The following is a 58,533-nucleotide window of genomic DNA, read 5'->3' as shown; positions in this document are numbered from 1 at the left end:
CAACAAGTCCAAGGGAACTGGTATATGAAACCCCAAGACCACAGGAAATGGTAGATTGTCTGCCATACCTACATTCATAAGATAAGATCTGGACCTCTACCTTAATGTCTGCCATAGGTAGCAGTTTGTGATCAGTTTGTGATCACCATGGACGTAGCAGACAGGAAGCTTGTCACAGGTACTTACTAAAGTTGGTAGAATAAATTACCCATGAACCAGTGTCTGGTCACTCCCACTGTCAATCAGAGCAGTTAACTGTTTGCTGTTAACCTCCTAAAAACAGTTGTTGCTACACTGCATCTATGCATGTACAGTAACACACTTACATAAGCTCAACGGCATTCTTAGGGCATACTGGTTTTGTGTAGTCACAACCTGCATCCCTTCTCCCTCATTCTCACTTGTTTACTTGTTACTTATTTAATCTTGTCTCTCTAAAGCCCTCGTGTGGATCACCCCAGGTGCCTCTCGTCTGCTACCTCGTCAGTGACGTATATATAGTGCCCCCCTGTCTTGAGCTCCCCCAGTCCAGTTGCTGCCTGTGTGCACACTTATTGCAGAGTTTCCTGTTTAATGCAATACCCCAGTGTGCCTTGTGTCCTGTGCTCTTACCTGATCCTCCCTACTTTGTTTTGACTTCTTGTGGTCCATTTTCCTTTTGCCCTGCCTGTAATTTTCCCCATGTCTGCCTTTGCCTCTGTCCTTGCCTGTGACGTGACAAACCTTCCTGACCACACAGACCTTTTCCTAGAAGTCCCAGGTGTTGTCACAGCTACCAGATTTCCTGTCATGGGAGGCTTACTCATCCCAGGTGTATCCTTTTGATGTTGGTGGGAGCCTCTCAGTCTGCAGCTGTCTTTGCCAGCTTTCTAGCTCCAGGATTGGTTTTTATTCTGTACCACCACAAGTACATCTGTCAGTGATATTGCCTTTTCTGCTGTTTCAGGGTCACACTCACAGACCCAGGCCTGAAGTTCTGGGGCAAGCATTCTGAAGTACTGCTCAAGAGTAATGATTTCTCCTCCAGTTTCTCAACCAATTGACCTTGTGGTCAGATCTACTTCTTATACATTTCCTTCAGCATGGCATGCAGTTCTTCTTTGGTTCTCTGCAGGTTCAATGTCCAAGGAGAGGAACCTTTGCCAGTGTGTCTCTGTACTGATATTATACTTCCTTAAATGGCAGATTTAACCTCATCATCATCATTATCAGAATCCATATGAACATAAGCCACTGTGGCTTACCAGTTTGCAGAGGAATCAAGCTGAAAACCCAGTCTGACAGACTACTGCAATCTTTCCAAAAGTTAGCAAAAATGCTCTGTATCGTCTGAATCAAACAATTATTCCAGTTCTTTAGGTTGCAACTGACCTGCATTGCTGTGTATGGGGTGAAGGCCTCTCTGGTAGGACACAGCTTAGGAAGACAAACAGCTGAAACCAGGGTCTGCATTTCCATCCTGCATTTCCAAGGGGTCTAAATCAGCCAGAGACTGAGGACTGGATTGGTACAGACTTACCCCTCCACTTAGTAGTCTAAGCTGATGCTGAAGTGCCTTAAAATGCCACTCCTGCTCTGCATGCTCCTGACTCCAAATAACCTCTTGAGCCTCTGCTTATGCTATTTGTGCCCATAACAGGCTGCTCAGATCAGCAAGAGTTCACTCTCTACTCTCAGACTCCATAGCTGCAACCCCTCTCACTTCTTCGATCCTTTCATCTTCATCCTCCTCCTCGAACCCTTCGTTTTGCTGCACCTGTAAAGCAGTCTTCAATGTTATCCTCTTTCCAGCCCGATCCATGACTCTTGGACTGGGAATGAGTACCAAGACAGGAAGGGAGGGGGGCCTGCACCCACTAATAGCTGATCCCACTACACCACGTTAGAGACCAAGCAGTAAGGCATCATTCTTTTTATTTAACTCAATCACACAAAAAACAAAGGCTAAATACACAAATCACTACCATTAAAATAATTAAGCCATTCAAGGCCTAGAACCCCTTCAACAAAACATAAAGAGACAGACAGAGCTTGAACTTAACAGAAAAAAACTACTTGCCCTCACCAACACAAGGAGGCACATATAAGACCAGATATCTCCAGCCCATTATACATCCACAAGGGTGAACACCAACAAAACATTTAATACAAATATTCCCAAACAAAAAGTCAACTAACTTCCATAAAGTAAAAAGAAAGGAAACCTCCCATTATAAAAGGCAACAATGTATAAAGTAAAAGTATTAAATCAAACAAACATGAAACGGCTCTCCCCAAATTCCGCCACTTTATTGCTACCAATGAAACTGAATTTCACAGTTGTATTCCGAACTCATCCAGGATGTACTGAACCAAAAATAAATACTAATAAATTGTTAAACTAAATACAGGGAACACTCTTTAAGAAATGCAACTACTATGTACCAGCAAGTATGAGTTTACACATGTTACCTACTTTTCTAATGTCTGCCTGAGGCTTTGGTGATAACACAGCATGATACGGAAATGAATTGGTGTATTTCAGTTTTGTTTCCAAGAATAAACAGGGCCTGGGCAGAAAAGGCTACAACAGAACACAAACTAATAAAAAAATGAAGAGGTAAGTATTCCAGATGTTCTATGTCCAGATGATACAGAAACTTGTGTGGCTATGCCCTAACCCTAACCCTAACCCTAACCCTCCATCCCTGTATTCTCTGCTGCTCATCTGGGCCCTGGTTGCAGGGACACCAGTCTGAACAGAAGATGCCCAGTCCTCCCTCTCCCCAGCTAACTCCAGTTTCTCTGGAGGGATCCCAAGGTATTCCCAAGCCAACCGAGAGAAATAATCTCTCCAGTGTGTCCTGGGTCTGCCCCAGGGCCTCCTCCTGGTTGGACATACCTGGGGTAAGGACCTTCCTAGGGAGGTGTCCAAATGCATCCTAGACAGATGCCCCAGTCACCTCATCTGGTTCCCTTCGATGTGAAGAATCAGCGGCTCTAATTTGAGGTTCTCCTGAATGTCCGAGCTCCTCACCCTCTCTAAGGCTGAGCCTAGACACCCTGCGAAGGAAACTCATTTCTGCTGCTTGTAGCCACAATATCATTCTTTCAGGCCCTACCCATGACCATAGGTGAGGGTACCAACATAGATCGACTGCTAAATCAAAGCTTTGCCTTCCAAATCAGCTCTGACATCACCATGACAGAATGGTACAACATCAACGTAAGTGCTGATGCTACATCAATCTGCCTATTTCCAGAATCGTAATTGACAGACAAAAGGTAAGAAACAGGTTGACGCAAACCAAGGCAAACAAACTTGTAATCCCAAAATATGGTTCAAAAACAGGCAGAGCTTAGTGAGTGGAATATCGGACAGCAACCCAAATCCAGAATGTTAGGTAAAGAACAAGAAAACCAGGGGTGCAAACAGGTGTCATGAACAAAGAACAGATCACAAAACAAATGAAAAGTCAATACTTTATAACAAGATTATTGTAACCAGGTGCCTTTAATCTGAACCTAACTGTTCCAGTTGATAAGCTGTAGGTGCATCTAGAGGAGGATGATTGAAAACTGCCTGGGTATGGTTAGATGGACGTATAGCTGGGTGCATGAGTAACGCATGGTGTCAGTCAGATAGCATCATATGTCATTTAAATAGGTTATACATAAATAATACCCACACTAGTGGCCAAAATTGTGGAGTTGATTGAGATTGCAGAACTTTATTCCAGTTACTCCAGTTACTTATTTATTAATTCAATGTATGATATTTGTAACATTCTTTGATTGTTTGTGAACATTACGATATTCGTGCAGTTCGGTGGACAGAAACACCTTGTTGGTGAGAATGACCAGACTGGCTCAAACTCATAAAAAGTTTACTCAGATTACCACTCCGTACAACTGTGGTGAGCAGAAAAGCATCTCAGAACGCAGAACACATCGAACCTTGAGGCGCATGGGCTACAATAGCAGAAGACCATGTCAGGTTCCACTCCTGTCTGCCAAAAGCAGAAAGCTGATGCAGCAGTGGGCACAGGCTCATGAAACTGGACAGTTTAAGACTGGAAAAATGTAGACTGGTTTAACATGTCTTGATTTCTGCTGAGGCATGCAGATGGTAGATCAGAATTTGGCATTAACAACATGACACCACACACCCACCCTGCCTTGTGTCATTGTGGTATAATGGTGTGGGCAATGTATTCTTGGCATGCTTTGAGCCCATTGATACCAATCGATCATTGCTTGAATGCCACAGCCTATTGGAGTATTGGTGACTGTGTGTATCCTTTAATAGCCACAATTTACCGATCTTCTAATGGATGCTTCCAGCATAATAATAGAGGGATGTATCCACGGGTGATACATTAAAAGACCTACCGGATAATACTGAACCATCCGTAGACACAACATATAACATGATTTTTGTGTACATTGATGAGTTTAATTGATAAATTACACACAGTAAGACATTACCAACACTAAATACAGTAATAATAAAGTAAATTGAACAATATTATACAGTAATGAATTCTACTGTACTGTACTCTCAAATGAAAAGGATTCAGACGTTTCACCCTGATTCTCAAGAAAAGATATAGCAATGAAAAAATTGTAAGGGATGGCAGAGCAAGGTGAATCATGCTTTTTAATACCCCTCAAAGAACGAAGGAACCATGGAGAAACACTAGCTACTGTTACTCATTTTATAATGAAAAATATCGTATCATATACCAGTACATAACCAGTAATGAGAAAAATGAATTTGTTTAAAAATATTTTTGCCTATTCTGGGTACTCACTGGTTTACAGTCTGTACTCACTTGGCACACAGTTTGAAACTTATGAATCATTTCTGGAATTTTTAAACATCACAAAGCAAAAGTCATCTCAAACAAGTTTCAGGAACATGACAATAAGTTCAGTGTCCTTCTGCGGCCTCCCCTGTCAACGAATCTGAATCCAGCAGTGCAACTTTGGGATGTGGTACAATGGGAGATTTGCAGTATGGATGCGCAGCTGATGCAAGTATGCAAATCTGCAGCACTTGCAAAATCCAATCATGTCAGCATGGTGCAGAACCTTGAAGGAATGTTTGTAGCATTTTGCCGAACCCATACCACGAAAAACTGAGGCTGCTTTGAGAGCAAAATGAAGCACCACCTAATATTAGTACAGTGTTCCTAATAAAGTGTTCAGTGAGTGTATATTGTAATGTTAAACACAGGCCCCTGATATTAATACACGCTTCTTTATTAGGTCTATGTAGCAAAAGGTGAAATCCCCTTCAAAGGTTGATGAAGTGCATGTTCAGAGACGTATGTCACTTTTGTACAATAACAAGTCTGGCCGTTATCCTCTGACCTCTTTTATTAATAAGGGGATTTCAACCACGTCAGCACCACTGACTAGTTGTTTTTATCTATCACATCATCCTCTGCAAACACTAGATACAGCAGTATGTAGAAACCCCAGGAGGGCGGCTGTTTCTGTGCTGCTGGGATCACTTTAAAATCACTTAGATCTCACACCTTAGGCATTCTGAATATGAATACCGGATAGTGTGCATACAGAGCGTATACAGAGCATTTGTAACATTTCAACAAGTTATTAACTGAGATTCAACAATTCATATAACATTGGTTGAATGAGTAGTCAAATCAAATTAAATTAACAAAGCCATGACAAATGTGTGCCTTAATCAAAGCTAAAGGCGGTGCAACGAAAAATTCAAATGGTGACTTTTTTTTGGGCCGGGCAGTGTGTGTGTGTGTGTGTGTGTGTGTGTGTGTGTGTGTGTGTGTGTGTGTGTGTGTGTGTGTGTGTGTGTGTGTGTGTGTATAAATATATATGTATGAGCTCAAATGATGAAACATACAAAGGCCTTCTGACTCAAATATGGAAACTCTATTCAGTAATAACAGACCATCTATAGACCATAACTTGTGCCATGAGATTAAATTGTCTGAACAATTTCCACACCCTAATTAATATTCTTTCCTCTCTGTGTGTGCAGTCAACCAGCCTGATATTGCGTTTCATAACTATTTCTGCATTCAGCCTGGGTGACTGGTGGTGCTTCACTTTTAAGTGGAATTGTAATTTTTGCTGTTCCGTATGTTCTGTCTATTCTTTTACTATAATGCTACATTAAGCATAAAAGTTTGTTTTACTTGTTGTATCAGAATGTTCATGTTAAGCTATTACACCACTTTGAAGTGGAATTTTGATTATATTACTCATTTTTAGTGTTCCAGTTTTAATAATCCAGTGCTGCACTAAGTGTAATTGAGAGTTGTTTATAAAGATATCCTTTAGTTTAAATCAAAAAAATCAAAAACGTCCATTAAGGAGCAGCTTGGATGCAGGCAATTTTTTCTTAGTGCACCGCTGAGCTATTTAGTTGTTGAGAATATACGTTGAATTGATTTTAATAACTTTTAATGAATTTGAAGTGTGCACTGTAGAACTGTATCATCTAAGAAAATACTTATTTTATTAAGCGGTTAAGGTAAAAGTAGATTGATAACAAGGAGCTGCTGCATTTCTTCTGATAGCTGCCCTAAAACTTCTTCATGCCCTCCCAGAAATCGAAAAACAGATATTTGCAGTCAATCCCAATGAATCCCCTAAGTCAGTCCCAATGAATGCTGTGCAGCAAATTATGGGGACTAAATAAAATTTTATACATACTGACTAACATCTCAGCTCCTCTGTATCCTCCTTCATACATAACATTGGTGATTGAGAAATGCAATATATATTTTAAAAAGAGTAAATGAGAGATGAATTATTCATTTCAGTCAGTAAGGAAGATGCCGAAGCCTAGGGACATGAATTATTAATTATTTCTGATTAAAGTTTACTGTTCATTACCCCTCACCTCACAGGCAATAAGCTGCTGCCCCTGACTCCTCTTGTTAGTGGCTTCAGCGGCTTATGATGACAGGATCCCACAGCCATGGAGTGCCAGGCATCATGAAATTGCAGCTTGTAGCTGTCCACCCACAGTCCTAGGAAACCGTCAGTGTGCTGAAGCAACTTGGTATTGTTTATCATTGGCTGTTAACAAAAAAATCTAAGTGAATAGCTCCCAAACAGATGGAAATACCAGGGAGACTGTAGGGACACATACAACAGGATTTGGGGAGAAGTGTGCCATTGACATTGCATTTTAAATTCCAAAACATAGCAGACATACACTTCTTTTGTGTCTTATTTTTTCTGGAATTAGGAATGCATATACACCGATCAGCCATAATATTAAAACCAGTGACAGGTGAAATGACAGGTGATGTGTTAGGAGCAGGGACAATGGGTAAGCATAAGGAACTGAGTGACTCTGACAAAGGCCAAATTGTTTGGCTGCAGACCGGCCAGAGTGCCCATGCTGATCCTTGTCCATCAATGAAAGCGCCTACAATGAGCATGTGAGTGTCGGAACTGGACTATGGAACAAGGGAAGAAGGTTGCCTGGTCTGATGAGTCATGTTTTCTCTAACATTATGTGGATGGCTGGGTGTGTGTACGTTGTTAACCTGACAAAGAGGTGGTACTAGGATGCATTATTGGAAGACATCATGTCAGCGGAGGCAGTGTGATGCTCTGGGCAATGTTCTGCTGGGAAAGCTTGGCTCCTGACATTTTAGAATAAACTAGAATGGAGATTAGGAACCAGGCCTTCGCAGCCAACATCAGTGCCAGACCTCACAAATGCTCCTCTGGATGAATGGAAGAAAATTCTAACAGATGCACTCCAAAATATTGTGGAAAGCCTTCCCAGAAGAGTAGCAGCTGTAATAGCTGCAAAAGAGGGACCAACTCCATAGAATGGGATGTCGCAAAAGTTCCTGTGGGTGTAATGGCCAGGTGTCCCAATACTTTTGTCCATAGAGTGTATATTCTAAAATGATCATGACAGGAGAACACATCCCTGCAGTGTGCCAAGATGTCGAAACAAGAAAAAATTATCATGCCAGATTTTGTTTCCGCCATGTGGGACTTATTTACTTTTGACCAGGATAATTCAGAAGCATAAATTACCATAGTTAGTGAGTAGGGAATATGATAAGCCCAGTAATGGAACCCGATTGCCACTTAATATACTTAGATTTATTGAAATAAGCCTGGATTTCCATATGACCCCATGGGTTGATAATGTTTACCCTCTGTCAGACTTATTGAAGTGAAAGTTAAGGTTTACACTCAAACCTGCTTTCTCGAATACCCGCTGGTCCACCATGACTGTTTTGTTAGCAAACTTGACAATTCCGCTTAACGTGAATGTGACTACATAATCAAAGTGTAAAGGGAGCACAGTAGGAGGCGCAGAACACACCTTGGGAGTTTCTATGTGTTATTTTTTTTGTTGTTTCACCATTAAACTACGAGGTACTAGAACAGAGGTATTCCCTCTTGGAGGAAAGAGTTTCCAGATCATGTTGTCTTATCATGTTGGACTCCTTAACCTAACCTAACATTTTAGAGTTTAAGACAATGTACAATTTGTGGTTAAAACTGGTTAGGAACTACAACATATTGAGATAAGGAACCAGATGATGTTGATGAACGACTTTATTTCTTCATCATTCTGCCTTTTGGGCACCTCGATTACTCAGTCCTTAGTTTTCTGCTAGTGTAGTCTATAATCAATTAATAGAATCCACACATAGTCCACCTTCCAATAGTTTAAGTGCGCAAAAATAGTGTACAGGATGGGGACGACTGTATCATCTGTAGCTCTGTTGGATTGGTAGGCAAATTATAGTGGGTTCAGTGTACTGGGCATTATGGGGCATATCCTTAAGTAGCCTTTCAAAGCTATTGAGGTGAGTGCGACCAGGCAGTAATATGGATATGCTGGGTGAATTTTCTTAGGAGTGGGGATGATGATGGACTTTTTGAAACATATCTGTATTCTGACTTGGGACAGTGATGAGTTAAATATATCCGAGAACACCAGAACTAGCTTGCCAGTAGAGGCTTTAAGGACCCTTCCAGAGATGCCATCTGGTCCTGCTGCCTTTCGGATGTTCACTCTTCTCACGTCATGCTCTGAAAAAGTGATGGGGCTCTGTGTATCAGATTCACTGTTGTGCTAGGTAGCAATAATGTTGTGATGCAGCTTGTATATTGCGCATTGTCTGTAAATTATATCTTCATTGTCCGTATACTGTCTGTCTAATGTGAGTGACACCATCGACTAGAACCAAATTCCTTCTGTTAACATACTTGGCAAATAAATCTGATTTAGATAAGCTTCACAGCGCACATAATCGATGTTCAACGTTCAGACGAAGTCCAAGATTAGTTCTAAAACTCTCTAATTTCAGCTGTATCATACTGAGTTTTCTCTATACCTTCTAGGCTTCCTTAACTGCTTCACACCAGGCAGCTTTGTAGTTGGATATCCACCCAGTTTCAATTTCATAGTTGAAATTCACTGATCCATGGGGATTCTGTTAACGACCAGCATGCTACATGCACTTAGGGTGTTGAGGAAGAAAAATGTTTTGTGATTCCAACCTGCTTTTTTGATTGCACTTGTTTCTAGACTTAGTTCTTCGCGCTACTACTCTTTCAGACTTGCATTTTCCCTAATAATTTTAGAAAAGTATTTACTTTATCAGCTACTGCTTTAAGTTTAACCTTCTTCAAACACTACATTTAGAATCATCCACATTTTAGGGACACTTAAGCACTGGCCATTATAGTGGCACTTAAGATCAATGGAAAAGATTTATCTTAATGGATCTGCCCATGTGAGTCTCCTTTTTTTAATGGTCACTAATATGACAACTTTCAAACGGTGGATGTCATTTAAATAGTTTCATGTGTGCCAGGTGTCTAAATATATAGATATAGATATAGCTAACAGCAAAATTGCTGGGTTCAACCATGTATATCTGATCAGTTTAAGTGTTGGTAACAGATACTTGTTTGGCCATAATTGTCTTTCAGTGTGACTCTCATGGTGGCTTGTACCTTGTGAACAAAAAAGTTGCCAGTTGAAATCCCCGTGATCGAGTCGCTGCTGGGCCCTGAACCCCACCTGCTCCAGAGGGCGTCAGTAGCCTATTACACTGATATAACAATCAATGACAACAGAAACAGCTGGGCCATATGGAGATTTGGGCACCACATCCTTGGGGAGCACCGAGCAGGGGAACCCTGCCAAGGGCCCATCCCCCGGCCCTATTCACGAATTCAGCAGTTAATGAAATTTAATATTTAATATGACTGAATGTTGTCCCTTTAATATGACGCTCACTGAAAAACACATGCAATGTTTTCCCTATGTTATATGCATCTTTGAGTTTCATGTGGAAAGAGAGGGACAAGGGACCAGCAACTCTGAATACCAGTCAGGCTACCAACTGAGCCATAGAAACAGTTGGATACATATACCATTTAACCTATTGGTGATATTTTGCTACATCACTTCACTTGCCTTTTTAATAGTGGTACTGTTGCCTAGCTTGTGATTACATCCTTGTAATCCTCATATAAGTACATAACCAGCATTTGCTCGGCTGTAGAGAACAACACCACTTTCATTTTTCAATGCAGCTGAACTCCAGGAGGTACATAAAGCTATAAAGCTGCCCACCTGCCCGCACTGCAGTCGGCTATATATATTTATACGGTATTACCATAATATCAGCCAAGCACTGGACAGCACCCCTGCCTTCCTGGATAGAAAATGTGCGTTTTACAGGGTGGTTCGGGAAAACTCATTAATATTCATAAGAGAATCACTTCCTGATTGGCTAGTAAATGCCTTAGACTGAAAAAAACAGATAGCACACATTGATGGGTGCATTCACTGGCCAATCAGGCAGGGCTTCTCTCATAAATATTAATGAGCTGGCCAATCATGTAGTACTTCTCTTATGAATATTAATAAGATCTCCCAAATCACCTTGTAAAAAGCATTTTCCTCCCATCCCTCATCTGCCTCCCTGAAATCAATATCCCTGAGATTGGATGTCTGCAAATGCATTTAATTGGAAAACAAAGGGATAAAATTGGGAAATCAGTGTAGATAGCCTGCAAAGCATATTAAACACCACAAGGAGGAGACAAGGCACACACAAAAACTTACATGCCTTTTTTGCTTAAAAAATTGCAATGAAAAACTCAAAGATCCCTACACCGATTTTTCTTCCACAAGACAAATGTGCATTTAAAGTTATGCTGTTTTGTTTTTTATTTGAAAGAAAATCAAACTAGAATTCATTTGAAAGAAATGTTGTTTTCCTTAGTTGATGATTTGGCACTTAAAGCCATTCGTCTTCTATAATAACCTATAATGAAAAGGCCTAAGGTGACTGGTAATTTGGCCTTTTGATGACAGCTTCATGCATTTGGTACCAATGACCAGTGTGTGCTTGTTCTCTTCGTGTTGCAGTTATTTATTGCTTGTGCTCTGGTTTCCTCCTTAATCTCACTCTCATCTTTAAATTGTCCGTTTTGTATTACTGTAAATTTGCCCTGTAATGGATTGGCGTCTAGTCTGTACCCCAGCCAGTGTTGCCTAGATTCAAGGCCCTACCGGAATTAGGAGACGTATTTTCAAGCAGAATTTGTCAGTGTAGACAGCATCACTATATTTGGGCAGGTCACGCTTGGTATGTGGAGAACAATCTGCACGCATGCCTACTGGAACATGAATCCCGACCCACTTCACTTGTAGCGATCAGCACCGCGAAATACAGTGCCAGTGTAGGGTTTCGCCAGCGATTTACTTGTAAATAACACAGCGGTATGCATATAATTAACTACGTAAAGTATCAGTAAATGGGTTAAAGGTTCGCTGTATAATAAAGTGTAATTTTGCCTTTTGGGAAGTTTGCAGACATTACACCATGGCCCGAGCGGCACCTAATGACGTGCGCGGTAAGTGACGTGACAGCTGGCGTTTCCGTGTTATTGTCCGTCAGACCGAAAACCTGCGACGCTTCAAGGTATTTACGGACCTTTTAACCTTTCATCAAACATGTGCATATGTGCAGTTTTAAAGCCAAAAGTCGATTTCAGGTGCTGGAATTACAAGATGTGCTATTAAACCGAAATCACCGTTTCCCTATTGAACTGTGTAGCTTGATAGCTAACCTACGCTAAATGTAAACAGTTTACAATAGGGAGTTAGTTGCAAACATATACGAATCTGTAATGTATGTTGATATGACATGTAGAAAATCCGCTGGTCAAGAATTATTACAGATAAAAAACTAGCTGGCTAATGCGATGGTTATTTATTATTTTATATTTATACGATGAGGCTCCAGACCCCAGCCTATAGGTTCCATTTAAAGGTAACTTAGACGTTTACAATGCGGATACTTGCGGCGATTGCATTTTTAAACATTTGCAATGTAAGTCATAATTAAATTAATATTATCGAGTGTAGTAGTAATTGCAAATGAAAACGTCACAAGCAGGCCGTATTTGGTTTCATGGACCCAGTCTTCGTCGAAAATATCAGCGACGACTTTTAGGATAGTTTTGCATTGCCCCCTACAGATATATTTTATGTATGTATGAAAGGACAGGCGAATAAGCTTATGCTAACCGTAATTTCGAGTTGTGTGGCATCACGTTGTTTTCGACTTTTATTTCAGTAATTCAGCACTACAAAGCGGCTTCAAACTGTAGGTTGTTGCTGCGTGTATAGCGTAAGAATGGTGTATATTGCTGCATTTTAATGTTCGTCGATTGTGAAGAAACTGCCAAATGCAGGACGGTCTTTATTTTTGTTTCAGAATAGGAATCTTTCTCCTCCGTCACTGTGGGTACTTTCGATACCGTGAGCTGTCACCCAGGCACGGGTGCGATGTTCTCGGATCCACATGAGTTCTACTATGTGGTATATTATGCAGAGCATCCAAAGCAAGTACTCTCTGTCAGAAAGACTCATCCGCACCATCGCCGCCATCCGCTCCTTTCCGCATGACAACATTGAAGATCTCATACGCAGGGTAGGCTTGTTAATTACTCTCTGAAGGACAGCGTTGGGTTCAGGCAGTTGTCTGATCTCCAAAAGAATAATCTAGCTATAAAAACATGCACTTTTATACTAGATATGCTTAGAGAGCCATTAACGCTGAAAGGGTATTTCATTATTTTGTAATAGTTTTAGATAATGATTTCACAGTTGTTTTTTGACCAAATCATTATCAGTTGAATAACCCAGGTGCACCTTGTCTCCCAGGGAGCAGATGTGAACCGGATGCATGGCACCCTGAAACCCCTGCACTGCGCCTGCATGGTGGCCGATGTGGACTGTGTGGAACTGCTGCTGGAAAAAGGAGCGGAGGTACTGTTTAGTGCAATGACAGTGGGTCCCCAGGACTGGAGCTGAGAACCACTGTTTTATTATCGGCTCATTGAGAGGTCATTCCAAAAAACCTGCACCCACATCGGCCCTCCATGGAACAGGTCTCCCACCCCTGATTTAGCGGAACCACAGCTCTAAGGGGGATGATACCCAGGGCAACCTTTTCAGCAGTGGTGCTGACCGGTGCTGCTCGGACACTGTCCCACTGACGTTGGGCAACAAATTTGTGTTCGAAAAACTTTTGGCAGTGGGTGACTTTTCATGATCATCCAAGTCCAGATGAGTTGCCTTTTGTCTCACTTGGCTGGCAGTTGCCCCATGACCTTGCCCAAAACGTTGCCCTGTGTATCATCACCCTAAAGGTGATGAAAGATCACAGACCTTCCTGTATCTTCCAGACAGCATTGTTCAGTTTATTTTTTATCATATTAAATAACTCGGTAACAACTCTTAACCCGTGTAAGGTTTCACTGGTTAATTTCCAACTATTTTTTTATGAATATATATGTGTTTTTGTTGAGATACTGAATTTGACAGCCTTATATTATTGTTAAATATGTTATGACATGGCGCGGCATGGTGGTGCAGTGGTTAGCACTGGTGCCTCACACCTCTGGGACCCGGGTTCGAGTCTCTACCTGGGTCACAGTTTGCATGTTCTCCCCATGTCGTCGTGGGGTTTCCTCCGGGTACTCCGGTTTCCCCCCACAGTCCAAAAAACATGCAGAGTTAATTGGAGTTGCTAAATTGCCCGTAGGTGTGCATGTGTGAGTGTGCCCTGCGATGGGCTGGCCCCCCATCCTGGGTTGTTCCCTGACTCGTGCCCATTGCTTCCGGGATAGGCTCCGGACCCCCCACGACCCAGTAGGATAAGCAGTTTGGGAAACGGATGGATGGATGTTATGACATATAACTATAATGACCATAAATGCCCACAGTATAAGAATCCGTATAAATATACATGTCTTTACTTTTGAGTAGTATTTCACGGTCCATGGCATTTTTGCCCCCAGGTGAATGCATTGGATGGCTACAACCGCACAGCACTGCATTACGCTGCTGAGAAGGATGAGGGTTGTGTCGAGCTGCTACTGGAATACGGTGCCCAACCGGATGCACTAGATGGCAACAGGGACACACCACTGCACTGGGCCGCGTTCAAGGACAACCCTGAATGCGTAAGGGCCTTGCTAGAGAGTGGTGCCAGCCCCAATGCTCGGGACTACAATGACGACACACCCCTAAGCTGGGCCGCCATGAAGGGCAACCTGGAAAGTGTCCGTGTTCTGCTGGAGTATGGTGCTCAGGTCCATGTGGCCAACCTCAAGGGCCAGACTCCCACCTCCCGCCTGGTAGCCCTCCTGGCACGGGGTCTGGGTGCTGACCAGGAAGAAGAGTGCCTGGAGTTGCTGTGCCGGGCAGCTGGGCGAATGGATATTCGTGGTGCTGATGGCTCTGTGCCCAGGGAGCTAAGCAGGGATCCCCAGCTGTTGGCTCGCCTTACCGCTATGGCATCGCAGCCAGCTTCGCTCCGTGGCCTGGCCCGTTGTGCTGTCCGGCACAGCCTAGGGGCGCAGTTCCTGCCCACTGCTGTGAAAACGCTACCACTACCAGAATCTGTCAAGGAGTATGTGTTGCTGAGGGACTGATGGGTCAGTGAGTCAAACTGGGGGGAGAGTAGGTGAAAAATAAGAGTGGCTTTGATGTGAGTGGAGGACACTGGGGTAGGAGCATGTAAATATGTGAATAAAAATGTATTTGTGGTTGTGCACAAGTGTAAGTGATTGTGTACCTATAACAAGAGTCTTAACATTTATATGTAAGATTGACATTCGACACATGTGGATACTCTCCATCCCCTCCCCCATCTCACACCCATTATTAGTGTTTGATGGATAATGGATAGTGATTTTGGAGGACATTTGACTTTTTCCTGTCGTTTGCCTAATGTCTCAATGAGTGCTGAAAGTTAAAGTTATACTTGAGTCCAGGTACCTAAGTTACACTGGTGGAATCCTAGAACGGCACAGCTGAATCACAGGTGCAAAGCTTGGTTTGGCTTAGCCACTGTAACAAAATTGCTTTGAACTGTTTTTATACTATGCATTGATATATGAAAACACGCTTTAGAGAAATATAAAGCCTGTTAAATTAGTAACTAATAACCAAAAATCAGTTAGTTGGACATAAATGTGGGTTATGTTCTGAAATAATATTTGGATGAGCTTTATGTTTGCAGTTTGTCATGTAGAGTATAAAAGTGGAAGTTTCTCCCCTTTATTTCATATATCACATCTGGGAATCCAGATTATAAACTCGTTTTGAAAATGATAAATCGTTCTTTTCAATGTTTTGGATGTCAAACTGTATAAAAATGGAAAGCATGGCAGTGGTGTTTGCAATATAGCTGCATCGGCTGTTTGCATCTTGCTGAGAATAGCATCACGTGTCAGATTTTCGAGCTCATTTGGGACCGTGAGAGACTGGGCACTTTGTTCTTATTACTAATCACTGAAACGTGTATTTCATGTTTATACAATTTTTGTGTTGTATGTGTGTATTACGTCACTACATGTTTAGTTTTGAAGCCATTTTTTTTATTTTTATGCCACCCAGTGAAACTATTAAAGATCTGCTCTGTTGAAACCCATGGTGTTATTTTTATAGATGCTTTGTAAAGTAACTAATATTTTTAAAGTGATAAATCAGCAAAAAACACCTGATGAATTCATGTAAGCATGAGTGTCTCACGACTCTTAGTTCATCGATGCTTGTTTTTGAAGAAAACACGTATTAAAGTAACTACACAATCCACACTAAAAGCAAAGGTAAAACAGCATTTATCGCAGTTTCAGTGTTTACCTGGTTACTGTCTTACCTTTGTAGGTCAAAATTGTTCCCCTGTGACGTGTTTTATGGATTTTTCCTTTTCCTGTTGCTGACTTTTGTTTAAAATATTACTAAGTATTTGTATATACAAATATTAAAAGTACAAATGTTGACCTGAATTAGAAAAAAAATAACTCTTGTTCAGCAACAGTGTTAAATAGCACTCAAACCATGCCTTGCCCCAGAGGCATAGGGACCTTTGGGATGGTACCGCTATATTTAATCTGGATTCCATTCATCCATGGCCCCAAATAAATAGATATTTGTATTAAAATTAAATTGTGCCCCACCCCTCCCCCAATATCAAATTCTCTTGTACACCATTGTGTAAAATAGTAAGGAGGGCCAGGGACCATGTTAATATACCTCTGGGAATTATACTCGTGTCTATGAACGAATTTGTAAGCATTCCTTCAGTTACTACACGACTGAGCTAGACAGTGCCGCTCATGATCGAGCACTCTAGGATTATTACGAATTGTAAAATTACAATTTTACTACGAAATTCGCCCGTAAACTACACTGATTTCAAGAAGTGACCTTCGGATTTTCTGACTTTTCCAAGAACCCTGCCTCTGTGGCTTTCTCCGTCCAGTAGATGTCCCCATCCAGAAGACTGGCCGGTTTACCCAGTTCTGTCTGCACTGTAGTCTTCCTCTACGGTAACCTTGCTGTATGCCATTCATTTTTTGTTTCCTCTTCGTATTTGGCACGGATCGTAAGTATGTCCTTCCGGGGATTTGTCGTTTTGGGGAAAACGCTAAAGCAGTACAGTATAATGACAAATGCTGTGGAATTTTTATGTAATGTTTCTGTTTTCGTAAGCTTTATTATACATCAGCTCCGTTGCTATAATATTCTTAAATTGGTTTAGTAGAAACTGGAACAACGTCTCTATTGTTTTGAGTAATAAATTGCAGTTTTGATCGTGCTGCAATAACATTGGTAACATTTTAGATGGATTTATTGCCATCTAAAGATAAATATTGCCATCTTGAGATAAATTTTAGTACATCTGTCAGGAAAACACTGGGATACTTATCGGGAATCGTTACAGTGGTTTGTTACTACACGTTGAAAATCTAGCGAGAAAAGCTGGTTCATTTTCAGTTGGACAGACTTTTCCTGGTGGCAGAATTTTCAGAACATGTGTTTAGACAAATAGTCGTCTTTAATTCATTGACTTTTTTTTGTCTGCTTCCTAACAACACAGGGCTGTAGGAAAAATCTGACAGCAGCTAAAGATGTATACCTCCTTCAGACTCCTCGTTAACCCTGCTGCAGCGGTGAGATATAAGGTCACAAATTTTAGAGCAGCCGCACTGCCCTCTGTAAATAATAATACGTTAATGTTAAATCAGTCCATTCAACAGATTAAAACAATATCACCTTTCTATTCCTTCATCCGACACAATTAAACCAGTCCATTTGTAACAGTAGTAACCTAGTTATATATTTTACGAATTATTTTCAGTATTTGATCCTGCAAACCGACGTGTATTAAAACCTTCTAAATTGCTTTAATTAGGAAAATGCATGGAGTTAAATGTGCATGTGCATTGAGTCAATTGAACTTACATGTTATATTTTCCATTGAAGACTGCTTGATTTTCTTAGGTCACATTTTGCATGAAATATGTTCAACGTCCCCCCCCCCCCCTTTTTGCAGATAAGGAACAGTTATAGGTTGGCACCCCAACCCTTGTCGATCTCCACACTGAGGGCATCACAGAATGCAGAAGTGAGTGCAGTTTCTTTGATTATGTGTAAAGGTTGCTGTAATATGGGTGGGATTTAATTCACTCATGCAGAAATCAATGAGAAAGTACTAATGAGGCCCCATCTATATGTAATAGTAAGACAAGACCTTATTTTAAAATAGTATGGCTCCAACCTCCTCTTGGATGTTCTGATTTGTATGTATTGTGGATTTCATGCTATGTAATTTAAAAATTGCATGTACAATTTTAGAGTGATGGTTTATTTACAATTGAACCGTGCTGAGTAAGATTTCCTACAGAAAATCTTTACATATTTATCCTTAACACAATAGAAGGAGAGTACCCAAAAGAATACAGCATTAATGCTTTACATTAAGTATAAACAGCCTTTATAATGCATTCATAGAACATTCAATACTCCTTTATAATGCATTCATAGAACATTTATAATCAGCATGTAAGTATACCGTAACATCCTGTCACACTTTAACAGCTTTAATATACATTAATAACAAACAATATATGATAATAATGTCATTATAACTGTGATTTCTTGTTCATTGTAAGTATTATGAATGCAGTGCTTTAAGACATGTTAAGGTATACTTACATTCTGCATATGAATGTTCTATGAATGCATTATGCAGGTGCTCCATCCACTTGTTATTTAATGCCGGGTGATTATACTTTTTATCTGATTTTTGTACTACCAGCCTAATTCCAGTAGAGGTCTCCAGCTTAAAAGGGACCTCCACTCCAGCAGCGCATCCAGGGATATTGACACGGCTGCCAAGTTCATTGGAGCAGGGGCTGCCACTGTAGGTGTGGCTGGTTCTGGGGCTGGTATTGGAACTGTGTTTGGTAGCCTCATAATTGGATATGCCAGGTACAAACTGATTTCATTCCTTCCCCATGTGTCTTAAATAGCTGTACTGTACCAAGATGTCGGAAAGTAACTAAAACAAATGTGCCAGATGGGTGGCATTGCAAATGTCTAGTTTATTTCCCTATTTCATATTAAGCTAATATGGTTTGTTTCTTTAGCATGTGAAGTGCATGTGACTGACCTGCTCTGGCCATTTCCGTCTCCAGGAACCCGTCTCTGAAACAGCAGCTCTTTTCCTACGCGATTTTGGGCTTTGCCTTGTCCGAGGCCATGGGGCTTTTTTGTCTGATGGTGGCTTTCCTCATTCTCTTTGCCATGTGAGCCAGCTCCGTTCCACCAAGTCCAGAAGCTACACCGGCATGCGATCTGAAAGATCTTGCATTGGTATATGAACAAATAAAATTTTTTAGTTACCTCTAATTTACAAATAGTTCCTTTTTTCCTAGTCATTCAGCCTTCCAACCATGTGTCCACTACAAGGAGGGCGAGCTGGAGCCAATCACATAGAGCACAAAACATCCTGGATGGAATGCCAGTCCATCACAAAGCACATACACGCACTCACCAAGGTCAATTCAGGGAAACCAGTTAGACTGCACATCTTTGGACTGGTGGAGATCTTTGCGATATGGAAAGAATATATAAACCCCACACAGATGGAGCAGGTGTGAACCCCAAGAAAAACCTGGTTACATTAATAATATGGTAGTATACTCTTACTAAATTTATTAATTAACCAGATAATAAGTGTTACTTACCTACTGATCCCATGTTCATTGATCATTCATAACAGTTCATATATTTCATGCACGAACTATATTAGTTCATCATTTGTACTTGAGTAGTAACTAAGTTACATGTGCCCATTCAAGTAAACTGTTACCAAGACCCCTTACTCTAGAGGTGTGAGGCAACAGTCATACCCATTAAGCCACACATCAGTAAGGGTGTGAGCCATAAGCTTTGTCATGATAAGAATCAATTTCCATTTTTCAACACAACAGTGTGACATTTGGCAATATTTGAAATGTTAGTGTGATAAGATTTGATTCAGTAATACGGGATCAGTATTTTCAATACAGTGGAACATTACCTAACTTTAGTGGTATATAATCAGTAGGTCCGTTTGCTTACAATGGATCACATAAAACCACCATATTTCCGTATTTACTGGATTCACAAAAAGGAGACTTTGTGTCAGCCTGAAAGACTGTATTCATGATGTAAAAATCAATCTCCTAAACAAGGCTGCTGTTGCAGTCCTGCTATTTGTCATCTATTAATGCATAGCACTGTACACCCTGCTTATGACAAGGGCAGGAAGGGCCATAGTAGCAGTTGTATGTTTAAGTATCATTACAACACCGTCATTAAAGCAACTTAAACCTATATGCTTGGTAACTTTTTTTATGCAGATATACTGTATAGACGAAAGAATTGGGACACCTGGCCATGACACGTACAGGAACCTTTATAACATCCCATTCTAAATCCATAGGCATTAGTATGGAGTTGCGCCCCGTTTGTAGCTATAACAGTTGCCACTCATCTTGGAAGGCTTTCCACGTTTTGCCCTTTCATCCAAAAGAGCATTTGTGAGGTCTGGCCCGTAATCTCCATTCTAGTTCATTCCATAGGTGTTTGATGGGGTTGAGGTCAGGGCTCTGTGTGGGCCAGTGAAGCTGTTCTACTGCAAACTCACCCAGCCATGTCTTTATGGACCTTGCTTTGTGTACTGGGGGCACAGTCATGCTGGAACAAAAAGGTCCTTCCCCGAGCTGTTCCCCAAAAGTTGGAAGCATAGAATGTTATGCTTCCAACTTTGTATTTTTCTTTAGGTCTGAGTTTATTTTCAGTCATTGTTTGCCCAAACACAGCAAACCCATTTGGGAGTGTTGGAAAAAAAGCCAAGAGGCTCTCAGGAAGGGAAGGGAAGTACCCTCCATAGAACCCCGCCCCCCTCCTCATACTCATCAGTTGTATTGTGGCTTTGGTCTGAATTCTTTCATTTTGTGCTGCTGATTTGACTTTAGACACAGTTTTTTCTTGTGTGTTAAGGGGGTGAGGATGCTCCTGGGAAGAGGGGGTTAGGTCAGAGTCATCTCCATCCTCTCAGTTCTGCTCTGTCCCATTAAGAATACTCCATAGGCATGGGCCTGGAGCCAGGCCTGCAGCTATGCAAATCCTGCTCGAAGGAGGCTGGATACATAATTAAAGACAGCTTCCTGTTCTGAAATCAGGTTTCAGGCCAGAGAAAGGTAAACTGAGCAAAGAAGACACTCAACCCAAATAGCAGTTAATAAAATGATAGACAATGAATTAGGAAGAAAAAAAGACTGGACATATTATGAGAGTAGTGGACAGGATCTTTGTTCAGTTTCTGGACAAAGCAAAAAAAAGTAGAAAAAAAGTATAGTAGGGGTATTATGTGATGGATCTTCTTAAAACTTCAATAACTAAATCGTACATGTAATGATGTACCTTATGACCAGGGGCACACTCACTTATCTGGGGACCTTAGACTGACATGGGCAGTAGGACCCCAAGTGGGCCATTTGAGATATTTTTCGGAGACAAAATGCAAAGGAGCCAGAATTAAAAGCAATGGAACATCAATTACATACTAATGAAAGGAGGGGGTGCCAGTGGTAAAGCATATGAATTAGGGTGGGGGTGGGAATGCTTTTGGTAAAATGTGCTAACTGGGGTGGAGGGGGGGTATTGTACTGGCAGATTGATTGGGCAAATTTAAAAGAAATGTAACTGTTCCGTGTTTTGCTAAGGTTATTCTTGAATTTTTGCATACACTCATTTAATTGTGTTCCCTCCACGTACATTCACAATTTGTCTACCTCTCTAGTGGGATAGTATCAAAGACATGGGATAAATGTAATGTTGGTCTTGTATCTTAGTGCCATTTTCTTCCTCTGTTAGGCTACTTTGTGCCAGTTCGCTTAGCAGTGAAACACCCGGTGAACGCCAGTGTTAAAAGAAAGCTGGGTAGTGCAAAGTCTTAAAGTAGAATAGTCCATTATAGCCGGGGTGGGGGGCAATTTTGTCTATCCTGTCACTAAAAATGCATGCTGGAAATGTTGCTATAATTTAAATAATCACATTATGTTATATCCTTAATGTTACTTTGGAAATTCTGTTTTTATGCGGCCTCTAGTTTTCAGCGGCTCCAGGTGGTTGCCTACCTTGCACCTACAGTACACTCCTCAGCAAAAACAACATGGTCCAAACCCAAAATTGCTAAATATTAACCTTTTCTTAGATAATTAGCAATAACTAAAAATTTCTCTCCAGAGACCTCTGCCACCGTTTGTTTGTCACTGATCACTGCTGCAGTGAACTGTCTGAACACGGGGGCATTCATTTACACAGCCTTCTTGCATACAATGATAAAATCATGAAAAGATTAAAATGTGTGATAAAATTCAAACTAACACATCTGGGTCTTCAAAATGTTACAGATTATCTTCCTGCTATTTGCTGTTGAGACCATTAAAAGCTAAATGTTTTGCAATTTTGGGTTTGGCCCACTTTTTTGCCCAGGAGTGTATATGCTGGGGTGTACAGCAGTCAGGAAAGCACATATAGACTGTCCTACATTATTCCCAGAAACCCTCACAAAGCTATGCAAGGGGGTGGAGTTGCTTCACAGTTGCAGAGCAAGGCTAGAACACATTCTCTGGTCCTCCTTTTATAAACAGGAACTACATCGCCATTGGCCAACCTTCCATGAATCAGTGAAGGGGCACATTACATTAACCACAACTCATCTACCCCTACAGCTTTTCCACTATGAAAGCCTCTGATCATTATAGCAGCTTCAGGTGCAATGAAGTTTGCAATGCTGCCTCCCAGTAAGAGGGCACACATTGTGTTAAAGAGTTCCTCAAAGCGTTCTTTCCACCACTTGACAATATCCTCATAGTTGGTCAGCACTTACCCACCCGGCTGAGCGTAACCCAAGTAACTGTTCGCCAAAACATCTTTGCGGCCGCCCAATAGTCTTTCTCCATGACCTTGACCTCTCCAACCTCCTCCCATTTACAGGCTTTTGCAGCATAAGAATTGCCCCAAAGTGGCAATGTGGGCAAAGGTGGCTTATGGCACTTGTAATTGAAAGATTGCAGCTTCGAATCCCTGACCAGCGAGGTACCCTGAGCAAGGGACCTCCCCCAAGCACCACTCCCTGTGTGCTGAATTAGCTGCCCCCCCCCCCCCATACCCTGCTATTCTACAATGTCACATATGGGTTAAGTGCAGAGGACACATTTCATTGTTGTGTGCTGTGGTGTGTGAACAATAACCACTGATCACTAAATTCAAAGGCCTCCATCTTCAGTTTGTGGGCTGGGCTACAGCTCTCTGTAAAAATAATAAAAAAAATCTTAATTGCAAGTTTAACTTTGTTTTTTTATAATTTTCAACGCAAGCCAAGGGTGTGGCTAGTAATATACATTTTCCTTTATGAAGATTGATTACAGGTTAGCTTACTTAATTTATTATACGACAATTATTTGCATTCATTAGAAATGACTTTCCCTAGTGCACAACACTGCATTTTGATACTATTTAGGTACCCCCCCTGCCTTGTGCCTGGAACAGAAACCAGGCATTAAATTACGTAAAATAAAATAAAGTCTAATTAAAACAAAAAGGGATCCATCGGGGAAAATACTCAGGGGGCACGAATCAATTAAAAATCGGAACAAATCTTTTATCTGAATAAGCTCAAAAAAACAGATACACTGCAAACAACAACGACATCCCCCTCTTCCTACCGACATCTGATCGTGAACTGATGGGCAAGTTGGAGTCTGACGTTGGAACATCTCGCGAGATTTTGCCTAGGAGGGGAGTGTCAGATTCCAAGAGAGAGAAGAGAGGAGAGAGAGGCGCTGAGGTGAGTTTGTAAACAATCTATTACTGTCTGATTCGCAATCCAGGTGAAAACCAGGGGAATGTCTGATAGGATCGCCTTAAGAAATCGCAGAATAGAACCAGGAGTGACTTACTTAGTAGTGTCCCGTTCGAAATACAAGTAAAAGGGTAATTTTTTGCATTGTATCTGCCTGAGACTGGCTAGCTAGCTCTTTAGCTACATTAGCATCGTATGTTTTAGCCTTTCCTTAACTCTCGTTTTTATGCTTAATCGTTGTTATATTCTGCCCACTGGTATTTGCTTTCTAGGTTTTAGTGTAGCTGCTGCGGCAGGTTGAAGAACCGTTGCATTTGAGGTGTTGTTACCAGGGTTGTTACACTTCTTATAGGTTTGGTGTGGAGCGGCCTGCTCAGTTGGGGCTCTGTTACTCTGTTAGGAAGAGAGGGGGAAATTCCAACCATTGAGGGAGAACCTCTGACAACCGGGTATAGTTTGAGGTCAGGCGCTATTGACAGCCAGGTAACCAATCGCACTAGAGAACGTGCGATTGATCCGCTTGTTTGCCACCAATCGGCGAAGAATAAGGGCGGTCGCATGCGGGAAAAGGCAGACCCAGGTTCGTCTGTTGCCCTTCAGCAGCGCTGTACTGATGACTGTTACCGCAGGTCCGATCTAGTACACATTATTAAATAATACGATCCACTTGCAATTTGTGGTGTTTGGCAGATCTTGTCCTAATACAAGTTAATACTTCCATCGTTTCTGATCAGCTAACGTCTTATGTGCCCGTAGCAGCGATTATTGATGCAGCTATTAACTGGCGGGAAATTGCCCCGAAATTAATGAAATTTAAGGCGCGGGATGATGAAAGTAACGATTATTTTAGCGCTTCAGCTGCAGTATAAATAATTGATGTTGTTCTTTTAAAATCGCGCCTTAGTGTCTGTGTTTGTTTTCACACCTCGACGTAACTTTTTTCGTGTTCCATAATTAAAAAGGCTAAGAGGTTTGGGAAGTTGCACGCAGTAGCACAGTCAAAGACTTAACCCTAATGCCTTTTCGTACGATGTCGTTCCTAAATCAAGTAAATGTGACAGTAATGCGTTTTTATGGCATGTGGGTGCAATACTTTTACTTACTACTTGATAAACCTGAATTAAATGAATTATTTGGGTGTAATTCGTATTTGTGATATTCAAGACATACTCTGCCTCTATGCTTTTCATCACAAACCTAGTCTTTCCGTAGAACTTAAAAACCTTATCATGCAGTAATTCAAAATTTTTAATGTTTGCTATAGGACATCTCACTTATTTGAAAGTTTATAAATACATATTTTCATCTAGAGTGATCGAGTGTTATTGGTATACTCTGCGTAAGTAACCACTATAAACTGTCATGTCATGTCATGGCATGTCATTGGCTGCAATCTGCCCATCCTGCAGGGGAATTACAACAGCAGGGTCCTAAAGGGGGGGGGGGGGTGGCACGGTGGTGCAGTGGTTAGCACTGTTGCCTCACACCTCTGGGACCCGGGTTCAAGTCTCATGTGTGTGAAGTTTGCATGTTCTCCCCATGTCGTCGTGGGGTTTCCTCCGGGTACTCTGGTTTCCCCCCACAGTCCAAAGACATGCAAAGGCTAGTTGGACTTGCTAAATTGCCCATAGGGATGAGTGCATGGTGTGTGAGTGTGCCCTGCAATGGGCTGGCCCCCATCCTGGGTTGTTCCCTGCCTCGTGCCCATTGCTTCCGGGATAGGCTCCGGACCCCCCGCAACCTAGTAGGATAAGCGGTTTGGAAAATGGATGGATGGATGTAATATAATGCATGAGGAGTTTTTTTTTTTTTTTTTAAATGACATGCATGTTTATCGCCGAAGGTTCTGTATTAGTAACAAAACGAATGATTCTTATTGTAATTAGACTAATTCCCTCTTGACTGTAGGCCAGTTGCCAATGCTGCCATATCTTTGTACCTGCAGCTTTTCTGCTTGCCTTTAAGCACTGAACAGAACTAATTATTATGGTAACGAAATTAATTTCCAACGTATATGAAGTTTTTTGGCGAGTTGTTATGAGATGGAAGTATTGGAAAAAGTGCCTGCTAATATTAAAAGCTTTAGATGAATAAAACCACAGTATCAGTTTTAATTCAAGAGAATTTGTGACACATTTAGCCTTTTCTCCTAAAATTTGGCAGCTGAATTACGATTTCCTCCCAGAGTGAGCAAAAAATTTTTTTTTTAAATTAAATTTGCTTTTCGATATAGCACCTTTTCTACACTCCAGGTAGCAAAAAAAAATTGATGAGCTGTAACTTTTTTTACTCCCACAGATACATGCCTCTGTTGTAGCTCATTGGAAAGATAAAAGGGCTTTTCATGCTCTGGTCGAATCAATCTCCGCATAAGTCTAAGTTTCTTTTCTCAAGGTCAGTGTTCATCTTGCAGACTGCATTTTTACACTCTCGACGAAAAGGTTTTCCAGCTTACTACAGATGATGAATCTCTGGACTGTAGACAGACTTTTGTCCCAAAGTCCGTTCATGGTACCTTAAAGGTGTCACAGAATGCATTATTTTCAGTATTTCAAATTGTTCTCTGGTTTCTGCATAGAATGTCTATGGCCTTGTTTGGTCAACAAATGGCCAGAAGTGGTTTTATGGGCCCATTTACCACCCCATATTTTGGCCCTAGAAATAGGCTGTTTTCCCTTTTTTGGTTGCCTCATTAATATTTTGATGAGCTCTGCTCTGATTGATTGATTTGCACGGTGCTGCGTGATTACATTTCGGTCAGTGACATACTGCATTTGCAACATTGATGCCATAAGATTATGATGGAGCTGAAAAATTCATATTGCCTAGTGATTTCATAAAGCATTGCATCAATCACGCATTGCATCAATAATTTTGCATCTCAGTTGGAACAATGCAGCTGAAAAGTGGTATGTAAATTTCCAGCAGGGGCTTTAGAAAAGTGTACCCCTTAATAGGATTTACCTTCTGAGGCTGCTAGTGATACATAACCATACATTAATGGATTTCTGTATCTGTTTTTCTCCTTGTCAGGTGCACTTGTAGAATTGTGCATGCATGTTCCTTGAGAGAGGAAATATATATTGCAGGGTGTGCAGATCCATTGGGCTTCAAGGTGACCTGGTGTATGTAGGGTGTAGTTCAGACTGTTATGTAACAGTATAGAGTTTTGGATCATCCCAGTTGACCACCTGCTTTTTCAAATGTAGGATTTATATCAGAATGAGACAGCAACAGTGTTTGAGAATCGCGGTATGTCAGATCCACACACCAAGCACTTCGTATTCAGCTATGCTCAGATTTAAGTTTATTATTTATTTATTGTTTTCATACTGTGTTGCAGAACCATCTGAAAATTAAACTTTGGTAAACCAGAGGATTTGCTGAAATGCATACAGTGTGGTAGTGTGATAAGGAGAAACACTTATAAAACAAACTAAAAAGAAAAAAAAAACTTCTGTTTTCCAGTAGACAATAAACAGCTTTAATGTGGTCGGCAAACCTGACCAGTGGCATGTCTGGACCTCTTGCAGGATAAAGGAGAAATCCTCTGAAATGTCCCCCAAAAGACTTCTATGTCAACGTTACATTGCATACTTAAAAGTATGAATAATTTGTGTATCATTTTCGTAATTTTTAAAAATTGTACCTGTATATTTATAGCCTCGTAACTCCTGCGCACACATTTTTTCATAAATTGGTAATGAGTTCTTCCTTTTTTCAGGCTCAGAAATATATAGGGTGCTTATTTTATAATGGAAACCAAGTCAGGTCAGCATTTTATGTGCAAATATTACATGAACATGCGCCCATGAGCCAAAACATTATCACCACAACCACATGAAGCTTATAATGTTGACTATCTAGTAAAAATGGTGCGTGTCAAGGTCTGAGATATATGAGACGCACACTCACAGTTGACCTGAATGCAGAAGAAATAGGCAGGGATAAATAAAAAATAATGCATGTTAACATTTGTGCTGCTAACTGCTGGGCATATTCTGTCTTCCGTCCAGTCCTTCTGTGTCCCTCTCTCTCCCCCTCTTTCTCTCTCTCTCTCTCTCTGGGGTGAGGTTCCATGCTCCTGCCTGCTCATTCCTGGCTGCTGCTGGAGTTATTAATATGGTTTGTTTAGTTGGTCTCCTAGCAGACTGTGTGAAACACTGAGGGCCTGTGGCTGCATATAGCTAAGTACCCTTGGTCTCCTTGAACTTGCTGAGTAGAAGAAATCCAAGTGAACTGGAAGGTGTGGACAGAGAGGTAGCCTCTTTCTCCAAAGCCTTCATGATCAGCAGGGTGAATATCACATGGTGAATTCTGAAATTGTGCACTGATTTGATAATTCTGACATTTAGTCAGGGAAAATAATTGAATCCCACCCCATCCTTATGCTTCCATGTTGCATCTATGTAAGGGTATCTTATTAATGAGTTATCTGTATTTCATGAAGATGGATTCCAAAACTGGCAGCACCCTGTTGCTAGTTTGTGTAGCTGGAAGAATTGGCGACATTACGACCCCTTTCATCTCTGTGGGAAGAAATAGGCTGTTTGACAGTTATACAAAAAAAAAACTGCATTTCTGCATAGAAAACCTGCCTCATTTCTACACTTAGCCTGTGAGCTTTCGGTGTTGTTGATCTTTGCTTTCCAAACATTGGGCGGGGAAGGCAGTCAATGGGGACTTAATGTGAGGCCTGCAGAAATTTACATAAGCAACAAAATGTTCTGTATAGTAGGGAACAGAGAAGAAGCATTCTCAGTGAGCACGTGACGCAACAGGACAATAGTGAGCATGTTCGGTATGCTAATGAATTACTTTAACATTGTTAATATTTTTTATGGTAGGGGTGCATCGATATTGATATTACTATTGGTATCAGGTCTGATATGGGGTCATGTACCTGTTTTCACCCTTGTGACAAAGACCCAATACCTGTAAGTAAGTGGTACCACCGGATGACATATTAAAGATATCATCAACGAACATAATTTGCAGGGTGACTAATTATCAGCATTGCAGAAGTACTTCAAAACTAGAAAGCGGGGCTGTCAGTGAGACAGCATTGTAAATCACTGGATTAATGCTCTGTTCCCACATGATAGTCCTCCGATATCATCCCTGTCCCCAAAATGACCAGAGGCCTAAATGACTGTAGACCTATTGCTTTGACTTTTGCAGTTATGAAAGTCTTTGAGCACCATCTGAAAACCATAATGAAGCTTTTGCTTGACCCCTTACAGTTTGTATACATGACCAACAGATCTGAGGATGACAGTGCAGGGTCAGATTAACCCCCTGTACTAGAGCATCTTGACACCTTAGGGACCAATGCAAGAGTACTGTTTGTCCAGCTCAGCTTTCAAAACCATCAATTCTGAGCTGCTACAGGTTAAACTCTTCCAGCTGTCTGTCCTGTATTCTACCTGTCATTGGATCAGAAGACAGCGGATATGGCTGGGGAAACAAACATTTGACACATTTACTCTCAGAACTGGTGCTCTCCAAGTCTGTCTAGTCACTCAGTCTCTTCAGTCTGTATCCAACCACTGCACCTCCAGTGACCCTTCAGTGAAATCTCTGAAGTTTGCCGATGCCACTACTGTTGTCGGTGTCCTAACAATGATGAATATTGCTACAGAAACCAAGTCATGCCGTTAATTTTGCTTGCGTCAAGACGCTATCTGCTGCACAGCACCCAAAGTCAAGAGATGGTCATGGATTTCACCCCCACCTCCCCCTCAGCATCAATGGTGCTGGAGTCTCCACGGTGGAGTCATTGAAGTTTCTGGGTACCACCAAAACCAGAAACCAGAAGTGGGAATGCACTGTAATATAGACTCTATTATCACAAAATCACAACAGAGACTTTACTTTCTAGTACAGCTGAAGAAATTCATGATACCTCAGGATTTATGGATTCAGGTTTATGCTGTAATCCATGAATCTATCCTGACCTCCTCCGTAGCTGTCTGGTTCAGTTCTTCCACCTCACTTGAAAGAGCAAAACTGTAAAGGGTGCAAAGGACTGCAGAAGAAATCATTGGCTGCAATCTGCCCAGCCTGCAGGGGAATTACAACAGCAGGGTCCTAAAGGGGGGGGGCGGCATGGTGGTGCAGTGGTTAGCACTGTTGCCTCACACCTCTGGGACTCGGGTTCGAGTCTTTGCCTGGGTTACATGTGTGTGGAGTTTGCATGTTCTCCCCATGTCGTCGTGGGCTTTCCCCCCACAGTCCAAAAACGTGCTGAGGCTAATTGGAGTTGCTTAATTGCCCATAGGTGTGTATGTGTGAGTGAAAGGTGTGTGAGTGTGCCCTGCGATGGGCTGGCCCCCCCATCCTGGGTTGTTCCCTGCCTCGTACCCATTGCTTCCAGGATAGGATCCGGACCCCCCACGACCCAGTAGGATAAGCGGTTTGGAAGATGGATGGATGGATGGATGGGTCCTAAAGGTAGTCATAGATTTCAAATGAAATCATTGGAATAAGCATTATTTTAGCCATACGACATGCTATGAGCCATAATAACCGTGGTGATCACCATTTTGGCACACCGCCTGTGCACATAAATGTGGTGCTGTGGGATTGGTCAGCAGGACTGATGATGCAGTTACTGGCATGGAATGTTTTCCATGGAATGCATATGCTTTATTAGTGCGTAACTGTGAGTGTCATGTAAATTGTTGGCTTCCTTATCCGTGCTTCTTCTAGTATTAAACTAATAGTAGCTCTTAATAAAGAAAGCATCCGTTTTAAAGCAGCTTTCATCGCTTTTATTAAAATGACTCACATGCTCCCTACAGTAGGTTTATTTGGGCTTTGTACGTGGGTTTCCTGCATCAACAAAATTCTGTACCCTTTTGGGTTGTAGCTTGACATAGAAGGAAGAAAGTGGTAACGTCGTTTTAAGGATGCGACAGGTTGTTCTCGCCATTTTGTTTTGTCCAGATGTCGTTTTAAGTGTACAGCCACTTCAAAACATTTTGGCAAGAAAGTTTTTAACATTTCTCACCCTGAGTGTCATTTCTTCCAGCCTCTTCCAATTTTGGTGCAGTTTGTCTCAAAATTTGAAGAGGCCCAGATCTTCTTCCTCCCATACATTGTGCTTGCCAAGGTTGAAAAAGATGTATTAGATACTTTTTAAGTTATCACACTAATGGTATCAAATGTCTGAAACTACTCTTTTTTGCTTTCACTTCGTGGAATTGCTTCAATGTTTGGGCAATCTGCCTGAAAACTTAATCAGTTTCAGTTCATCTCTCATGCAATGCCCCTGCAAAGTTACACTACAGGGACACAAGTATTCGAATTCCTGGCCGTTACACATGCCGGAACTTTGATGACATTCCATTCTCAATCCACAGGCATTGATAGGGAGATGGTTCCCCCTTTGCAGTTATAATAGATGCCACTCTTCTGGGAAGGCTTTTCACAGGAATTTGGAGCCTATCCGTGGGAATTTTTGCCCATTCATCCAGAATGTGAGCTCAGGCAATGATGTTGGACGTGAAGACCAGGCTGACAATCTTCTTTCTAGCTCATCTGAAAGATGTTCATTGGGGTTCAGCTTAGCACTCTGTGTAGGCCAGTTAAGCTCTTCCACACCAAACTTGCCCAGCAATGTCTTTATGACCTTGCTTTATACACTGAGGCACAGCTATGCTGGAAAAGAAAAGGTCTTTCCCCAAACTGTTTCCACAAAGTTGGAAGCATAAACAGAAACAGTCCCATATCATTGTCTGTCCTCCACCAAACTTTACAGTTGGCACAGTGCAGTCAGGCAGGTAACATTCTCCTGGCATCCACAAAACCCGTACTCATCCATCAGATTGCCAGACAAGCATGATTTGTCACTCCACAGTCTAGTGGCTGCTTCCTTTAAATCACTCCATCTAATGCATGGCATTGTACTTAGTGATGTGATACTTGCAGGCAGCTGCTCGGCCTTGGAAGCCCATTCCATGAAGCTCCTGGTCCACAGTTTTTGTGCTGGGATTCATGCCAGAGGGAAGTGTGGACAGTTATTGAGTCAACGGATATACCAGTAATACCAGTAATACCACTAGCAATTGACCGTGGGATATTTAGCAGGGAATAAATTTCTCAAACTGACTTATTTCAAACGTGGCATCCTATGACAGTACCATGCTTTAACTCACTGAGCTCTTCAGAACGACCCATTCTATCACAAATGTTTGTAAGCCTGACTGCATGGCTAGCTACTTCATTTTATGCACCTGTGGCAATAGGTCTGAATGAAGCGGCCGAATTCAATAAATTAGGTGTATCCCAACACTTTTGTCCAAATGGTAAATATTTATATAGTGCTTTTCTACTCCTACAAGTACTCAAAACGCTTTACATTTCATGCCTCGCATTCATGAGTCGGTGGCAGAGGCTGCTATGCAAGGTGCACACCAGGAGCAATTTGGGGTTCAGTGTCTTGCTCAACAACACTTTGATGGTGTCAGGAGGAACCAGGGTTCGAACCGGCAACCCTCTGGTTGCCGAACGATAGCACTACCTCCTGCGCCACCATCTTCCCCATTTGGCTTTATGTCTATATAGTGTATCATCATAAGCAGATCAGCAGTGGTGGCCCAGTCCCAAATCCATATGTATGTATGAATATAATTAATGACAAAAATGAAAGTATAGCAGTGAAATAACTATGCTGTTCTTGATAATCAAGCAAAATGTCGTAGTTGTGGTACATGGAGAGCGCAATACTTTCTGAGGTAGTAAGCTGTGCCAAAGGTCTGTGAACCACTGTTTTAGACGACACGCAGCATGTTTTTAGATCACAAGTAAATCCGGCCTGCCAGTCCGTTGTCGTCCCCACCCCTACCCCCTGGTTGGCAAGTTTTAACAGAATCTGTATCTGATATATTGAATATAGTTTTTTAAAGACATCACCCAGCCCTACTTGGTATTGTTGAGTACCAGAACGCAAGCATCGGTACTCATACTTGGTCTGAAAAGAATGGTATTGATGCATCCTTTTTTTATGGTGAATTGATCATTTTATTATATTTGTGTAACTGCTCTAGGAATCACCGAGTGTTGGTAGGTGTAGATAAAACCTTAATGTCCTCCTTATTTCTTATTAATTTGAACAAATAGCAGTATTTTTGTATTAGTGAAAGCACTGTGGTGACTAAGAAGGGCTAAGAAAATGATTTGTGTCAGAAGCACCCAAAAGTCATTCAGGCAGTTTGCTTTGAAATTTCAAAGTGTGAGTGATATACAGTTAAATGTCAAAATGTCAAAGTCTTTTTATGGCTTTTAAAATAATCTGCAAACCTGGTGTTTGTGACACATTACATTAAGTAATCAGATTCTCCACATTTGTCACATACTGCCTGTTCATTTGCTTAGTCTGCTTCAACCTTGTTCTGAACAGCCTACATGTGAACATCTACTACTAATAAAGTATCTACAGTTTTAATTCAAAGTCACCACAGTGATCAACCTCAGATGATTTAATAGAGAAAGATGAAAATATGCTTAGACTTTTTGAATTCTGTGAACGCGCAAGGCTTCGGTGCATATTGGGAATAAAATTTACAGAAAAAGTTTTTTGAGGAAGTATTTTTGAGGTATTTTTAAATAATTTTTAGTTTGGGATGCTATGTGAACTTTCCTAGAATGCAGATAGGGATTTTCTTGTGCAAATGTTGATTTGATTCTCATATGTAAACTGCTAGTTTTTGGTCGGCCGGAAAGCACCTGTGTGAGATTTATCTCCCAGAAGAACCACAAGCTTTGTGCTTCCTTGGTTATGAAGCACAGTTTATTTGCATTGCTGGTTGACACCCCTTCGTATTTGTTTAGAATGTTTTATCTTCTTTTCTTCAACAGATACGCTTAAGGCTCTTCACAAATATGGGGGATGATCGACCTTTCGTGTGCAATGCCCCAGGCTGTGGACAGGTGGGTTTTGTTTGTTCATTCATTCATTCATTCATTCATTCATTTATTCCTTTTCCATTCAGTCCCCTGCACTGTGAAGTTATATAGGCATATACACAAGGGTGCCTCTCACTCTTGCTGAACAGTGAGACTCTGAGCAGCTTTTTAACTGTGTTTCCAGGGTAAGGGAGAATAGCAAAAATGCCACAGTGACATCTGGGGTCATCTGTAGTGTGTGATATGCTGGCTGGAGCATGGTGCCCCTCTTCTGCAATGTGGAAACTGTATTCTATCTGTGAAGTAGCCAAATGGGCCCTGATTGGTCCCTTTGAGGCACAAACTGTTTTCTACCTGACAGACATGCCATGGAGTTTTGTCTGGATCTCACCGGTGACTCAGAGTCATTTGAAGTGACTAACAAATATACGTCTTGTTGACTCATCAGCACTCTGCAGGGAGGAATTTCCTGTTTCCTGAGAAAGACACATATAGGGGGTTCTTAAGTAAAGAAAAAGTCTGCAAAACAGATTTATTAATGATATCAGGTATTGACCAATGATAATGATAAGACATGAACAGTGCAACACAAAATGATACACTGAATAAAAAAAGAGAAATTTGTATCAATGAATGGTAATAAAAAAAAATACATTGGCATTTATTAAAACTATCATACTATAACCCAGTACAATGGCTTTACTTTTGGATATGGGACCTTAGTATTTCTTGAAGTCCTGGCAACATGAACTGATACAATACCTAATATCAGTATAAGTGAAGAATTATTATATATTGATGTAGTTATGCAAATGTTTGTATTGTCTCTCGGGATGTGCATCTCCGTCTCTTGAGGCGATGGGAAACACATCTGGCAACGATTCAGTACATTAAAGATACATATGAAGAAACCACTATTGCGATACGATGCAAATGACAGCTATTGCGATGGAGTGCGCATTCAACCCGATATGATGAGATGCAATACATTTCCGGACACGCCTCCAACTCGTGCAGTACTTGGATGAGAAACTTGCAGAGAATTGGCCACAACCACTTAAAGAAAAAATAGCAAAAAAAAAACTACTTTGAACTGTGTTAAACAATATTCCTCACTTTTCCATAAACATAAAAACCAGTTGGCAATTCTTCTCTGTTCACAGACACAAAAGAGAGCTTGCTTTTGCATGCATCAGTTTATAATAGTCGTAACTTTTCATAAGCTTTTCAATGTTTGCTCCATGAGCAGATTTTACACATACATACATCCATCCATCCATCCATTTTCCAAACCGCTTATCCTACTGGGTCGCGGGGGGTCCGGAGCCTATCCCGGAAGCAATGGGCACGAGGCAGGGAACAACCCAGGATGGGGGGCCAGCCCATCACAGGGCACACTCACACACCATGCACTCACACATGCACACCTACTGGCAATTTAGTAACTCCAATCAGCCTCAGCATGTTTTTGGACTGTGGGGGGAAACCGGAGTACCCGGAGGAAACCCCACGACGACATGGAGAGAACATGCAAACTCCACACACATGTGACCCAGGCGGAGATTCGAACCCGGGTCCCAGAGGTGTGAGGCAACAGTGCTAACCACTGCACCACCATGCCGCCCCCACACATACATACAGTACTGTGCAAACGTCTTAGGCACTCAGAAGAAATGTTTAACGCTATTTATCTGGGTAGTAAGTGCACATTTTCTTAGAACAAAAAATATAATTTAGCATAAGAACATATGAAAATTACGAGTAACAGAATAAAAACTAGTAAAATGTCTTCTGTTCTCCAAAAAGTTACTGATATCTACTTGGATGGCTAGATGAACACCACTTCAGTTCCCAAACTTCTCCTCAGTGGCACCCGAACCATTCTATGTATTTATTAAATTTCACCACCAGCTCGCTTAATTAATTAACTTAATTAGTCATAAAAGTGAACGAGATATTGAATAGATACATGACGTGGGCTAGTGGTCAGGTCAGAAAACACACGGGTGTGTTGTATGGTTGCTGGAAATAACAGGGTGATTTTAGCGGAAGTTTTGAAATGGCTGAGCTGACACACTTTGGTGGGCGTAACAGCATAGTTTTACACCAACATGACAGTTATTTAAACCTAATTTTTTTTTGGTTGCCTAAGACTTTTGCACAGTACTGTGTATATATATGTTTGTGTGTATACACACGCACATACATACATAGATAAAACGTATGCCCTCCTGTGGTCTGGAAGCATAATGACCCCTGAAGACATTAATAACACCATTTGTGAGCTAAATAAATAATACTAAATTAATAAAGCTAAATGATTTAGCTCTCTATTCTACAATAATAAATTGGATTTTACAGATCCAAAGATGTTAGAAATGACGTATCCCGAGTCCATCCCAAATTTTATCCGGTGCACCTGTTTTTTTATTCAGGACAGTCATATCACAAACTTTTATGCTGGTGCAACGATGCGAATCGGTGAATCTTACGATCTCTGAGTGTCGCAGCCCTAGCACATTTGATTAGGTATGGGAAGGCAAATGTACAATGTGTATTAGAGCTGTCACAATTACACGATTAAACTTGATTATTCGATTAACAAGGCTGCCAACTGTCACTCATCTGGCATGAAACTCAGGCTTTCTGACTCTTGCGCTTACGTAAGATATCTTACGGCAAATCTGTATTATTCCACTTAAACTAAAATTAGCTACATCAAAAGTGTTGGGAGTAGTTTGCAAACTCTACAGACTAATTACAAGGGAATATAACTGTGACCTGGGTGTACATGTAAATGAGTATGCAAAGTGAAAATCTCACATCAGCCGGCTGACCAAAGTTGGCAGCCTGCAATTATTAAAAAGCATCGATTTGAAATGATCTTCCCAATTACTGAAGACAGCACATGGTATACAAGGACCCGAATAAAGAGTGAAAGCATCAGTTGTGTGGAAATACTTCCTGTTATAAGTAAATGAAAATGCAGTCGTCTATCAGTATTGCAAAGCAGGCATGACTGCAGTGCAAGTACATCTTAAAAGAAGATGTTCAGGTTTGATGGACTCAATAATGGACCCAATAATGCAAGTTTAGCCAAAGATCTGCCATTTAACCTCGTGGTGTATTCCCTGTCTTTCTGATCACTTTGACGTAAATAATTTTTTAAATGAACTTTCTACTGTTTCTGTATGTCACATTAGTCGCTGCTAAAATAAAGGTTAGCCCTGCTGCTTAGCGTCATGATTACATAATATGGTGCATAATAAGTCATCCATCCATCCATCCATCCATCCATCTCCTGTAATTGCTTGTCCAATTTAGGGTCGCAGGGGGCCCAGAGCCTATATCAGCAATACTGGAAAAATTTCACATTTTGATATTTGAAGTTCTTGTGATATTTAGAAATTGAAAACTGTATAGCCAAATAGAACTTATCTGTCAACAGAGGCTGTCAGATAAGTTGGTGGTGTTGGCATGACTTGTGCTAACAGACACTAAGCAGTGCCAGCAAATGATTTGCTTTTGACTGCATTCCACTCTGGAACCGAAAACATTTCCATACAGCCGAAGGTCTTTGGGTTATCAGTTCTGGCTTTTTTTTTTTTTTTTTTTTAACATATGCTAGATAATTTTGAAAAGGAACCATCATTAAAATTGCAATGCTTGCTAAGTTTTGTTTCCTATGACTGAGTAAATATGTTTTAGGCCCAACTTACTGGTGGTTTAGTCCTTGCAATGTGGTGATCCCACGTGCATGAAATTCCATTGCAGTATTTACATCGCACATTGCGCAAGCCTTTTGAGGGCGGCGCAGTGGGCAGCGCTGTTGCCACACACTGCCACTTTTGTGTGTGTGTGGAGTTTGCACGTTCAGCCTTTGTCTGCATGGCTTTTCGCCGTATCTTGCCATATCCTCCGGTTTGCTTCCACTGTTCAAAAACATGCAACTTATGTCAATTGGAGTCTGAACTGTGCAATGGTCGGTTGGTTCCTGCCTCGCACCAATTGCAGTGTATATTATATTATATTATATTATATTATATTATATTATATTATATTATATTATATTATAAATGGTTACTGGAAGATTTGTCAGATTAATAGATTATTTGACTATCGATATAACCAGTATAAATAGTATAAATAGTATTTTTACCTTCTTGTATTCTTTCTTTATTGAATCAAATGGAATAGATATTGCTGAAATAAGAGAGCTTAAATACCAACCCATTTTATCATGAGTGTTCCTGCTTAGTCATGTTTGTAGATGGTTTTAATCGTGGTTGATTAAAACGAAGCACAACTGAGCAAAACACTAAGGCACATGAATGACTAAGCCTGTTTTTAGAATAGATATTGTTTTAACAGGGCATAAATACTGCATATTTATAGCATGTTAACTGCAGGTTTGAAGCAGACAGAATTTCCTCCTGAGACCTAGTTGTTGATGTACGGACAAAACATTTGGTTGCAATACTTGGCTTGGCTGAAGGGACACGTTTTATTCTCTCTGTCGTTTAACTCTTTGAGAATCAGCCTTGCAAAATGATACAGCTACGTGCTGCCAAATGTCCTTGCGTGCAGCCCTCATCCACCGCGCGTAGTTCTGCTGCATTTCTGGTGTTTCCAGGTTCTTCCCACAGCCAGACAGTCCTGGCCACATGCCAGGCCGTCCAAGGTGTTTTCCAGCTGGGTATTGTTTTGTCCATGTCATCCAGCAAAGCCAAAACCAGCTTTAACTATCAGTCAGCAAGCTGATCTATTGTCATTGTGGGTAGCTGATTCCTGTTTTGTGGCCTAATTTGATGTTGAATTCTGCTGCTTTGTCTGTCTGTTGAACCCTTTATGTCACCCTATCTGATATGTACGATGAAGATTTTATACACAACCTAAGCTGCTTATAGGCAACAAAAAAATATCCAGTTAGATTTTCAGTTCAGATGGTTCTTTATCTCTCCATGTGTTGCATCTTAACTGAGAATAAAAAGGGAATACAAGAAGCCGCATAAGAGCCTCCTTTCCTTAATTTTACTGTCCACCTTTAATGGCGAATTATTCCTTGCTGTGAAATGCACCGGCTGGTGAGAGAGGTGAACATATGAGTCCCACAGTAGTGCTGGCAGCACGTCTAAAAATAAGCCTCGAGGTTTGACAGTGTTTCCACTTCTCGCTGCTCAGCTGTAAGTGTGATACTGTGACGGAAATAGTCCCGAGTCTCAAAAGTCTCCTCTGTTTCTTCATCTACAATTCAAAATATTCCTGGAGTGAGGGGTTTAGAGGCACAGGTAGGCATGCAGTGAGCTCTTGATGTCTCTTTGAATCAGATGCACTCAGGAATGGGCTCTTTCCCTGCTTATTGTGCATGCCTAAAATGGTGTCAGAAAGATGATTTAAAATCAAACAAACTCTCTTTTGCATATCGGCTTTCTGTGAAAACTGAGTTTTTAACATACAAGTGCAAACCCTCTGGGTGTGAGTCAGTACCACGAACAATAACACTGACCTTTTCACATTCATGTGTTTTTTTCCTCATTTTATATTACTTTCTAGTTTATTATCAGATAATTTATTGACTGGTCACTTGTTTTTGGTTTGAGGTGGAAATATTTTCACAATGGGCCATTAATTGCACTGTCTGTCCACTAACCTGCTCTATCAATAGACCGATTATGCATCTTATTACACATTATAATAAGTTAGCATAAGAACCTTATTTTTGGTTTCCGGGATGTTTTATATGGGTCAGCTGAACTCAGTGGGTGGTAAGAGGTGATGAGAATAGTGTTGGTTACAGCATAAAGCCTGATGTGTAAGTTGGGCTGGGCGATATTATCAAAAATCAATATCTTGCTGTTTTTAAACAGTTACTTTGATAGTGTTAAATTCATAATAATTTTTTAACCTTGCAGAATTTAGAATATCATGACATGACTGGAAATGAATAGTTGGTATTACAGTGGACGTAAGATTATGCTTTAAATGGGAATCAGTTATTTAAATGTGATTATTGCTGGGAGCTGCTCATGACATCTCTATGCAGGGCGTAATTATGGAGACAGAACTTTGATGAATGTTTTAAGAAAACTGAACTTAACATTTTTGTTTTGGTTAATGAAAAGTGCAGTTATAATTGTAATAATAATCAGAATGGTCACGCTTTAACTAATGGATTTAGTAATGCAAGTAGTTTGCGTTACCCTTCCTTGCAGAAAATTTCTGACAGAGTAGACATGCAATTTCACTTCATACAGACTCTTACTTGCTGAAGCAAAATATGGCCAAATAATTGATGTTGCTTCCTTTTGAGGTACCACACCGTCATGCTTGCCTGACAGACATCCAACATTGACCCTCATGATGTCTGTCTGATAGATAATGTGGAAGTCTGTGGCTGAATAAGGGACATAGGTGCTGTTCAGGAAAGTGAATAGTGAGGATCTAATGACCGAACATACTGAAATTACCAAAATTTTGTCAGTAAGTACTGCTTAAACTGTTGGTAAGAAGGATTTTATAATGGTGACTTAGCTATGTGCATTATATTGTCAAAAGTATTGGGACACCCCTCCAAATCATTGAATTCAGGTGTTCCAATCACTTCCATAGCCACAGGTGTATAAAATGAAGCACCTAGGCATGCAGATTGTTTCTACAAACATTTGTGAAAGAATGGGTCACTCTCAGGAGATCAGTGAATACAAGCGTGGTACCGTGATAGGATGCCGCCTGTGCAATAAGTCCATTCGTGAAATTTCCTTGCTACTAAATATTTCACAGTCAACTGTTAGTAGTATTATAACAAAGTGGCAACAATTGGGAACAACAGCAACTCAGCCACAAAGTGGTAGGTCACGTAAAATCACAGAGCGGGGACAACGCATGCAGAAATCGCCACCTGTCTGAAGAGTCAGTAGCTACAAACCTCCAAACTTCATGTGGCCTTCAGATTAGCTCAAGAACAGTGCGTAGAGAATTTCATGGAATGGGTTTCCATGGCCAAGCACGGGTACATGGAGTACAGGTTTGGTGGTTGCCAGGAGAGCAGTACATGCCTTACTGCATTGTGCCAAATGTAAATTATGGTGTGGGGTTGTTTTTCAAGGGTTGGGCTTTGCCCCTTAGTTCCAGTGAAAGCAACTCTTAATGTTGCAGCATTCGAAGACATTTTGGACAATTTCTGCTCCCAACTTTGTGAGAACAGTTTGGGGATGGCTTCTTCCTCTTCCAAACGACCTTGTGCACCAGTGCACAAAGCAAGGTCCATAAGGACATGGATGAGCAAGTCTGGTGTGGAGGAACTTGACTGGCCTGCACCGAGCCCTGACCTCAACCCAGCAGAACATCTTTGGGATGAATTAGACCAGAGAACGAGAACCAGGCCTTCATGTCCAACATCAGTGCCTGATGTCACAAATGCTCTGCTGGAAGAATGATCAAAAATTCCCATAAACTCTCCTAAATCTTGTGGACAGCCTAACCAGGAGAGTTGAAGCTATTATAGCTGCAAAGGGTGGACCAACTCCATATTAAAGCCTACGTATTAAGAATGGGATGTCATTAATGTTCATGTGTGTGAAAAGACTGGTGTCCCAATACTTTTGGCATTACAGGTTTTATAGTGATTGAGATCAGTTGCTCTGCAGCTCAGAATTACAATGAGGTATCTGAGAAACCTGATTGGTACCATTTTTCTACGGTCAGCTCATCCTCTGTTTAAATCAGATATTTTGGTATGGACAGCTCCACCTGCAATGAATCCATCTTCTATTTTCTACTTTTCTGTTCGCCATTCATCACCTCCTCAACTATGTTTTTACCTTCTCTGTTTCTTTCCACAGAGGTTCACCAATGAAGATCACCTCGCTGTTCACAAGCACAAGCATGAGATGACACTCAAGTTTGGACCTGCCAGAACAGACTCGGTCATCATTGCAGGTACTTATAGCTGCAGAATTCCGTAGTTTCAGTAATTTTTCTGACCTGATGATTGTCTGATCGTCTGCTAGGAATACAATGGTCAACAGAGTCAGTATGCACCAATGCCGTAGCACAGTGCAACATCTTTTGGACAAAGAGCTAAGAATCATTCCACGTGGTCTCCCAGCATATTCATTAGAAATAATACTGATCATATATTTAGTACAATTTGTTACATCATCTTGTTTGTGGCTTAGTGCAATGCCTCATTTCAGTGCTTATTGACTCTGTTGACTGTTGTAACCCTGACAGATGACTTGAGAACCATGATGTGGGGAGAACATTGCTGAAACAGATAGCGTGTCATGCATTTCTGCTAATAACCACCCTGACTGTCCCCCCCGCCTCTGCCTTTCTAGACCAGACTCCCACTCCGACTCGGTTCCTGAAAAATTGTGAGGAGGTGGGACTCTTTAATGAGTTAGCCAGTTCCTTTGAACAAGAGTTCCCCAAAACCCAGGAAGATGACGATAACAAGAGAGCTAAGAATCCTGTAAGCTGAGTTACCGAAAGGGGGTGGGGGATTTCTCTGTTTTGAATTTGCAGAACCAAAATCCATAAAGGGGTTAAATATAAGGGTTGTATGTATTCTGGGTTAATATAGATGACAAACGTCAGCTGGGCTTATTTTGAGATCACCAAAGCATTTTTCCCCTCCTTACGATAGCTACCTCCTTCCCACCCTGCTGCCCTGGACATGAGCCTGCAGACACCATCTGAGGTGAAGGTGAAGCAAGAGGGGCCTGTTGAGGTGGATTCCTCTCCTCCCGGGAGCCCTGACTCAGTCTCCAGCATGTCTGACAGTGGCAGGAGGTCCACGGTGAGGGAGAGGAAATGGGAAAAGACAAGGGGAGAACGATATGTCAGTAAAGAGTGCATAGATCTGCTGACTCATGCCCTGGATCAGATTCTTGAGAGACTGACAATCCTGGGAAAGGAGAAATTGAAAGAAAGTGAGACAAAGCATGATATGAGTTTTTTTCTAGTGGCTGTTGTGCCAAACCTGCCACCAACCCCCAAGTTTTTCCTTGTAAGTTGGAGGACCTCCTTATAGGGCTGTATGTAGATTAATCCCATGTCATACCCATGATGAAGCAATTGCAGGTTTAGGGCCCAATGGAGTAGAATAACTCTGGGCATTCACCAGATTTGAACCAACAACATTCCAGTTACTAGCACAGATCCCTAGCCTCAGAGCCACTACTCTACATACAGCCACAGAAAAATTAAGAGACCACTATATTTTTAAACAAATCTGCAATTTTAAAATCCTGATTTAATTGTGGTTCTGCTGGCAGAAGGCTACAGTGAACAGCAGGTTGCTTCCAGGTTCAGAACTTCTAAGACAGCTGTACACAAGAACAAGGTGAAGCATGAGACACTGGGAACGACCAGAAAGTAATATCAGCCAGAGATAGCCAATAAACTATTCTACAGTTTCTCATGAATTGCAGGATGACATCAAGTGACCTTCAAAACATTAAGTACGGGTGTGAAGTGCACTGCTCCTAGAAGCAGCAATGAAGTCCCATAAAACAAGGATGTAGCCCTTACCTACATAGATACATACAAACATACACACCACACATACACTCACGTGTGTGTGTACATGTGCAGTACCAGTGAAAACTCTGGACAGGCCAAGCCACTGACAAAGGAGTGTGATAGAGTGTTGCATCACGTGATTTGGCCAAATAAACACAGCACAAATGGTTTTGGAGGAGTTTGATCAGCGAGCGAAGGAAAAGCAGACAGCGAGTGCCCAGCATAGGTGGGTACTCCCTCAGAACAGCTGGAAAAGCATCGCAGGAGGCCACCTCATGGTATCGGCATAGAGGGGACAGTAGGGTCAGCCAGTCCCTGGAGAAATTGGGGTTAAGGGCCTTTATCAAGAGCCCAGTAGTGGGATCAATCTGTTGACCATGGGATTTAAATCAGGAACCTTTTGAGTCCCAACCCACAGAGCTACCCTACCCCACCAAATTATTTTTTGTTTAATACGTTTTTGGTTAGTGCATAGTTCGATAATATGTACACATTTAAAGGCTGTTTGAAAAACGAAGGGTGATTTCTTACATCCATATGACTGTATGCTTGTTTACCACAGTGTTGCAAGGTGCGCAAAACAGTCTACCTCCACTATTGTGCAAAACATTCAAGAGTTATTTTTCACAGTCTTTATTAGTTATTGTTGTTGGTAACTGAGATGTGTTTATTGCACTGATCTTCCCCTTATTGCGACCCAGCAGAAACACATGCACAAATGCACGTTGCACTGGGACCACGGGATGCATCATGGTCCAAATGCAAGTGGTCTGTTGATTTGGCGATTTTTTTATGAAAGAACTACAATAAACTTGAAAGACTGCAAGCTCTAGCAAATATTGTGGAGGTTGTAGGATTTTGCGTTAATTTCTGTGATTGCAGTATCCTGCACGGACTGAGTAATGGGGACATCAATGCGTTTGCGTCATATCAGACATGCATTTACTGTAGCTTGTTAATAAAGTTGCCTATGAAAATTAGAGTGTCGCTTCGCATCACCTTGCTCTTCTCACCCAGCAGGGAAGGCTAGATAGTGATAAAAGCCCTGGAGAAGTTAAAGAAGAGATTCCGCATGATGTTGCTCGACTTGTCCAGGTATGAGTAACCTCTGTGAAGTACAGCATAGGATCTTCAATACTTATGTGTGCTAGGTATGCAAAGTACAGTGGATCTAGGAACGGCTTCACAAGTCATCTCAGATGTGAAAGGGCCACCATATTATTTTTTCTTTATTCGTCAGTGCCTTTGGTCTGTAGTCAACAGCACTGGAGCATCTATTCTTTGGTACAGGGGCAATGCAGTTTTAGTCATGGGGATAAATCTTACAAGAAGCAATCATTTGCTAACAAAGGGTAGTTGTTTATGTAATAGTTGTTACTCCTAACAGGAGGGTAACCCAAAGTCAGCAGTGAGTTCAGCCCCTACCCCTACCATCGTTCGGCCCGGCTCACTGCCTCTCCACATGGGTTATGATGCCATGCACCCTACCATGCCCTCACCGACCTCAGTCATCACACAGGCTCCTCCCTCCAACCGCCAGCTGGGGTGAGTCAGAGCTGGGGCAATCCGGCCCCTTAAATCTGAATTTTATTACAGCCACCTTTTCTTAAGCCCCCCTCCCCCCTTACCATATAACTCCACCCCTGTGTTCCTCTGCTGTCTTCAGCAACCCAACGTAAATGCATGTCCCTTTCTGTCTCTTTGGCTTTTGCTAATTCCTGCTGTGCACTGGCAGTTCCCCGACAGCGCAGTACCCAATGGTGATGCATCTTCCCAATGGCCAAGCGGTACCAGTGCTTCCTGGCCCAGTGCAAATGCCCTCTGTCATATCGGTGAGTCATGTGTCTCCATCTGTGGCCGCCATGGATAGTTCCTGGAGGAAATGGTGTAATGGAGTGTGTTTCGCAGTTGGCTCGGCCGATGTGCATGGTGCCCAACATCCCCGGTATCCCTGGTCCCACACTGGGAGGCACCAGCAGCGGCTCCTCGTCCCCCTCTGGATACAACCACCATTCAGAGGCCAAAATGGTAAGAACTCTCCCCATGGTCCATTCGTCAGTCTCCTCTCTCTGTCTCTTCATCTGTTTTTCCATTCTGTGCACAGATGGACATTTGGACAAGGCTAGCATGGTGACAGTCGGCCTTTTTCATATATACTGTCTTTTTTTCCTTTTGAAATATGCCTGTTACCATACTGAGGGAGTTTTAGAGAATTTGCAAAATCACAGCTAAGTGAACAGATATGGCAAATATAAAGGGTACCTCCAACCCGAAATGATCACACCCCGGTCCCTGCCTTGACTGCTACGCACTTTTCATTATATTCCTCGGACAGGGAACATACACTGCCTGGCCAAAAAATAGTCACCTTAAATTTAAAGCTGCAGGTACTTAAAAGCCAATGATAGCATCTTTATTAAAGCTTCGCAACATTATGCAGCGATAAGGTGAAGTCAGCTGAATACCTGAATCTACTGAATGGCCAGGTTATCCCATCAATGGATTTTTTCTTGCCTAAAGGCATGGACATATTCCGGGATGATAATGCCAAGATTCATACGGCTCGAACTTTTAAAGAGTAGTTTAGGGAGCGCAAGGAGTCATTTTCACATGTGAATTGAGCAGCACAGAGTTTTGACCTTTAACCCCATTGAAAGTCTTTAGTATGTGCTGAAGAAGACTTTAAGAGAGTGGTTCAACTCACCTATCATCAGTACAAGTTCTTGATGAGAAATTAATGCAAGTCTGGTTGAAAAAAATGCTGAGCACATGGAAACAATGCATTAACGAATGTGCACCACAACTGAAGCAATGCCGCTTAGTGGCAGCACAGGGAAATCTGAATGTAAAAGACACTTGACCCAGTGAATGTGGTAACTCAGACATCATTTGGGCGATCTTAATAACACCTCATAAAAACATTATGGGCCTTTTTTTGCATCTGCCTCAAAGCAGCACTATACGAGATGAACCCAACACAGTTGTCATTTTTCCATCCAGCACTCACATCGTTTCCATAGCGAATGTACTTTAGCCCATCTGAGCTCCCATGGGTGCGTCAGTCTTAAAATGAGGTGGAGATGGGCACATTGTTACCACATTGGAAAGTGATTGGAAAGTAGTGGAAAGTGATTGCACTATTAACCAACAAAAACCTGGTCTAAAGTCAGTGGTGCAGTATACCACGGTTATTTAAATGGTGCGTTATCAAGATGGTAACATGCATCTACATAGGCATGCTTGTAACACTGCTTGTTACACACACAGGAATGCATAGCAACGCACCATAACAACGCACATGCAAAGTATTAAGAATATAAATATTACAATGTGAAAGATGATGAATGAGTACATGAAACATTTTAAAGAAATATATATAAATATATATGTCATAATGGGTAGTCATCAGAATTACTGCATACAAAAGTAACTACATGAAGTACTGTACTGTACGTCAAGCTGACGAACCGTTGAAGCCACACAATTCTTCTCATGAGCATCACAAAGTAGTGCATGCATTTTGTATTACAAACCATTGAACTTAACCCGAATTTTCAATATTATAGACTTTATGGCAGTCCATTCATAAGTATGAGTTATTTGTAAGTCGGACATTCTTATCCCGGCAACTGTCTGTAATTTAGCGTTGTATTATTTTTATTGTGTGACAGCAACGCTAAGTAATTACGTTGCTCTATGCTGCAATGTTAATACTATAGCGTTGTGCCTGCTGTCACTATTACATCAGATCTGATTTGATTGTGTGTGTTAAAGGCAAATTGTTGATTGATTTATTTTATTCCTGGATGTGTGGCTGCAGGGATGGGCTGAGGAGTTGTTTCTTTTTGCTTTCCTCTCTTGACGTCAGTGATGCTGACAGACTTCTGTGTCCCAAGTTCACTACTGGCATCTAGTTAATGTTGCCTCTATCATACATAGTGGCTGGTTTGCCTAACATGAAAGGATAAGAATGGACATGTTTCCACATTGTATTTTTAAAACCAAAAAAATAAATCATTAGTATTGTTATCTACAGAACTGAAAACACAGAAACACTAGTAATTTTAGCGTTATTCTTACCACTTACAAAATAATCTCTGCAAACTCTGCCACTGATAAGGTTCTCCGTGTAATTTGCTCTTGATATTCTGAGTAATTTAAGTGACGCCCGCAACCATCAAAATGATCTGTAAAAGTCACCCATCAAACTCAGTGGACGTGCTCTAAACAAAACCTAATCTTATTGTCACAACAGCCACAACAGATCGATTGTGCCGAGTCGAATGAATTCTCATATATATTCACATTTTGTCAGTTCCTTCTTGGCATTGTATTACATTCTAACTTCCCTAAATCTTAAGTAAGATTCCTAACTATAGAATAACAGTTAAATTATCTGTTTCATTTAAGAATTTATCAGTTAAATTTGACCATGTGTATGGACACAAAAATCACACAATATTTGTGGTCTGGGGGTTCGCGGCTGGTTTTGGCTGCCCGCAGTACGTCTTGGAACGTGTCTCTTGTGGATGCAGGGGACGACTGTGATAAAATATAGTCATGATATATGTAGTTTTAATTGTTATGTCATAAACGTGGCTGTATAGGCATCTTAAAGTTAGGAGACTTTATTTAGAATTTTGGGAAGTTATGAAGCCTATGTAGTATACTTTTCCCGTCTCAAGTTATGATTGGAACAACAGCTTAGGAACTCTTCATCTGCAATGGCTTTTTTCTTACATCAGGTCCTAGCCCTAGATTACTGAACAATTAAGATAGGATCTGCACGATAGGATGTTTTTATAATATGGCCACAGGATGGACCTGACAAAATGAGAATGATTCTACTTGGTGAGGTCGATCTGTTGTGACTTACTTGCAGTGTAATTAATTAGATGTTAGTTTTTTTTCCCCAATGGGTTTGATGGTTGACTTTGACAAATAATTTAAATTATTACCATGTAAATTGTATAAAAAGTAATTGAAATTGCAATTTAAATGACATAATCATAAGTTATAAATAATTTAAGTGACAATTTAAATTGAATAATCACTTAGATGATATATTATACTCAACACTGGTAATAATATTATTGTAAAGAACTTTCATGGATCTAGAATAAAAACTTTAGGTCTGAATGATTTATGAGCATCACGGAATATTTTGGCATTGCATGAATTAATGGATGGATGACCTGGAATATTTTTGACGATTTGGATAATTTCTAATGTGTTTTATTTCTCACAAATGTTAACATTGCAGCACAGAGAAATGTGATTGACTGTTACACAATGAAAATATCATACAGGCAGTCCAAGGAACAAGAGTATCTGACTTACAGATAACTCATACTTATGTACAGATGGCCATAAAAATTGAAATACAGTGGTTCGCAGTGTGTTTTGTTTCATGTAAATGCTTGTTTATGTTTTACGACTTGATTATTGGAAGTGTTTTTGAAGTAGTAAGTCAAACTACTGGCAGGCTTGTGCTGGCCTTTACTTCAGTGCCCCCTTAGCAGAAAGAGGGCATTCTGTGTTGTTACATCTGAGATGTAGGTATTGCGGATCCAACTGAATGTGGTTACTTCCTTTTGTTAAGGGTGGCATTTAACGTCATAGTAAAGATGTTCTCTTCCGTCCAGGGACTTATAGGGTTACCTGACAGACCTCTGGTGATTTACTGTGAATAACAAAGTGTACTTTCTCAAGCAAGAAAACAAGGCTGAAGTTATAAATGTTTTTATTCAATGTAATGGTTCTTAAAGAATTCGAATACTCTGGGTATACGTGGTGTTTGCATGTTTTCCCCATGTGTGCGTGTGTGAGTGGGTGACCTGGATCGACTCACTTCCTGGCTTAGCATGGCCCTGTGCCGAATGGACAGTTGTGGCCAATGTATGGGTGAAATGGAGTGTAAAGAGTGAATTTAAAAACTGATGATTTAGTTGTAAATTAGCAGAATTGTTCACACATTTTCATCTCACGGTATCTGTAGTGGGCAGTGTGTGGCTCAGCAGGCTAAGCCTATGTGCTGGTGATCAGAAGGCTGTTGGTTCGAGCCTGGCCTCGGCAGAATAGTCACATGTCTGTGGGCCCTTAGCAAGGCCCCTGTGTCCTATAAAGTGGCTGCCCTTTAAGTGGAGCAAGTTGAGGGAGGCATAAAGACAATTTCCCCACTTGGATCAATAAAACTATTAATTAATTAAGCATTTTATATCTAGGGGTGGCATGGTGGTGCAGTGGTTAGCACTGTTACCTCACACCTCTGGGACCCAGGTTCGAGTCTCCACCTGGGTCACATGTGTGTGGTTTGCATGTTCTCCCCATGTCGTCGTGGGGTTTCCTCTGGGTACTCCGGTTTCCGGTTTAGTAATGAAAAAAGGTCTGAGGTAAAATTTGTGACCTGATCACCCAGAGTGCATTTTAGAACCAAGTATAAACAAGAACAGTATGTGTTTGGAGATATTGAGGGTTCTTTTCAGTGTGTAAAAACTGTAAACAGAAAATGCTGTAAAGGTATTTAATCCTCCCCATGTCGTCGTGGGGTTTCCTCCGGGTACTCCGGTTTCCCCCCACAATCCAAAAACATGCTGAGGCTAACTGGACTTGCTAAATTGCCCGTAGGTGTGTATGTGTGAGTGCATGGTGTGTGAGTGTGCCCTGCGATGGGCTGGCCCCCCATCCTGGGTTGTTCCCTGCCTCGTGCCCATTGATTCCGGGATAGGATCCGGACCCCCCACGACCCAGTAGGATAAGCAGTTTGGAAAATGGATGGATGGATGGATTTTATATCTAATAAACCCCCCCCTCCCCCCTGTATAATGACTGCATTCTATCTCATGTGTTTACCTCCCTCAGAGGCTGAAGGCGGCCCTGTCTCAGACACCTGGAGGCCAGCACGGTGCAGGCATGGCCATGGGCTCCAGTCCAATGGGGCCCCAGAGGCCGGAGCAGGGCCAGCTGCTGGTGCAGCAACCTGACGCACCTTCTCCAGCACAGCCACAGGTATGAGCTTTCGTCCTCCACCTCTCACCTCCATGCAACCGGATATCAACCGCTGGCCACAAAAAAACCGTCATCTTGTATGCATGCTGCAAATAAAAGGATTCCATGCTTGCATGTTTTTGGCCTACAGGTACATACAGCTCTGGAAAAAATTAGGAGATCACAGCAAAATTTTCAGTTTCATTCATTTATCAATTTCTAAAATATACTTTTTTTTTTTGCAAGCTCAAGTCTGGCTCTTCCTTGGTTCTCTTTGATGAAGGGCTGCTTCCTTGCTTTATGGAACTTCAGTCCTGCTTCTAGGAGCCTGATACGAACTGTCCTAGCAGTGCATTTCACACCTGCACTTAATGTTTCCCATTCTTTTTGAAGGTCACTTGAGGTCATCCTCCAATTCATGAGGCACTACTTGATAAATCGAGAGTCGTCTCTGATATTAGAAAGTTGCTTCTGCCCTCTACCTGGCTGGTTTCTGGTCTTTCCCAGTGTCTCCTGCTTCACCTTGTTCTTGTGTGCTGCTGTCTTAGAAACTTTGAGCCTGGAAGCAGCCTGCCTCGCAGTGTAGCCTTCAGCCAGTAGAACCAGGATTAAACCAGGATTTAAAAAGGCAGATTAAAAAAATATATCGAATGTGATCTTAATTTTTTTCAGAGTTGTATATTTTTTATTTACATTTAAACAATTGTTTTGATAACCTGATCACATGATTAATGGATTATCAACTAATCAATTAGTTGGGCCAAAACACAGGGTTTGCACAAAAGTGCAAATGCTTTATTCAAAAAACATCGACAATTATAGAGTGGAGAGAGTCTAGGGGTGTAACACTTCACAAAATTCACAGGTCAGTAGTACGTGTCTCAGTTTTGGGTTTAAGATTCAGTGTAATTTCAGTACAGCAGGGAAACTGAAATTTGTTTTAAAATGAATTACTATTAAAATACAATTTTAAAAACAGGCAATGTGTCTGTCAAACAGAACCTAAAAGACACTCATTTGCAAACCAAAAATTTAAGTATGTAAAATAAATAAAAATTCAAAAAGGTAAAATGATTGCTTTTGATATTTTGGTCTTCCGTTGATGCTCTGCAGGTGAACCACTGTCTTTGCCGTATTTAGACTGATAAGGGTTGAGATTCAAACTCCAACATTAATATTGCTAGGTGCTATAATTATAAGCTATTTATGCAGCAAACCGCAAAAATTCAACTAATCAGTCTTAAAATTTGTTGTCAACTATTTTTATTACCAATTGTCAGTGTTATTGATTAGTTGTTGCAGCCCTATTTGCATTCAGTTTGTAAGCTGATGTTTTTGTCCAAAGCGATGTACAAGAAATCCTGGCTGGATTGCCATAACTGCAAAAACAAATGCATCTAATTAATGTGAACTCAGGCACTCAAATTATGGCTGCAGATTGGCATCATGGTGTGACCCTGGTTTGTCGAGGCTCTGGGTAGCTGTTTATTAAAACCGCTTTATTAGGTTCCACATGCCATCCTGGCTGAGGAGGGTCAGTGTCTCAACATCCCTGACTTCTGACCCAGGTGTCTCCAGCCCAGCCCACTGGTGGTCGGCGGCGGAGGACAGCAGAAGACGATCCAGACGAGAGAAGGCAGCGTTTTCTGGAGCGTAACCGGGCAGCAGCATCACGCTGCCGTCAAAAACGCAAACTGTGGGTCAACTCCCTTGAGAAGAAGGCTGAGGAATTAAGCACCATGAATGTCTCTCTTTCGGTGAGTCCCCCTCCTGTCCCCCTGGCTCATTCCTCTACCCCAGTGGTTCACAAACTCGGTCCTCGGGCACCACTGCCCTGCTTGTTTTCCTGCTATCCCTGCCCCACACACAAGTCCCAGCTGTCTTTCAGCTTCTGATTGACTGAACACACCTGATCCAGGTAATCAGCAGTGTGTAGGGTAGGGATAGCTGGAAAACAAGCAGGGCAGTGGGGCCCAAGGACCGAGTTTGAGAATCACTGCTCTACACTAAGGGCAATTAGACCACTGTACCATGGTCCACTATACCATGCTGTTGATTAATCAGAGTGATTTTAAAATGACTATAACTTGTCAGAAGCACTTATTCAAATTTGCAGAACATTGTAATTGTCTCTCAAAGGCAATTGCTCTAAGACTACACAGGAAGCACAGCTTCACCCACAAAATTGCCATAAGAAATGAATTAGATATTGCATCAGCGTAAGTTAATCTTATTTGGACGGTTTATGTACGCTTTGTTTAAAGGGAGAATAGAGGAAAGCTTATTGGTGGATATGCTTGGGTGATGTGTTTCAGTGCCCTCGCGGATGCCATGCTTCACTGGGAACCTGTGGGAGCTTCATACATAGTTTTTGATTAGGGAATGTTAATTGGACAGAGACTTGCAGTCAGACATTCTAGAGCTGCCTGGAAGCCAGGCTTCTCTGCATGGTTATCTGGAGACGTCTTACCTAGAACTGTCACGATCACTCGATTTGTATTCGATTACTCAATTATTAAAAAGCGTCAATTAGAATTTTCCTTTCTCAATCACTCGGCAGTATGGCGGAAGGAAGATTCCGCATAGCAGATGTGAAATGAAAATGCAGTCTTCTGTCTGTACTGCAAAGCAGAACTTAAATATCACACCAGCACAGCCATGCAAATACATCTTAAAAGAAGACTTTCAAATTTGATCGACTCACCCAGCAGTATGTGGTCAGCCAAAGATATGTGCCACTTAGCCTCTCAGAGTAGCCTGCCCTGTTTTTGTCATCGCTTTGAATTTTAAAATTTTACTTACTACAATTCCTGTATATCAAACTAAACACTGCTAAAATTAAATTTAGCTTACATGATATGGAACATATAATGATTGATATTAGAATAATTTCACATTGCAATGTTTGAACTTTTTGAGGTATTTAGAAATGAACTGTATAGCCAAATAGATCTTATTATCTACCAATAGAATCTAATAAGTTGTTGGTGTTGCTGCCAACTAACATAAAGCAGCACCAACAAATCACTTGATTTTGCTCAGTATCGGCTTTTTGCATTAGAAAACAGCTAAAACTTTCATGACCAGTTCTTGTTTGCTTTTCTCATCTTCAGTCATTGTTGCTTAATTTTTTTATAAACACGCCACATGATCTATGAATGAGTCCAACAGCACGGAGGAGAATGACTATGATTATCTTAGAGCAGGAGTATCAGACTGCAGTCATGGGGGGCCGGAGCCCCTGTGTAACTTAGTTCTTTCCCTGTTCCACCACAAAGGACTCAGCCCAAGAGCTGTGTGGAAATCAATCAGGTGTGTTAAATGAGGGGAAACCCAAAAAAATGTGCAGGGCTCCGGCCCCCCAGGACTGGAGTTTGACACCCGTGTCTTAGAGAATGCCCGCAGAGCTCATGCAAAAACAGCGGTGGTAAACTTTACCCTATTTTTTAAAATAACACATACTAGATGATGCTGAAAAGGAACCATCATTAAAATTGTAAAACTTGCTAAGTTTTTGTTCCTGTGACTGAGTATAAATGTTTTTAGCATGATTTATTGATGATTTGAACCCAGCAGACTTTTGCGGCTTTACACCGTGATGCCTTGTTCACATTAACATCGTACATTTTGCGAGCCTGTCAGGGTGGTACAGCTACGCAGCGGGTAGCGCCGTCACCACACACCGCCTCTTTGTGTGTGTTGCGTTTGCATGATCATGCTGTGTCTGCATGGATTTTCGGTGGATCCAACGGTAATTTCGAACCACTATCCAAAAACAGGCAACTTAATTAAAATGGCAAAAATTGACCGCACGTCAGACTGAGTGCGCACTTTGCAATAGTTGGTTGCTTGCTGCCTTGTGCCAGTTGCACTGTTCATATTATATTATATTATATTATATTATATTATATTAGGGGCGGCATGGTGGTGCAGTGGTTAGCACTGTTGCCTCACACCTCTGGGGCCCGGGTTCGAGTCTCCGCCTGGGTCACATGTGTGTGGAGTTTGCATGTTCTCCCCATGTCGTCGTGGGGTTTCCTCCGGGTACTCCGGTTTCCCCCCACAGTCCAAAAACATGCTGAGGCTAATTGGAGTCACTGAATTGCCCATAGGTGTGCATGTGTGAGTGAATGGTGTGTGAGTGTGCCCTGCGATGGGCTGGCCCCCCATCCTGGGTTGTTCCCTGCCTCGTGCCCATTGCTTCCGGGATAGGCTCCGGACCCCCCGCGACCCAGTAGGATAAGCGGTTTGGAAAATGGATGGATGGATATATTATATTATATTATATTATATTATATTATATTATATTATATTATATTATATTATATTATATTATATTATATTATATTATATTATATTATATTATATTATTTAGGGCTGGGCACCGTTTTACCATTTACACCACCAGTACTAGTACAATACCTTGATTTCGATACCCAGCAAGCAAAGAGATGCAAGCAAATTGATATTAATTGATTATTGATATAATTAATAGTGACAGCCCTAGTCTCAACAAGACTGGATAAACCACCAATAATATTAATGCTTACAAGTGACAAGAAACACATGCTGTAGGCAGCCGCAGAATTCACTCATTCTATCTTTTTTTCTTTTCAGTGATTTTTAGTAGACTAGTTTGATTGTTGCTTGTTTAATAAGCTCTGTGTGTGTGTGTGTGTGTGTGTGTGTGTTCAAAATGGACAAATATGCTTGAGGAGAAGCCATGCTGGTGTTGCAGGGCAATAGATTATTTCTTACAAAAATAAAGGAGGGCAGAATTTACATATAAGTAGCCGATCAACCAAAATAAGAACAAAGACTTGATTCCGTCATACTGCTAACGGTCGATACTGTGCTTCCCCAATTTAAAAAAATCACCATCCGCATCTTGCCTGCTTTGCACGGAAATGGCCTCCGTTATGTAGACTGTCTGTGCATCAGATTCCCTTCCCTATACTGCCTTGTTTCTGCAAACTCCCAGTTTCTCCTAGCAAAGCCTCCTCCCCCCCCCACTCCTTTCCCCCATGAATGAGCCCCTAAGTGTGGCTGACTCTCCTTTAGAATGAGGTGTCCCTGCTGCGGAATGAGGTGGCCCATCTTAAGCAGCTTCTGCTGGCCCACAAGGATTGCCCTGTCACCAACCTGCAGAAGAAGGCTGCCTACCTGGGTAAGTCCATCAGGCTCCAGATTGGCTTTCAAGGCCGGCAATCCTGGCAGAAGGCTGAAATGGCTGGTTCTTTAAATCGGTCAGTTTAGGCCGAACAAAAACACTCTGGCTACATGCTATGTTCAGTACTCCTGTCAATTTGGATCCAGTCATTTGATCTGTGTCATCACTAGTGTTTTGTGAGTGATGTTGCGCATCTGTGCAGAGTAAAAGGAAGGAAAAAGTAAGAATCTGAGTATTGGAATAGGTAATCTTAAACATTCTAAAATAAACATGATTTTAAGTAACCTGAATCCAGGATTTGTCATATTAATAATGTAATAATATATAAATAATTTGCGTGGAGTAAGTCACTAATTTAACTCTGTGTGTGTGTGTGTTTGCATTGGTTCCTGTATGTACTGCAGGAGAAGAGAGCCTGAAGGAGTCGTCCGAGCCCACAGGTTCACCAGCTCAGGTTATTCAGCATAGTTCCCTAGCGCCCAGTCCTCCAGGCTCAGGGCCCAATGGCCTGAGTGCGCGTGCTGCAGCTGAGGCAGTGGCCATGTCCGTGCTGGCTGGCATGGGCGGCCAGCAGGGCGGCGGTACCGGGGGCCCCTCCCACATCATTATGTCCTCGCAGTCCCAGCCTGCCGCTAGATGATGAGCGCAGCAGCGGCCGCAGCACTGGGGTTACCTAGAACTGGACCGGCACCAACACAGGAGTGAGTCTTTGACCCCTGGCTATGTCCTCTTGTCCCTCCCACCTTCTTCTTGGTGTCCACCCACCCAGTCGTGCATGGCACTGGGCCGGAGCTCTGCAACAGTCTGAGGATGAACTGAGACAAATGGTGTTCTTCCTATTCGCGATGCCATGGACTACGGGGAGAGCTTGTCACTCCTCGCAACCTCCCCCAAATTTCATAACTCCACCTTAACCTCATTTGGCTTTATGACTGCATAACTTGTTCTGTGTGCATTCTCGGCTGACTCTACAAGTGGACATTTTGTGATGCTTACCATACACATACACGCTCATACTCACGCTCATGTTTTGTGGCCCAGTGGTTCGATACGTGCAGGTCATTTTCCAGGTTTTTTTCAGTCGCTACTCTTTACCAGATAAAGGCCAAGCCTTGCTCTGCTGTACATCGTATGTTTAAAGTAGAATCTGTCTTTTCACACACTGAATGTTGTTTGAGAAGGGGATCTTTGTGTTTTTATTGCGGAAAAGTAACTTCCTGGCCAGTTTGAAATAAGACTTGAAGATGCTCAACCTATAGTAGGCCATAATTACGGACTAGTTCTATAACGTTGTTAGCTAACCTCTAGCAATTTGTAAGATCTACATCAACCTGTGTACACCTACATGTTGGAGTGTGTGTATGTGTGAGCTTATATGTTGTGTATGGGCAATTGCACACTTAAATGTATATCAATATTTAGCCTAAAGTCTTCAATACACTAATCTGGTTTTGTTAGCATGCCTGTTTTACTCACAGATTAGTCCGGTTTTTGGTCATTTAATTTTTTTTAGTTGCATTCTGTCCAGCCTGGATTCCAGGGAACCTCTTATTATTTTGAGCTTCCGCCTCAGCTGACTGCATCTTCTAATAGTGCTGGTTTGGGATGAGTTCAGTTCCTTGTTTGATGACCTGGTGTAGAGTGCCTTCCCTGGGACTGTTCAATCCCATGCTTTTTGGCTTGTTCCCAACTCCCTGATTTGTAATGTTTTGGATGGGGGGGGGATCTTCACTTGTGCAATGATGTCTCGTGTTGCTCTGAGCTGCTGACTAAATAATTTAGTTCTGCAGAATTTTGCTTGTCGCCTCCTTACCCGGCCATCCTCTCCAGGGTCCCTCAGCAATAGGTTCTCGCACACAAAAGATCCGTTGCCGTTAATGGTTTAATTCATGTGATTGATTTAAAAAATGGTTGAAAATGCTAATTGACTGCATGTTCTCATTCCTTTTTTTTTCCATATTCAGATTTTTTTCTAGGGTTGTAACGGTACACAGAATTCTCAGTTCGGTACAAACTTTGGGTTTGTGCTCACATGATTCAGTGCAATTTCAGTACAGCAGGGAAAACAGAACTCGTTTTGAAATTGTTTATCATCAAAACTGCAAACACTATTAGGAACAGTTGTTAACCAAACAAAAGCCAATGAGTCTGTCAGTGTGTCATAACAGAACCTGAGAGGCTTATTTGCACGTCGTAAAAATAAACAGAAATGTAAATAAAAATTCATAAATAAGACTGAATCATAACAATCATGATAAACTAAATCCTGTCTAAACGCCATACTCTATTACTGAATATGACATATCTGTAGCGACGAACACCTCAACAGCCTTAGAATGAAACACTCTGATGTTGTCTCAAATGAGTTACCATAATGGATTTGTTTCCAGCAACATATCCAAGTTTGATATGACAGAGCTGACAAACAGTCTTTGACTTATCAACCAGTGTTAGTGTAATTTATTGGGGGAAATGTTCCCAAACTACTGATTGACGCGGGAGGATCTTTCAGGCCTCCCTTTGCCATTACGACTGACTGTAACCAGCACTAGCTGTAATCAACTCACAGCCACAGTTAGCATAATGTCTTCAGTGTCGAACATCTATTTGTAAATTTAGGCTCTGTTCGTATCTAATAGTTTTGCATTCCTGACCAAAAATTATATAAGCTGGCGGCACACGAGGAATACAGGTACCGTTACAGCCCCGTTTTCTTTACACACACCTGCAGCTCGTGGTCCTTCCTCAGCTGCACTTACACTTTTCTATACAAAAGAGGAAGAAGGAGAAAAATAAGAAGCGCAATTTGCCTTAAATATCACACTTGTGCCTCCCACCTTTCCAGGATAAGCTGATGGCAAGACAGATGACAAATGGAAGGACAAAATTTTATTCTCCTTGGTTGCTCACTGTGTGAAGAACCTTTAGTTGTGGGGGGGGGGGAGTTAAAAAAACAAAAAAACAAAAACATATATTTGTATACTCTGGTATTTTGTAAATATCTTTGGATAAAAAAATGTGCAAACCTTTCAGTCTAATGCCAGCATGCAGTCGCAGTGTCTTTGTCCACTGAAGTGTCTCTTCCTGCCAACGTGTTTTAGGTTTATGTGAATTGGTCCTTCTCTCTGAGATACTGCAGCAAAGTTGATCTGAAACACATGCAATTGAAACAAAAAACTAAGGGTTACT

At 41.5% G+C, this 58,533-nt stretch overlaps 3 protein-coding genes across 10 annotated transcripts; all 3 read left to right on the top strand.

Moving 5' to 3' along the window:
- Positions 1-11,659: 11,659 nt before the first annotated feature.
- On the top strand, positions 11,660-15,976 carry asb8 (ankyrin repeat and SOCS box containing 8). 2 transcript variants are annotated; one of them, XM_048982738.1, is made up of 4 exons: positions 11,660-11,889; positions 12,756-12,971; positions 13,205-13,309; positions 14,344-15,976. In XM_048982738.1, exons 2-4 carry the CDS (start codon positions 12,843-12,845, stop codon positions 14,977-14,979), a joined length of 870 nt encoding a protein of 289 aa, XP_048838695.1. In that variant the 5' UTR covers positions 11,660-11,889; positions 12,756-12,842; the 3' UTR covers positions 14,980-15,976. The 2 variants fall into 2 exon arrangements, with proteins under 2 accessions (XP_048838695.1, XP_048838694.1); XM_048982737.1 differs by having other exon boundaries at positions 11,661-11,957.
- An 840-nt stretch (positions 15,977-16,816) lies between these two features.
- LOC125712562 (uncharacterized) lies at positions 16,817-19,246 on the top strand. Of its 6 annotated transcripts, none has more exons than XM_048982748.1 (5): positions 16,817-16,937; positions 17,433-17,517; positions 17,889-17,960; positions 18,654-18,826; positions 19,033-19,246. In XM_048982748.1, exons 2-5 carry the CDS (start codon positions 17,464-17,466, stop codon positions 19,145-19,147), a joined length of 414 nt encoding a protein of 137 aa, XP_048838705.1. In that variant the 5' UTR covers positions 16,817-16,937; positions 17,433-17,463; the 3' UTR covers positions 19,148-19,246. The 6 variants fall into 6 exon arrangements, with proteins under 6 accessions (XP_048838705.1, XP_048838709.1, XP_048838710.1 ...); XM_048982752.1 differs by having other exon boundaries at positions 16,822-16,937; positions 17,433-17,505; XM_048982753.1 differs by having other exon boundaries at positions 16,868-16,941; positions 17,433-17,505.
- A 4,425-nt stretch (positions 19,247-23,671) lies between these two features.
- On the top strand, positions 23,672-58,287 carry atf7a (activating transcription factor 7a). 2 transcript variants are annotated; one of them, XM_048982727.1, is made up of 13 exons: positions 23,672-23,738; positions 33,615-33,686; positions 41,504-41,600; positions 42,002-42,135; positions 42,310-42,462; positions 44,205-44,282; positions 44,575-44,732; positions 44,923-45,019; positions 45,096-45,215; positions 50,049-50,195; positions 51,743-51,931; positions 55,236-55,341; positions 55,749-58,287. In XM_048982727.1, exons 2-13 carry the CDS (start codon positions 33,639-33,641, stop codon positions 55,982-55,984), a joined length of 1,563 nt encoding a protein of 520 aa, XP_048838684.1. In that variant the 5' UTR covers positions 23,672-23,738; positions 33,615-33,638; the 3' UTR covers positions 55,985-58,287. The 2 variants fall into 2 exon arrangements, with proteins under 2 accessions (XP_048838684.1, XP_048838682.1); XM_048982725.1 differs by having other exon boundaries at positions 23,702-23,738; positions 44,208-44,282.
- The last annotated feature ends 246 nt before the right edge of the window (positions 58,288-58,533 follow it).

The sequence above is a fragment of the Brienomyrus brachyistius genome, chromosome 18 (assembly GCF_023856365.1).
Source record: "Brienomyrus brachyistius isolate T26 chromosome 18, BBRACH_0.4, whole genome shotgun sequence".
Lineage (NCBI taxonomy): Eukaryota > Metazoa > Chordata > Actinopteri > Osteoglossiformes > Mormyridae > Brienomyrus > Brienomyrus brachyistius.
The sequence above is the reverse complement of the archived record's forward strand: the minus strand, read 5'-3'. Positions and strand labels throughout refer to the sequence as shown.

Excerpts from the sequence above, each read along its gene's own strand:
- asb8 (XM_048982738.1), top strand. The coding sequence starts at position 12,843 with ATGAGTTCTACTATGTGGTATATTATGCAGAGCATCCAAAGCAAGTAC. Across the intron at positions 12,972-13,204 it reads TTGAAGATCTCATACGCAGG|GGAGCAGATGTGAACCGGAT; the intron begins GTAGGCTTGTTA and ends CTTGTCTCCCAG. Across the intron at positions 13,310-14,343 it reads TGCTGGAAAAAGGAGCGGAG|GTGAATGCATTGGATGGCTA; the intron begins GTACTGTTTAGT and ends TTTTGCCCCCAG.
- LOC125712562 (XM_048982748.1), top strand. The coding sequence starts at position 17,464 with ATGTATACCTCCTTCAGACTCCTCGTTAACCCTGCTGCAGCGGTGAGA. Across the intron at positions 17,518-17,888 it reads CTGCAGCGGTGAGATATAAG|ATAAGGAACAGTTATAGGTT; the intron begins GTCACAAATTTT and ends CCCTTTTTGCAG. Across the intron at positions 17,961-18,653 it reads GGGCATCACAGAATGCAGAA|CCTAATTCCAGTAGAGGTCT; the intron begins GTGAGTGCAGTT and ends TTGTACTACCAG.
- atf7a (XM_048982727.1), top strand. The coding sequence starts at position 33,639 with ATGGGGGATGATCGACCTTTCGTGTGCAATGCCCCAGGCTGTGGACAG. Across the intron at positions 42,463-44,204 it reads ACAGTGGCAGGAGGTCCACG|CAGGGAAGGCTAGATAGTGA; the intron begins GTGAGGGAGAGG and ends CTTCTCACCCAG. Across the intron at positions 55,342-55,748 it reads GAAGAAGGCTGCCTACCTGG|GAGAAGAGAGCCTGAAGGAG; the intron begins GTAAGTCCATCA and ends TATGTACTGCAG.